A 71758-nucleotide genomic window follows, 5' to 3' on the forward strand; every position below is an offset into this window, starting at 1 on the left:
ATCCCACATTGATACTGGCATGAGCCATCCCTGCTAAAAAAATAAAACAGAATATAGTCACATGTTGAGCACCTAGCTAGTATTCCTGTCTACCCAAGGGCAAATATCCCAAAGCAGCCTCCTGGTCTTATGTAACTGTGTCTGGGTCTCTGAGTTTTCTTCTCTATTCATTCACCTACAAATGCCCCCCCCCCCCCCCAACCTTCTTCTTCGCATGCTTCTGGCCCTGCACTGTCGCCTCAGAGCCTGCACACGTGGATCCCATTTCAACAGTGCAAGACACAGACAGACTATTGCTTTCTGATTAGTTTCCTCAAGAACACATTTTTTGTGGTTCATACTTGTGCATTTGGATGAAGTGATGGGACTATGAGGGGATAATTCCTGTAATCTTGTTGCATTTTATTTAAAGAAAAGTTCTTTCAATACACTCAAGTGTATAGTACAGACTGTGTATAGTGACACTGCAGCAAGGCGCAGATGCTGTCTCTCATTAACATAGCCTGGAGCTGAAAACAACATGGGATTCTGTTACTGTTGTGGTGCTTACATGGGTGAGACAGTGCTCATCTGTTTTCTTATTGATTTTTCAGGATGCTATTCATAGTGTTGTTCCACACCTTACTCATAGATAAGCGTACTGAAGAGGACTGAGATGTGAATTTTAATGTTTTTTTTTTATTCTAGCATTGCATCATTTGCCCAAATTGCACTTTTTCTCAATTGCTCAGACACATTTTCTGAAAGTATACCTCATGTTCTCAGAACTCTGCACATAAAGATTCAAACACACACACACACAGACACACACACACACACACAAAAGGCAAAAAACTAACAATGGAACTCTGCATTGAACATAATGCTGTCTTCTAAAAATGGTATTTTGTGTTCAAATGACCTGTACACACCATCATATGAATAGACATCACTAAGAACCAATTGAACACTGATGTGCTCAATGTAAAACACAACTATGAATGAATGCCTTTTGCATGTTCAGTGTTACACTTACTAAGTATGCACAGTAATCTGTTGTAAAATATGTTTGTATGTTTTTATACTCACATATGAAACACAAATACAATGTAATAATGAAAAATGTTTAGTTTTTTGCTAAAATAATGTACACATCCCAACAACACAAAGCTGTATGTGTAAATTGTTTTACATACAGAACACATAATAGAAAAATAAACTGCATACAGTAAAAAAGGCTGCCTCCTTTCTTCTGTTTCAGTCTGATGACAGCATCTCATCACCAACACAGGCAGTGTTCTCTTAGCATGGCAAATCCAGCTCTACTGTATATCTGCACAGGCATCTTCCATAGTTTGCATGGACAGTACACAAGTATAGGGATTGCGGTCATAGCCCTTCCACCTCCAGACAGAAAGAAACTCCTCAATCAGTTTTTAGAAATGGAGAGTATGGTGGGAGATAAACTACTGAAAAGCATGGGTGGTCTATGGACCAGTTACGGCCCATAGCAGCCTGCTGGGAACTTGTGCTGTCCCAGACGACAACATACCTGAGCTGCTCTGGGCCATCTGGTCTGGAATGAGAATATTGTGTAGTGTGTCCAGGAATGTGATGAGACGTGCAATGTTGTAGAGGCCAAAGGTGGCATGGTGATGGATGACACCATGGTAGTTAATGGCTGCATACATAGTGATGTTCCCTCCACACTGTCTGGGGACTTTGACAGTGACACGCTGATGACATTCCTTCCCCTTCCTCGCCTTTTCACAAGGTTGAAACCAACTACATCCATGAAGATCAATTCATGCTCCACTGCAGCTGCATCTAGCTCAAGAACTCTCTGAAACAGGCAATATGACAATATCAAAAATACACCTAGAGCAGTTAATATTGTGAAGTATAAAACACTGGGCTGATATTACTGTAATATTTTTATACAGTGCTGCCACAGTTATAGTGCAAATATTTGACTCTTTCTGTGTCCCTTTCAAAAAGACCTGTTTCAACCTCATCTGGTTTTGGCACATGCCACAGTCGAGTGTTGATGAACTCACTCTTTCAATATTTGGGAAGTTGTCATTGTTGTATATGATTTGATTTCAGTCTCTTGCGATAGATAGTTTTCTTGCAGTTCTGCAAATGTTACAAATAAAGGAAAATACAGTTCCCAGTCTCACACATACATGAAACATACTTTCTGTTCTCTGTACTATGATCCACGTCCAATACTGCACAACAGTAATCATTAAGTAGAGTATTGATATGCAATATTATAATACTGTAATGAGATTATATTTCTTACCTATTGTCATTTTAGAAAATCTGAACGATGAATGCTACTGTGAGCTTTCTCAAGATCGGTTGTACTCTCTACCCAGCCTCCCTCATTGTTAGACTATGGTCCACCAAAATGACCCAAATCTCATCAGCGATTATGACTGTCCTTGGTCTTGCCCTTGCCCTTACTTGCCCTCGTCCTTCCCATCGTCCTCCACCACCACCTTCTTCTCCTCCTCCTTATCCTCCTAATCACACAGCATTGCTATATTGGCCTTCATTGCTTTAAAACAGAAGAGCTCACCTGTTACCCTTTTATTGCTAAAGCTCAGGCTAATTGAACAACGGTACAACATGTGTGTTTGCCCATGAGAAGAGTCAGAGTGGACAATAGAAATTTTAAGTTTAGCATTTTGAATGGCAGTGTGTTTCATGTGAACACAGAGATGATTTTATTCATGAAGACACAGTGCTCTACCAAATATAGAGCACTGTGTGTGGTGTTTTGAACAAAGTGTGGCTTATAAATTCAACTAAAAGGAAAGCAGGAAATTAATGTGCATTTTAACCAAATTGGTTCAGAGGGTTGGTACATGAATTATAGGTTGTGGTAACTGTGTCTCAAGTACCAGTGTTAATGTGTAAACAACTGACAAAAAACAACTGTAATTACTTACAAAAGACTGCTGATGGTCTTATTAACTAGTTTCACTAAGTGAATGAAACTATGTCTTTACCTGCTACTAAAGCCTACCAGTCTAAGCCTATTCAGCTCCTTTATGAGCATATTAGACACACCTATCACGTTCAAAGTACAGCAGAAAGAAAAATGATCAAGTTAATGTCAGCTGAAGTAATAGTGATGGAAAGCTAATGCCCATCTGTTCTCTATTACTATCCTAGATTACCATGTTACAATCTCAGGCTCCAATCTGTGCTAATCTAATTATCTACAGATGGTATGATAGCCTGGGAAGAGGGAGGATGGAAGGGAAAAGTGCAGTTGACTCCTTTTATGTTGAGATTTTGATCAGATATTTAGCAGATCATGCATGTGGATTACATCAGAGGGTTTTGTGGATAATGTAAGGATCACAGTGAATATAAAAGGCTAAAGTTTTGCACATATCAGTCCATGAACTGTATAAACTCCATGTAGTTATTGCTTGAGTGTTTTAACCATTTTTGGAGAACACTCAGACATCTAAGTGATACAGGTGTTTTTAACAGGCTAGTGCGAGGTTTATTGCAAGTCCATCAAAATTAAAACACATTGCATAACTCCTCTTCAGCACACCTTGCTATACTTACCAATGTATTTAGCCACTGCTAAAGAGAAACCTCTCCTTTAATTCACGAAATGACCAAATTCACATGATCCTTTTTTACAATATTGTGTTCTTGAAAGTTGTCCCTTCCTGCTGCTACTGTACCACACTGATCATGCAACTTTTGTGAATATTCATCATTCGTTTTTTTCTCTTCTTCCCTTAGCTATGACATGGTCCATTATGGCCACTCTAACCAGCTGCGACAAGCCAAGGCCATGGGAGATTACCTCATCGTTGGAGTACATACAGACAGTAAGACCTAGAACTAATGACTGTCACAGTGCAAACACTGTGTCTTCTTATTGCATCTTAATGAAAAGAAGCTGACTGTTCAGGCCACTCCATGGTACAGCTAGTCTTTCACTTTCTTAATGAGTAATGGGTTAGTTTAATGAGTAATGGGTTATAAGTAGTATAGTAATTCTTTCTGGCGAGCAGCCTCCGTTTATTTCCTTCAGTCCCATCATAACCAGTCAGGCAACAGCTGTGACCTATACACTTAGGAGGTGTTGTTGTGATAGTAGTGCAGCAACTCAGCGATTATGCCTCACCCTCCTTTGACACACTGGGGCATTCTGACATAATGATAATACAGAGTGACTTCACAGTCAGGGTCAACACAGATATCAGCAACCTTTCCCTCTGCTGAAATGATAATAAAATATCTCATTGACAAAAGAAAGTTATGCAAATGGAGAATTCTGTGTCTTCTGTTAATGTCAGTCTGTGATATTGTTTGAATGTATTCATTTGTTTTCAAGGTGAAATCGCAAAGCACAAGGGTCCGCCAGTCTTCACTCAGGCAGAGAGGTACAAGATGGTGCGTGCCATAAAGTGGGTGGATGAAGTCGTAGAAGGAGCGCCTTATGTCACTACCCTCGGGACCCTCGACAAGTACAACTGTGACTTCTGCGTGCATGGAGGTATCTGTCACCACAGCCTATAGTATCTGTTATAAGTGGATATGAAGAGGCTGAAGTGATTTTAAACTGTATGTTATCGTTTCAGATGACATCACACTTACGGTGGATGGGAAGGACACATATGAGGAAGTGAAGAAGTCAGGACGGTATAGGTGAGCATTCCGCAGATGATATTAGCAGTTAGGGTGGACAGTGTGTTTTTCTTAGGTTGTTACATTGTGTACCATGTTTTTTACAGGGAGTGTAAGAGAACCCAAGGAGTTTCAACCACAGACCTGGTTGGCAGAATGCTGCTGATGACCAAAGCACACCACAGCAACATTGTGAGTACAGCCATATTCTCTCTATATGCTTTCAGATCAAAGTACTAGTAGTAATTTGCTCTCGTCTTCTCTTCAGGATAGTTCTGACTACCAGCAACACACAGACAACTTTGGAAAGGTAGGTACCAAACATATTTTGAATATCATCATCTAGTTAATATCAAATCCTTTAAGAACCAAAACTCTTAAGTGACATCAGTTTAAAACCAAATTAGCTGTTTCCTCTGCTTTCACTCTTTTGTCATTCAAGTAGCCAAAGTTGTTTGTGGGCCAGATGTCAACCATTACTAAACAAAGGCCTTTACTGTGTTCCCATTTTATAATCAAGTTGCGGGCTGTGCCAGAAAACGCTGAATACCACTTCTGTTCCGGTATGGGAAAAGTAATTTAGAGTCAACATGCTGTGGTTCCAAATAGTGTGAAAGCTTTAGAGGGTCTCTTCACATTTTGGCGCTTAAGACTGGAAGAATAACCCAGTAATTTGGCGAGGCTTGAATAAATGTGCTGGAGATTTGTGGGCCAGCTTTGAGTTAGCCTTCAACCAAAGGTTGACATTACTCCTTAAACCACTTGGTGGTGCTCATGCAGAACAAGTATTAATCCTAGGTTTATTTTACAGGCATACTGTAGTGACTATACTATCTATACTATACTGATGTACATCTTGCTTATTGCTTCAATGACACTTGTACTCATTATGACTGTTTCTGGATTATTGGGGTCACATGGTCAGAAGGGCCATAGTCCCTGGACAGGGGTGTCTCAGTTCCTGCAGACTTCACAAAAGATCATCCAGTTTGCTTCAGGCCAGGAGCCTCAACCTGGAGATACTATCATCTATGTGGCAGGAGCCTTTGACCTCTTCCGTATCTTTTCATGTCCTCACTAGAAAATAAGTTTGATTTTTGAAAACATATTTTGCTTTTTAACTCTGTGCAATTTGATAAACTGAGAAATAATGTGATAATGTGACTATCAGAATGGTGTATGAAATGACCCTTAACTAGTCTCCTGTCAGACATTGGCCATGTGGACTTTCTGGAAGCAGTGCATAAGCTTGCAGAAAAGCCATACATTATAGTGGGGTTGCACTTTGATCAGGTGAGTCTCATTCTGCCCTTTATTTTTTCATCTCTTTCAGACATTTACTGCCTCCTCAGGCAAAGCACTGGCATTTTCTCCTCACTTGAACATTTATTTCATATTTTTCAGGAGGTGAATCGTTACAAAGGGAAAAACTACCCCATCATGAATGTCCATGAGAGAACACTCAGTGTCCTGGCTTGTCGAGTATGTTCTTCTTCTGACTCTTTCTCCATCAATACAAAGCATTGCATGTATATCCTCTTTATGTATAAATCATTTTTGTGGGTTTTTTATTACAGTATGTGTCAGAAGTGGTGATCGGTGCACCCTTTGCTGTCACAAAAGATTTGCTGGATCATTTCAAGGTATGTATGGACAATACAATCACCTCTCACCTTTAGCTAATAAATAACAGCAAATCAACTTACCCATGGCTTTTTTTTAATCCAGGTGGATCTTGTATGCCATGGAAAGACAGAAATATACCCTGACAAGGATGGATCTGACCCTTATGCTGTGAGACTCTAAACATTGTGACGTAAAACACTTACAGTACATGAAATAACCTTCACTGTTGATCAATAAAATGTTTTTCTTTGTGTTCAGGAGCCGAGGAGGAAAGGAATCCTGCGTACTGTTGACAGTGGGAACAGCCTCACTACGGATGCTATTGTGCAGAGGATAATCAAAAACAGGTTAAACACAGTATTTAAAAAAAAGGGACATATTGACTCACTGCTGGAATGAGTAATGTTGTAGTAATATCTTTCCTTTGTTTGATCCAGGCTACTATTTGAAGCAAGGAACCAGAAGAAAGAGGCTAAAGAGATTGCTGTGATCCAGGCCATGAAACGACAAGAGGAGGAAAAGACTAAAGAAAGAGCACAGGCTGTGTTGTAGGAAGGCCCCAAAATAAGCACCACCAATAAAGTGTCAACATTACACTTGGCAAATTCAATTAATCTAATCTCATGTACAGTCAAATCAGCCCTTTTATAATTGTTATGACACCCTCCACACATGATCTTGGCTAATTACAGCAGTCCCTACAGCAGCCAGTTTTTAACCAGGAAGACATAATCTGCTGTGGGATCATCAGGTATGCAGTATATGTGTGGGGGGATCACCCTGTGTATTAATATGTCCTGCATATGCAACTACTTGTTTATGTCAAATTACACATACAGGCATCTAACTATTTGTCCCGTCTATAACAGGCAGAACAATAGAGGATGTCTGGAGCATAGAAGATATCACACTGTCTGTGTATTTTATGTCCTCAGATATTTTTAATTCTTCAAGTACATTTATTTTTTTTTGCCTTCAGAATATAATTTTGAAGTATTTTATCATGGGATTTGGGCCCTCAAAGGGTAATTGTGGGGACCTGACATGCTGGCTGAGGCATTGAACTATAACAAGAAAGTGACTTGATTAGTCATGTCTGTGGAGCTGTTGCTGTTTTCTGCCTAACATACAGTAGGTTCAACCCTGCAATCTGTCAATGTTATACTTTATGTACGGTATGTATGTATTATGAAGTGATTGCAGGTCCTCTGGAGGAAACCACTAGAGAAATGGGAGAGAACATTTCCCTCCCGCTTCTCTCCGTCTAACTTGGGTTGTTCGGAAGTGAGAAGGTGTTGAAAATTTGATGGACCACCATGAAACCTCATACCAGATACTGCTCCAGACTGCACTGACTGCTCTAAACTGTACTGTTTTAATGGTAGAGCAGGTTTTTAAATCAGAAATGCACACTGTCAAGACCTGCACGCCTGGCCTTTTTGAGTGATTAGATTTATCCTAAAGTAGAGAACACTACAGAGTTTTAACAGACTGCTTTTAACATTTTGTTTTCATAGAATAACTAGAGATCTATGACATATGCTCAGTGTTGTTGACTTGATCATGAACTAGACCTCTTACTGTCACTTTTGAGCACTGAACAATTTAACCTCTGTCTCAATATCAAATGGGATTAAATAATAATATATTTTTTGTAGATGTATATTTTACTCACCTCCTCTCCATTAACTACTGTATAGATGGTTTCATATTGTTTAAAAAGCATATTAATATGTCTGTATGTCAAGTTGGAATGTATTATGTGTAGGCTATAATCTATGTACTTGTTATTGGCAACTTCCAGTTGACAAATGCTGTAGAAACTGATTGGACTACAGTATATTATTGCTGACAATAATAACAATTTAATCGGAAAAGGCTGTTTGTGATCTTCTTTTCACTAAAACAGAAAATGTCAGAATTGTCATGTCTTATTTATCTCAAGTAACTGAGGTTAATGAGCATGCTGTGCATTATTCACATGATGAAAGGGTAAAGTCATATTTTGGACACAGAAAATGACCTTTGATCAAGAAAGATGATCTTAATTTTGCAACATATTAATGAGTCACACCTAGAGATCGTGAAATGTCAGGCTATTAAGATTAGATTATTTTAGGGATGTAAAGATAACCAGTAAAGTTCTGCAAGCTTTTATGTTGTGGGGAAAGCTTATATATTTTGTGGCCTTGTGTGATTTGTGAAAATCCTGTTTAATTGTAAATTACATTAAATATGTAAGTATGAGTGAAACCAATGCTCATATTGGCCAGTATAATTGATTGAACAAATCATTAGTAATTGATGGAGAGACAGACCCATCTGAAGCCACATACTGACACTATAAAATACATTTGGAGTCAATCATACATTTCTTAACGATTTTCTGTAACCCATGCAAAGCATAAACAGATTAGCACAGCAGTTCCCACGTTCAAATTTCCACCACAAACACCTCTTTTCGTAATAAAAAAAAAATCTGTATATTCATAGAAGTCACCACACATACTAGGTAAACATGAAGGTCTATTTTGAAGGGAACGCTTTTTCGAGTGCCTTTAAACATAGCTTCAAAGTAGCTCATAGTTTTAAAGACAATTAAGGTCGTGGCACGTGCTCCTAATTGGTATAATTGGCTCTTCCGGGGCCGGGTCAAAACTCTTCCTCGGACTTGTTTGCAGTTTGGACTGTGAGTCAAACGATACAGCGGCGTGCAGAGCAAAAGCAAAGTGATGTTTTGTTGTCTAACTATACTGCCAGCCCCACTGCAGGTATACGTTCACTCAACAGTTGAATTATTGTTTTAATCTCCTCAAAACACGATGAAATCTTGGCAGGGTTGTGTCGTTTGGTTTCAAAAGTGTGAGAGGTGCCTGTTCATTCATGTTCTAGTTCATTTTTTTGGACGCAATTTTGCTACAAAATATGAAACATTAACGTCATTATTTGTTATTTGTCTTCGTGATTGAAATTGGGATTGGTGTTACAGGTGAAGGTAGGCTACATAGATAACAGACACAGTCGGACTCTTGTCTGTGTTACACCAGTTGGGACATGTATTGCGATTTTAAAACATGATGGAAAAATAAACCATGTTATCAGTAGAATCTAAAAAAATGTCCATTAGACTAAAATACACATTTTTGAGTGCCAAAAACATGAATGCAACCATTTGATGTAGTGTACCAGAGTTGGCCTATATCTATATTTTCATTTGTAATCCCTTCAGTAGGTCAATATTAAAACATATGACAAACAGTACAAAGCAAGAAACCTACAAAATATGAAACAACACAACTCCACACAAATCACATATAAGGTAGAGTCAGTGGTTACAGAGCTGAGAAGCTTTTAGTGGACTTTTTAATTTGGTATATAAGTATGGTATACTTTTCCATTGGTTATAGAAAGGTATTATCCCTTTGTCATTTTACAGTTTATGTTTTATAGGCCCAAAGTTGCATCCAAGTTGTGTGTGAAAACTGTGAATTCTGCCTTAGGTCTGCATGGGAATATGCCTCCATGGGGATATTACAGAGGAGGGTAAAAATGCTAAACTGCAGAATTCTAAAATAGAAAAAGACCTTTGTGAACATGCCAGGACTGAGATGAATGTGGTGAAGCTCCTCATGCTCGGTAAGTTTAAAGGCATTGGTTTATTTTAACAAAATGCTTTATTGTTTTATTTGAAGTATTTCTCCGGTTTGTGCGGCAGGAGTTGCAGAGAGTGGCAAGAGCACCCTGATAAGACAGATAAAGATAATCCACAGTCACGGCTTCTCCAAACAAGAGCTCATCAGTTTCAAGGTAGATACTGGGCAGATGGGAAGTACATTGAGCATTAGCTATAATGTTTTCCTCCTACAATATTTAGTTTGTCTGAGCCGTAAGTAATTTGGCTTGCAAATGTCTTTCTTCACAGCCTGCAGTATTAGACAACCTCCTGACCTCTATGAAGTTTGTTCTTCGAGGAATGGGGATGCTGAGGATAAACCTTGCTAACAAGAACAACAAGGTGAGGAGAGGTGATAGCTCAAGTTTGCTATCATATAAGCTGCTCAGGTTTATCTTTGTTGTTCACCTTTTTTCTATTGCAGCCCCTTTTTATCACACTAGATGTCAGTCTTTATCTTACATACTCTGCAATTCAGCAATCATGCAGTAGAGATGATAAATAGAAACTGGTGATCATTACTATTTGTGATGTTAAAAGGGACAACATGTTTGTTCATTACTACCTCCAGGTAGCACAATCTTTAATGCATACTTTTATTTAAAATAAGTGAATTTTATCTTTAGTATAGTCCTAAATCACAAATGTATCTCTCTTTCATTTACCTACAGACTCTTGTAAATGATCTGACCTTGTGGTAACTTTATTTTATGCTGATTAGATGCATGCCCGCGCCGTCCTGTCCTGCAGCCAGTGTTTGGGGGATGACCAGGAGCTGCTTCCATTCTTGGCTCACGCTTTCTGTGCACTCTGGGCGGACCAAGGGGTGCGAGCAGCTGCAGCCAGAGGTTACGACTTTGAGCTGAACGACTCTGCACTATAGTAAGTAGGATGACCTTAAGTGATCTATGTTGCACAACGGCATCCAATTATGTCTGACGATGGAAATGTCAAGGGAAATCGCTCACTAAGGAGTACGTCATCACATCTTGTCAATACAGAGCAACAGTAAAGTGCTGAGGATAACTCCTCTTCAGGAAATGATCCCCTGTGACATTTGTGGGACAGGAGGCTTAATTGGGAGCAAATTAAAAAGCACTGTTTGCAGATATCCTGTAAAATGGGAATGAGGGTGGAGCCAATGAAAAGGACATGATTAAAGAGTCTGTTTTCTTTGATGTGTAAAAAAAAAAAATCAAACCGCATCATATGTACTGTAGGTTAGGGGATGTTTTATGGAGAGCTGAGCTTTTAATTTATCTTATCCACAATAAATCTAACTGCAAATGATGTCCATATGTTATGTAACAGAAGTTATTGAAATATAGGCAATGTTGTTTTTTATTTGTTATATCCCACGTTCTTGTGTGGGACATATCATCATTCAGTATGTATGTTAGCAGAACTGTATTTCCCCAAATGCTGTCCTTTAGCCAATTTTGCCCTTTGAATCTTTTGTAAGGAGTCCGTCTGTACAGTATCATGAGATCCTGATTCATTACTCTGCAGGGATCGTTTGCTGAGAGTGAGTTGCATCATCAGCTGAAGTGGTGTATTACAAACTGAAGTGTGGAATACATTATAGTAAATGGCAATATTGTTTTGCACCCGTAGTTTAATACCACATACCAAGTTATGCAATTTGAAGTAACTACTGTGGATCGTATTTTGTTGCCTAGTGAATATGTTATATCTCTGTGGACAGCTTGCAAAATTCATCTCAATGTTAGATCATGGTGAGACATCAAAACATACTGTCCAAAATGAATTTAAATTAAAATCCCCCAGAACTAATGAAGCAAGACTGCATTTTGTTTCCTCTCAAATTAAAATATATATATATATATGCAGGGAAAAACCATTGCACTGGATGACATGTGGGTTGCTTAGTGTTGTTTATATAGCAGCACACAAGTAAAATGATGTAGAGGTTTTGTTGTTCCGGAATACAAAGCGCTGGTATATCTTCAGGCATGGTCCCTGGCCTTTTTTTTTTTAATGATAGGCAGTCTGGGAAATGTAGGAAATAAGAAGTAGAGGAAATTGAGAGAAACCAAAGAGCAGACTGAGGGGAAAATAACAATTACTGAAGACATTATATTCACAATGCACTGTGCTCAGTGCTCTGTGCTCTGTGCTCAGTGCTCTGTTTACTGCCTTATGTTGTAAAAATTGTAGCTGTCAGACCTCTCTTAATGCTGACATCTACTGCTAATTGGATTGATTGTATGACTCTCTTGCATAGCTCATATTACAATGCCTTTGGTACTTAGTCACTTCCTGAATTTCTTGTATGTCCTTGGCAAACAACCCAAAATTGAACACATTACATACTAAGACCTTTTGGGGTTTTCATATCCTCTATAAAATGAAAGTGAATGAGGGGAATCTTTTCAGTACTTTTGATTGTACTTTTCAATGGCACTGTACTTGGAATACACAGATGACGTGCTGCAGGAGCCCTTATCACAAAAGCAACAAGGGAGGACACCTGCCAAATTCAAATGTACTCCAGCTGGTCTGACTGAGAAAGATGAAGATGTGACAGTTTAATTATTGGAACTCAATAAAGTTGGGAGCTGGAGGATGACATGAAACTCAACAAGCTCTCTTTCGCTGTTCTTATCCATTTGGACCCCACATTGATTTATCCTTCCAGAAATATTGGATTAGGCTGTGTCGTGACACACTTGACTCGCCAACATGACCTGAAGGCATCCCAGTGTGTATAACAACTTCTCAGACATTAGCTGTGGCATGAAATGAACTGTTAATATTGCTGAAAAGAAATGTTCAGTTTCAGGAAGTAGCTATTGATGCAATCTGCTTCCTTGCTTTCATTCACTGCTATACTGTAGGTACATCTGGAAAGGCTTCGTAACGTGACATATCCATCTTTTGTTTCAAAGTGAATATTACAGTGTCTTAAAATAACATATTTATGGAATAGCTAACCTTGTTCAGTTACCCATTTACAAACAATATGAAACCATTGTTTAAAAGATAGTTTACTTCTACAGCAACATGGCTCACGTGTCAACCGGTGTCAACCTTTTCTCCACTGTGCTTGTGTCATCTGGTGTGCTTCTAGTAGCGACTTTCACTACAAGTCCTGAGTGTGCCAGGTCCTGTAATGTGCTGTTGACAGTCCACAAAAAATGGGGTTCATTGTGATGGGGTTCATATCAGTGAAGGTAGATTTAAATATTAGAATCACAACCCAGTATAATAAAATAGCAGCACAAACTGCAGCCTCCAGAATTACCTTCAGGTTTAGTGAACATATCTCTAAGTCACTTTCAACAAGCTGATTTTATAGTTGTAACCATTTATGAAAGTGATGATTCTTTGCTTTGTTGTTGAATTTGAATGCAATTTTGAATGCATTATTAATTATGATATACGCCCATTGCCATTAAAAAGATCAAATTACATTAAAGTTGGTGAGAAATATAATTGATTTCTATCACCCAAATAAAATCTGACTAAAACGGCAAGATGTTTGTCTGTTCAAGAGCTGAAATAATACCTAGCGATGTTTCTTGTCTCTTTCCTCCTTCAGTTTCTTTGAGAATATGAGTCGAGTCATCGCTCCCAACTACATTCCCACTGAGACAGATGTTCTGAGAGTGAGATTGAGGACCTGTGGCATCATTGAGACACAGTTTCAAGTTAATGACACAATCTTTCGGTAAGACACTTAAGACTTACTCATATTCACCAGTGGTTGAAACACCATGCTGCACACAGATAACTCTAACCTGCACAACAATGCCAACATTATGGAAAAATGAGCATCATATGTTAGGTTTATTGTTAGAGGGGCAATTGCATTACTGAATATGCGTATCCTACTATTAAAACAATATTTCACCACCTTTTACTTTCAAGAGACAATTGAACTATATGCTTCTACCTTCACACAAATTATTGATGTTTTGGTGTTTATGGCACAGTGAAGCTTAAGTCATATTCTGTTGAAACAATTCTAATGAAGAAACCTTGATTATAAACTTTATATTAAAGCTGAAAGCATAACTGAATGTGACGAGGGGGAATATAGATATAACTGCATACACACACTACTACATGAACAAATACACGAACGCATACACACACAAGTCTTAGCCACCTTGGGATGTATTGCCAACAGGAATGTATTTTTTTATTTAATTTTTTTTTGTTGATTTACAGATTCTTTGGAGGTATAGTACGTCTAATCCCAAAGAGAAATTACGGGTTTACAGCAGCCACTGAACATAAATCACACAATACATAAAAGGCAAAAGTATATGCAATAACCAAATAGACTTACTCATATACTAAAGTAAATAAAATATAAAGTATGGAGACAACAAAGCTATCAGAATGCAAGTCGGATTAAAATGTTTGCTGTGATTGATTGGAATGTAATAATATCAGTATATTATAGTTATTATGGTCAGTGTGGTTGCAATCAGTGGGTTAAACAAGCAAATCAACATGTATGGTCCTTGAAGGATTCATCTATCAGTTTTCTTGTTGATGGACTTGTTAAATACACTTTAGCATGTCGGTGCCTGAAAGCAGCTCAGTGAGGCTCTGCAGATCCTGATCCTAACCCCCTAACCCCCTAACCCTTCAACTCATGAAGTGTGCCTGACAAAAGCTGAATTCTTCTGAGATGTGGGAGGCGGCTGTATGGGCAGCATGAAATATTGATGGCTTCACTCTGCCTGGTTATTCCAGGAATAATAACATAAATGCAAAGGACGCATAGTAATGATATGAAATCTCAGCCCACACATCCTCCTTTTCCCCTTTTGAACATTCGTTTTCAGAGTGTTCATGATGCTCCCTGCGACCTGTCACTCTCATATGACAACATGCAGTGTGCGGGTTGTCACGAGGAACAGGATCAATACAGATGACAACTTCATAAATATTGCACACTATATTGCTGCAGCTTGCAAAATTTTAGGTTTGACAGCTTCGCATCATTTTTAAAGATATTTTTGTTAGCATCTCTGTAGTCCTGACATGTTTGCCTTAGTGTGGTCGTGACAAATTATCATCTTACACTATCAAATTTCAATGCCAATTGTAAAATCCAAGGTGCAGATAAAGGCAACACAAAATAAACTGTGCAGAAATATTTGATTTATTGTAATGAGCCAAAGTATAAAGTGGTAGTCAGTTGTCTTCACTGTTCCCCTGAAAAGTTTCTGTTGAAAACTACAATCAGAGGTGGTTCAAGGTAGCTGAGCAAGATTTCCATGTGTGTCCCACAGACAACAATAAATAGACAATGAGTCAACTAAAGTTGTGTAACACTTAAGACCATGTAAATAATAACTCATATCTGTCATGATGTTTGCTGCATTGCGTAACATTATCTTTCCGCTTATGTGTAAAGTTTCTATGGTTATTGTTTCTATGGTTATCATCTGGCCTTTGGCGGTCATAAGCGTTGATCTTTTGCTCTGAGCCGCAGAAACTACTGCTGTCAAATGCTACAGTTAAGGCTTATTGTCCCCCAGCTTGTTACAACTGACTTCTTGACCCAGAGGATAAATGCTTCATTACCTCTGACATGAGTACTGCAATCATGCACCTGGGGGCTTTTTGGCCCAAATGGGAACTCATTACCTGTGTCACAGAGACCCTTGACTTCCCTAAGTGCCCAATCATATTTTGAAATAGACTGCCCCAATATTTGCCATCTCTTCAAACGGCTTCGAATGTGCCAGTGTAATGCTATTTCCCATTATTGTTGACATTGCCATATTTTGCGTGATGAGGTCAGTAATGGACATCAATAAAGCTATTGGTGCAATATATTTTGAATTGTCAACTCCTAAGAAATATTTGTTATACTGTAGATAAGTGATTTAAGCTAATTGCATGCACAGTTAGTCCTATTTATCTCTTCTTACTGTCTATGTGCACAGTTTATTAGCACCTCGTTGGTTGAGTAAAGCACAAATCAGTTGTTGTTCTGCCTTTCGATAGGTTGTATGATGTCGGGGGCCAGCGGAGTGAGAGGAGGAAGTGGCTCAGTTGTTTCGACTGTATTCAGGCTGTGTTGTTTGTCGTGGACCTCAGCAGCTACGATATGTCACTAATGGAAGACCCCTCAGTGGTATGTTATCATAAAGACAAATCAAATGTGATGTGATGTGCCATTTTTCCTGACATGGCAGAATAGACACTGTGTTTTGCTAAATGTGGTGCAAACTTCATACATATTCTCCTTTTTATCATATTTTGCTTCAATAGAATCGGCTGCAGGAAAGTCTTCAACTTTTTATATCGATCTGCACCAACACAGTCTTCAAAAGGACCTCACTGGTAAGCTTTGCATCAAATGGCTCTTTTAATGACCAGTGCAAATGTGCTTAACATTGTAGAATGCAAAGAGTATCAATTTATAGTATTGTTTTTTATGGCATCTGTCTTACCATGTCTATTTAAAGCTCATCTTAAAGCGTGTGTGTGTGTGGTGGGGGACTAAAGTGCTTTTTTGGTAATCATTCATGCCAGGCCTATTGGGCAGAGCCTTGCTATGATTGTGTCTGACATACATAATTGGCATACAAATTACATCTAATTGAGATGTGGAGTCGGGATTTCTGTTTCCGTGCGTCGGCTGGAAGCACTGTTCAATCCCTAGTGTGATGAGTTTTCTTTTGATTTCATTCACAATGAAATGTGTTGGATTATTTATATGAGCGTGAATGACTCACTTCTTGGACACTAGCGTTCACATCTGTACTTGATTAATTCGAGGCATGTATGCTGTGCCGTGTGACAGAGATGTTTAATGTCTTAATTACTAGCTCTGGACCAGGATCACTGCCATTATAGATTTTATACAGATGTAGTGAGATGTTTTTTTATTTTTTTAAACACCATATTCCAAGGTGAAATTGTTTGGCTTCTGATAGATGAAGCACTTACTCTTGTACAGAGTTTTGTGTGTTTTTCTAAAGTGTTGAGGACTGGATGCATTTTGAGTGATGTGATAAACTACCACTGAAAGGTATCAACTAGAGGGTCATTTGAATAATGTCCCTGTTGTATCTAATTTTTTTTTCTATTCTCCTACAGATTCTGTTCATGAACAAAACTGACCTCTTCCGGGAAAAGATCCTTCACTCTGGAAGACATTTGGGAATGTATCTTTCTACTTATGAAGGTATGCTTGTACATTCAAGTTTACTTGAAGGTGTTTATTTGAGTAAAGTAAAAGTATGCTTGTGTGTTTTTCTTTTTTCTTTTGAGAGATGGACTTCCAAATACATAATAAAGCAAGGATCATACATTTTAAACTATTTAGTTAATCTATAATGAAAAATGCATCAAATATCAATCGGACAGTTTTGAGACTCTCCCTTGACTCCATATACAGACCATAGTAAGTGCCCAATGTTACATCCTGACCCCAAAACTGAGAAAATATGACATAAAATGTATACTGCTGCTGACGTAGGAGAGTTGACACTTAACTTGAACTTGGATTTCGTCAATTCTACAAGGAATTGTTTATATGTGTCTTTTTTTGTTTTGCTGGATCAGTCTTGCATCCTCTCAGTCCACGGGGTAATCAGAATTCCTCTTTGGCAGAGCTTGTCACAATATTCACATACAGTCCTCTATCTATGTGTATATCATTCACTCTGCCTGAATCATTGTCATACATATTTTAAGCTCATTCTCATCACCTTAGAAGCATCTCAAAATGTCAATACATCATGTTCATATGCATGTGATTGCGAAATCATATTAGCCGATTGAATCTGGAAGCCAGTGCCTGGTTTTATTAATATTTAATGAACTGTAGTTTGAACTGTTGTTGAACAGGCACCCCGCCAATGTCCCTGAACGTGTCTTTTTCTGTCTACTTTCATTGATATACAGGTGCAGATGGTGATGTGGATGCTGCGGCTCACTTCATCACCACCATGTTTTCATCATGTAACAGCAGGCTGGACTACCCTGTGTTCCACCACTACACTACTGCCACAGATACCACCAACATACAGGTGGTCTTCCAGATGGTCATTGATCAGATTATCAAGGAGAACCTAGCATCTGTCCAGCTGCTGTAAAGGTTCTCTGATAAGTCTGAGCACGAACATTTTAATTTTATCATAGATTTCCTCATTTTAAAGTAACTTATTTAAGTGGCTAATAAGGTAAAAATGGTGTTATTGGTGCTGCACATTTTAAAACTTTTTAAATAAAATATTTATGGATTTACATGCCTGGTATTTTCAATACGGTGATTTGATTACTGAAGCTTTCCTTCCTGTTTAAAAAAACAACTGCTTATGCAGGATATGTTTTTTTCCTGCATTTACACAGCATGCAATTTTAACTTTGGACCCCTGTAACTTGGGAGTGTTTCCCCTGGTTAAGTTGTGTTTTGTCATGTTTTAATGTCTCTAAATCACCAGTAACTGCATTTATTACAATGTTTGTCATAAAGAAACTTGCACAAATTCACATATGCTTGTGTGAAAAGGTTGTTCCTCCCCCTTTTCACCAGGCCTGGTTCCCAACATTACTAGTGCTTTTGTGTTCAGTCACTTTTTTCAGTCTAATATTTCTATTAATTTATCACCCATGTTACACAAATAGTAGACAGGTATTTTGTGTTTCACACTGTTGTGTTTTGTTGAAGGGCCTCAGGGATTCTTTTTTTTGAGAGTTGTTATAGTAGAGCAGATCATCTGTTTAATTAACGATGGTGACAACAGGTGTGCATCATTAGCTGCTGTAAGCAGTGAGTCACTAGACTGTCAAGTTGATGTTGAAAGGAATAAAATGCTCCGTAGTAAATTGCATTTTATATAATTTGTCGCATTCACGGCTGAGTGTGACTGTCATGATTGTCAGCAGTAACAGTGAAATCCTACGTTGGTGGTGTTCTGCATGCTTTGAAAGCTTTTTATCAGTCTAGCTCACCCTGTGGATGCTACATTCCAGTTAGGTGAGGCTGAGAAGGTAAAAGGATAGTCACTGGTTAATTGAATGGAGTAGCAAGGATAGTCACTGGTTAATTGAATGGAGTAGCAAGGATAGTCACTGGTTAATTGAATGGAGTAGGGAGAACTAAGAGTAAGTGGCAGCTCTCTGTTAGGCTGCAGATTTAATTTATTTTCTTCAGCTCGTTATTTTTGTTGAATTTCACCAAGGTTTATTTCTGTTTCATTCATATTTTTTGTTAAAATAAAACTGTTGCATACATTATATACATTTATGGATTAATATATATAGGTTAGCTCATTGGGACAGGTGCAGATGATTAGTCCAAACTAGTTTTGACCCATTCTAGCAATCATTCAGTGTCATGGAGAAACCACAAAATGTTTCCAGTGCCAAATACCATCTTCTGCCTTTTATATGGGGTGGCAGCAGAACAGCTGGAAAACAAAATACTGCTAGTGATTTGGTCATCTCCAGTGTAGAAGAAAAATTGACTAGTGCGTTTTGTATTCAGTAATCTTAACAAGGCACTGCAATATGATTCATTTATTAATGAAAACTCAAATATGTACATTAATACATTGAAATGTTAAATGAAAAGTCGCATAACTTCAGTCTAGTACAACACCTGTGTTCAGCTTGAAGTTAAATAAGTTAACAGTTTTTAAATGCCAAGCCTCCAAGAAGTAGGCGTCATCATCATCGAGTGCAGCTGTCGTCTTTGCTGCTCAGTCTCCTGCACAGTCTGAAGGGTCCACAGAAAGGAATACGTCTGCTTTGCACTTAAATGAACCCTTGATTTCCTGGAAGAGTTCACAGCTCTGCAGATCTGGTGTTATGTCTTTGATACAAATATGCTGTTTGGAGAGAAACAAACGTATTGTGTCATTACATTAGAGGTTGCTTAAAAAAACTTGACATTTAAAATTGTGTACACTTGAGTCAGGAAAACAACAGGGAGTATAGTTCTTTATAACCTATAATATCACTGTTGGAATGTATCTGAATACATTTCACTATAATTCTTAGATACTTTAGTGTTTCCATTTTACGCTACTCAGGGAAATATACTTCTATTCTAATACAACTAGTGCATTTAGAGATAATTATTTTACAAACCATGTCAATATTTAAATGCTTATTATACATGAATGTATCCCTAATAGTAATACAGTAATATACATTTAACTGACAGAAGGCATTACATTGTAATATTTTAACAGAATTCAGGATTTTACATGACATTGTACACCTATAAAGTGTCTGCATTGATACATTATTAAAGTGAAAACACTATTTTAAGACCTTTGCTGTTACAAGTCCATATTTCCTTACAATGTCATCTACTTTAAAAAAAAAAACAAAACAAAAAAAAAACCCTTACAACTTTCTTGCGTATTGACCACAAGTCCAGGAATAACAACAATAAACAAAAATGCTATTCATATTGTTTTCTTTGTAAATTAAGATAAAACAGAAACTAGTTAACTTTGGATAAATTAAATTGGATAAACTAACCATGGGATCACCTTTAAGCTGGAGCTCATAAGTAAAAGTCTCTGCCAAAAGTATAACATTCTTAAATGATTTTCCTCGTGTTTCCAGTCATCTGTTATTTTAAGGATAGTTATATTGTACCTAAAGGACAATTAGATTTTCAGATTTAAAAGTCTGATTTTGCATGAGTTTTTGCGCTTGAGCGCGGTGCGTAATGCGTAATGGCGATCCCATCCAACCCAAAATACATTGATATAAACAATAACCACTGACCATCGATTTCAGGAGGAAACTCTGCGGAGTTATCTCAGGCAACACGCTGTTGGGTGGGTCCGACTCGGCTCTTCTGACGTACTGGATACCGGACAGCAAGCCAGACGCCCTGCCCACGGGGGAGTAGATTGGACCGGACACCTGCCTGTACCATGCCTCCGTGGGACTGCAAGCGACCAGCACGGATATCACCACGATGGTTAACATGAGTTTTGCAGGTATCTCCATGTCAGATACTGAGGCTTTGGTCCCGCACAGATGTAACTTAAGCGACTGGTCCTCCTCGTTGTCACTGCTCACTACTTTTACCCTCGTTTGTGGAGTCTACTTATAGGGACCCCGTGATCATCTCCGCAGTTTCGTCAACAAAAACGGCCCTGGAGTGGGTGATTCACACACACCTCAGAGAAATCATGTTTACACCTTTTTGTTTGAAATATATTATTATAACGTTTGAGTCAAAACGCTGAACATATTGACACATTCTGTCATAAAAATATTTTCCCCCCTCAGTTGTGAAAAATAACCAGTGAAGCTTTAGTAAAGGTATGTCCTGCATTTACTTAAGTTATCTGCCTTATTCTGCCTTTAGTATCAACAAGATAATATGACTCATGAACATGAATCATTCTGTTTTATTGATTTTTAGAATTAATGTTACACTAAATTTAATCTAAAATGTGACCCTGAAAAAATGTGTTCAGACATCACCCACATATGTTATAGAAAGAATGAATAACATGTCATACAACGTCAACATTGCAGTATTGTTGAAAGGGAAGTGACATAATGAAAAGAACAAGCTTTCAGCCATTTCAGTAAATTATTGATGAAACATGCAGTTTTCCTCCATAGACAAAGTGACTTTACACATCTCACTCATACAGTGAGGCGTGACTTGATTTTAGAGGGTGGGTGCTCGTTTTTTCATTACAGGAAGTTGTGTTTACAGTAAATCAAGACACAAATATAAAAAAAAGTCCTTTCACTCTATCTTGAGTAGAAAAGAACCGATGTGCTTTGCAGAGTCTTTTCTTCTTCTACAGTGACTTTAAATTCGATTAAGATCATGATTTGAAAAAAATTAAAAATCCTCCCATGGACACTGATGGTACTGTTTCTGCCTGGTAAGTACAATACCTAACTCTAATTTAAGGTCATATTAAAAGGATAAAAACTGACAAGTGATGCATGAATCTATCTCTTTCAGATGTTCTCTGCAACATTTTGAAAGTGGAATATCAACAGCAACACATTTGCGCAGTCTACTGTCATTCAATGTTCATTTGACCACACTGACAACCTAGTGAAGAAAGTCCAGTGGGGTCATGAAACCAATAATAGTTCTCAGGGTCATTTACATTTTAACAGCAAGTACATTAATACCTCAAGATTTCTGTATATTGGTGACAAAAATCGCAATTGATGACAAAGGATTATGCGCCACCAGATTTATCACTAGCAATAAACAGGGCACATGGCCTGTTAGTATTGGCCCAATGTTAAAGGTTGTTGGTACGTTTTTTTTCCCTCTATTATAAACATTAACAATAATTCACAATCTGTACTTTGCTCCTCCAGATTTAAACATTTTGATGACAAAACCTCACGGAAATGAAACAGTGAAAGAAGGCGAGTCTGCAAATCTGACCTGCATAAACATCTGTGATGGCTTGAATGTTACATCGGCTTTTACCTGGTTTAAGAATGGAGAACCAATAAAAGAAGGACCTATACTTAACTTGAGAAACATGTCCTCTTCAAGCTCTGGAAATTACACTTGCTGGCTAAAGACACACACAGGAACAACTTCAGGAGTTAAACATATTGATGTTGAATGTGAGTACTGGATTCCAGGTCAATACTTCAAATTAAATAATTTTCTCATCATGTTTCTGAATGAACCAAACCTTCGAATCAGTAAAGTGTTAAAGTCTTTGAATGTCAGATTTTGTTCTTGACAACTAAAACCTCCAGCTGTGTTTCAGACAGCCCAAAGAACACATCAGTGTCTGTCAGCCCATCGCTGGAAGTGGAGTCATGCAAAACCCCCAGTGGAGAATTATACATGGTTTAAAATACATGACAGTTATGCTCATATTGTGGCTGTTGGTCATAAGACTGTGTTCTTTCCCAGTAATGTTGGCCAGTATTTATGCAGTGTCATCAACACACATGGAAGTCGTGACGTTAAAGATGAAAGGTAAGCAGGACACAGCTAGCAGCCAAAAACAAGCAACAAAGTATTTGAATCTATATTCAAACAGCCAAGCGTTTAAACTGCCATCAAACGAGTATGTGACTCTGATGCTCACGAAGCTAACTCACTGCTTTTGTTTCACAGCATATTGGGCAACAGCTACAAGAGACGCACTTATTATTGCTGTCTCTGTGATTCTCGTTGTGACCGCTGTTATTGCCATTACGAGGTAAACTGCATTTACACTGATCTTGCTTCTGTCTTTCATGTTGATTTTACAGGCTTTGTCTTATCTGTTTCAGGCTCAATAATAATAATAATACGTGGGCACCAACTATTGACTGTGAGGAGGACGTACAGGTGGCACCATCAGTACTATTTAAGGCTTACTTTTATTTTACTCTGCTTTGTTAATAATTCAGAAAGTTACAATTCATGGTGGTGTTTAGCTCAGTGTGTAGAGCACCCGCCCCATGTGTTGAGGCTACAGTCCTCACTGCAGGCGACCCTGGTTCGAATCCTGTGCCCCCTCTGAATCCCTCTCTCTGCCTCCCATTTCCTGGGCAAAAAGCCCCAAAAATATACTTTAAAAAAAAGAAAAGTACAATTCCTGTAAATGAAAGTTGGGCTGTCTCTAACTGGGTTAAGCAGATGAAAAGTGAGTCGAAACCCACGTCCTTCTGTAATTCTCTGTGAGCTGATACATAACAACAGGACTCGCCTTAGAAAGCTTGATTTCATTATGTGGGTGTAGATAAGAGGGTCACACTGTTGCTCAAAATATGAAGAAAAATTTAAATGTAAGAGGAGAACATTGTTCTACAGTCATTCATCTTGTCGTATTTCTTTATTTATCCATCTGCATGGATTACAAATTAATAATTGTGACACTCAGGCCTCACTTACACACTCACATCTCTTTTCCTCTGACGACAACCAATGCCATTGTCAAAATAATAAAGCAATATGTTAGAATATGTATTTGTATATGTTTTTTAATACCTCATTGGCTGAATGTGTATATGTACTATATGTTCATGCACTAAGTGGTTGTAAGTTGCTTTGGTGTGCTCAGTGTCTTTACAAATGATAAATGTTCTTCTTCTGTGTGTTTGGCATTATAAAAGTTAATTTGCTTTTTGTAGTCCTCCCATCATTTTGGTAAGGTACACTCTTGAGAAATATTCTATTTCTCAAGAGTGTACCTTACCAAAATGATACTCATCTGTAAACTTGTGCTACTGACATGGAGACATTGACAGTATGCGAGGTTCAAAATAAATGAAAGCAATAGAAAAACCAGTCAAACAAATGTGCTCATAGCTGTCATTAAAGTCGACTAGTCTTTCTTTTTATTGATGCAACAGTGTGTCATTGTGTCACTGCTTTTCTTTTGTGTGGTTATTCTCCAGGGCTTCAGTGATGACATACAGGTGAGTAATACACCTGCACACCCAATATGCAGACATCTATCGTTAGAAGATAAGTTTCTTTTTTGGAAACTCTTTATTGATATCACAAGGACCCCTAAAGCTCCATCAAGGCTGTTATAGTGCCACTTTTTCACAATTTTTTATATTGTGAAACATCCCAATGGTGCTGATTGAGCTCCTTTTTGGCTGAAGTGATCGGAGAATGTGAGAGTTTTCAAAATTGAAAAACCTAAAGTAGAATTTAAGATATTACTGTAAAGTAAAATATATTCTTACAATCCCAAATAGGATGAACTCACCAGGTCCACCCAAACCAGAGCTCTTTTAAACTCATACATAATTCATACTACATGTCTTAACATTGTAATTATGTCCATTGTTTACTTGATAAATAATGTCTGATGTATCGCACTTTCATCCAATTTCAACAACAGTGTGCATGTGGATATTTTTCCTTTTAGCATAAAGTCATTAAAAGTAAAAAAAAAAAAAAAAAAAAAAAAAAAAAAAATGGTCATGTTTGTCTTGTGATTTAAAAAAAAACTCTAACTGTGCTTTATCCTAAATGAGGCTAAATCTATGTCCTCTGTGCAGGGCCTGGTTTCACTGCTCATGTTCACATTTAAGTGATGACCTTCTTTTCAGGGGCTGGACTGTTTGTTATAGGATTAGTAACAATTGGTAATTATGTATGCATCTAATTGGCACACGTGTAAAGTAAGTGTCATCACCTGCAGGGAGCTGATCAAGGTGTGATTTACAGGTAATTCTCAGTACACACTTACACATGAATAGTGATTGTGTCAAGACAATGTACACATTTTCTTTTCTTTTGTCAGGGACCAACTCTTGAATCCATCAACAAGCACATTTGGTTTTGGTGTGTAACAGACACAATGTTCAAAGCAACTGAAAGATGTGAAATAATGTCATTAATCTCATTTATCTGCTTTTCTTTAAATGTGATGCACATCTTGGCAGTAAAGTGTAAACTAATGGGAAATTTGGTTAAACATGCTGGTCAGGGAATACATATGCATCATTAGCTGCACTTAAAGAATTCACAATATCTGTGCCATTTCATTTCCTCTTTGTTCCTGAATCAATACAAATAAACTACTGAGGCTTAAAAGTCTATTGGCATCCAAATTTAATCTCAAAATGATAACAAGATGTTTTTTAATATGTCATTGCCGTGATCATAGCTGTGGGTGAAATGAGCATGGATGTGCACACAATGACTGGCTGTTAAGTTGTTTTAGTGCACTTAGAGTTTTGCAAACACTAGATACTACTGGTTTATGGTTTTGGCACTGTGTAAAACCTTAATTTGCTTTGTGTAGTATGTGGTTCCTGAGGTCCTCAAGCCTATATTATATTTATACAGTATACCCATTGTAAACTTACTGCACAGACCATTACTGTGTGTGTGTGTGTGTGTGTGTGTGTGAGGTATAAACTGTTGCAATCAGTAAATAATATTTTTTTTTGCTCTTAGAATGAAACAAAGGTAGCCATTATATTAATTATGCAACACTACATTATCATGATGAAACTGTGAAGATTTTATTTTTACTACAGTACATCGACTTGGTTGTCCTCCAGGGATTCAATGTGTGAAATAATACACTTGCACATTAAATATGCAAACATGTATCATTAACATCTTTGTAAGCTACCTGCGTTTATGATAGAAGTGGGAAAAAAATGTTTTTTGCATGCTTTTTATATGCAGTATCTGAGACAATTACATCCATGGAAAACATTGTGATTCTGCGAGTCTCGAAACATCCTGCAAACAGCTCTGCTCAATAATCTCCTTTTTTATTTTTTAACTTGACTCATGCATGCAGTTTTGACAATATTGTTTTTATTTTTTACACAATTTGTAAAGTGAATAAAGGTTCAACTTTTTAAAAAATATTTTCCCCCTGTTGAGATTTCCTATGTGTGAAATCCCTTGCTGTAGCCTCTGTTTGAAATATAAAAAATATCATAGCACATGTCATGCACTCACAGTAACCCAAACGTGTTCAAATAAAAGGTTATTCTGCCCTCTCCTGAAAATGTAAGAGCATAGCATCCTGAAGGGTGTTAATGTTGAGCCTCTTTTGATTTACTGTATGCAACACACAACCTTCTTTTAATACATCCATGCACACAACTCTCTTCAGTGGGTGTCATGTGAGAGCTTTGGAGAGGCACTTATTATGTAACAGGATAAAAAGGTCATTCCACAGGCATCAGATGACGCTCAGTAGTAACAATAAATATCTGCAGGTTGAGCATTTTACCCTTTACTGAGATTTTACAGGACAACAGACAGACAACACAGCACTCAGTGTTGCCATGCAAAAGTTGCAATCATGTTTATGGACCAGATCCATGTCTTCATTTCTTGTAGATTTTACAGGTGTGACTTTTCTTGGGGCTGTTAAATTGTGTGTGCCCTTCAGCAAGGCATAGTGTTTGAGATGTTATTCAGGAAAAGACCTGTTTCATAGTCACACACCCAAATAGCCTATGTTGTGCAGGTTTTTTCACCTCATTAACTTCTCTGTCTGCTGCTCTGCTACCCTTGTGTATGTGTCCTTACTCAAAATAAAAGTGAATGCAACCACTGACACTTCCTTCTCTGCGGGCCTGTGCTACACACTTAGTGAATGCATTGATCAATACATGAAAATTAAATCTTTGCATGCAATATTGTGTTTGAGATTACTTTGCATCCTAAAGTTGCATGATGTTTCACTAGTCTAGACCATAGCTAGTAACACTCACTTAACAATCATGTGGGTCAAGATCTCTCTCTGCTAGCCAATTAATGTCCAATATGCTTTAGTGGTGACCAATTTACTGAGAAATGTAAGAAGCATCCTGGACTGTGCCATAAACAGCCACTACACAGTAGTTTCAAAGTTGCTTGCACATCATCAACACACGCTTTGGCAAATATTAGGCAAGTATATTGACAGTAGTGAGAGTCTTACTCTTCACGCCCGAGGAAAAATACTAATATGTGTCACTGCATAAGATAATTAGATGACGCACATTTCTGATAAAAACGAAACTTTGGAAGATATGCGGAAATGAAATTAACAGGCATCGGCTGTAACTCTCCACCGGCACATCGCAGGCGCTGCAGAGATGACATGTGTGCTTTTCTTTCTACAGAACAGAAGAAAAGCTGGTGACGCTGTCATATGGAGTTAGCTCAGGTAAGACTGCTAAAATGTTAAGAGAGCAAAGCACATAACATCAGTTTACGTTGTGACCCAAGGTAATCATCTTAATCCTATTAGCCGGAGTAAGCTATCAGACCAAACTGTCACGAGACACTTCAGAGTTTGGTTCAAATGGGGTTTGAATGCAATTTCATTTTGGTTGACACCGGTCATGGCTCTTGAAAATTCGCTATTTGCTTTTTGCTAGAAAGTGGAGTAAACAAGCCGAGCTCATGTTTGTTGCGCAGCTCAACCGACAGGCTGTTACGGGTTAGATAGCTAAGCTAACTCGCTGCCAACAATTGGTTAGTGTGTCGTGATAACGCGAAACAATGATGGTAAACTAGCTAATATGTGTCTCTTTAGTTGACATGATCGGATTTACTGTTGTGAAATGAGATTGAAGGTTAGAATCAAAACAGGAAGTGTTTTACAGGCGATTTTGCGACCTGAATATGTGATTGGATGAGCCCCGAAATCAAAGATGGTTGTACTTACGAAGAGGACTCACTCTGTAGTTGGCAAACCTGTCCCACCCTTTAGGCTGTAAATATGAACATGCTGTCCTTCTAATTTTGTTTAGGTATATTTTTACTGTAGAGATTTGCGGATGTGTAAATCATTCTGTGACTTTTCACGAGAAAGAAAATACTCTCAATAAGTAGTGAGTCACATTTTGAGTGAAAGTTGAGACTTAAACTAGGACCTATGTAAACCAAATAGATTTCAACAATCTGTGAATACAATGGAATTAAATGTGCTTGTCTCCTTTTTCCATTGGCCCTGCTGGTGAAAGTGTATTTCCTATGCATGCCAAAAAATCCTAAGAAAGTGATGTGTCAACTTTAGACTGGAATGGAGCAGTTACGTCACACACACAAAAAAATATTTGGACAAAGTGCATTACTCAGTTGCAACACTGCTCTCTGCAGGTTTAAACTTTCAAGCTCACAAGCATCAGGGTGTATCAGAAGTCCTAATGGTTTCAGCAGATTTAGAGCAGCGCAGCAGTACAATTGAATCATCTTAACAAATATAGGCCTACATTCAGTGATAGACCACTGATATTATTGAATCTTTCTTAAGTTATATTCATCAGTGATTCTCACCAAATATAATACAGTGTTGATACAATCTTATCATCAAAATTAATTACCTAACTGACCCTAGAACAGGGAGTGTCTACCATCTACTGTAAACAGGCACTACTTCTCCTATCTACTGCCCTTTGTACTCTGAGAGGTGTAATTAAATAAACAACATGTGTTAAGTCTTTTATGGATTTTATGGTTTACATTTTTCCTACATGAGTAACTGAAAAAAAACTCCCAACTTTAGTTTTGATCAGCTGTGTTTTTCAAACCTTCATCACAGTGAATTATTTTCTCCAGGTTTATTCTAGTGTGCAGTGAGACCTCCTTTTTATTTTTTCCTTCTCTGGCTGAAATGAAAAAAACAAAAACCTTGAACACAGCTGTAGGTGGGAGTGTAGAACTATTGACTGTCATGTACAGTCATTCTTTCCTTTTCAGTCACTTACAATGTGAGCAGGTCGGTTTCTTTAGAAAGAGTTTGAAGTTAAATGAAATAGCTTTGTTCTGTGCTGTTGATTTGCAGAGCTGAACACAGTCTCATGATAAGGCCTCAACCATAGACTGTGGCCTCAACTGACAGAATTGAAAGTGAAAGAAATGCACTACTTCATGCTGCATTTCCAGTAAAACCTGTTTCTCTTTTGCAGAAATCACCAAAGCCTGATGATGAAGTGTCCACATTGTGAGCACATTATTTTGGAGAAGAAAGCCAAATTTTGCAGTGAGTGTGGGGGGAAGCTGATAGCCCAACCTGCAAACACACAGAGTAAGTACAATAGAAATGTGGTTTGGTCTCTTCTGCTAACTTACATAATTCTGTTAATGAGCTCCACACACTGTCTTAAAGAGAGACTGTCATTGTAAACTGAATGTATGCAGGTTATTTTGGATGTGACTAACCTATTACCCCCTAAATTCTGGTGAGATTGTTAAATTGACCAAACATAATTAAATGTAGAAAAAACATGTAAAAAGATAATATTCAACAGCTCAAAATCTATATTCTGGACATTGTCATTACATTTGATGTTTACGTTACATTGCATTACTTTATAGCACTCATCAAAGCAAAAATACAGAGTGATTCATACAGAAACAACACAGTAAGTGGTCTGATCTCAAGATGGCAGCGTGCTTTATCTTTCCACACTTCAGCAGTCAGTAGGAGGAATTAGGGTTAAACAAAGAGCATATTTATACACAGAGTAACATGTTCTTTGAGAGCAAGGTCAGTGTTATGAGCTATGTTATTATCTACTACCCACCAAGACAATGCTCATTCATTCTAACTGGCCTTGGTTCAAACTTAAGCCCGTTAATGATCAAGCTTTTTTAGAGAAAGGTGTGTTTGTAACTGATAATTAAAAATAAAAGTAAAAGAAAACTCTGACATTTGAACTGTGGGTAATACTTACTTTTACAAGTACAGGAAATGTTATAATTTAATATTAATTAGTTAAAGAATTACACTCTTAGCAATTCTTTAACTGACAAAAGAAGGTGTGTTTTTTCAGTGTGTGGTATTAGCAAATTAGAAGATTTCTATAATGGGCATATTTCCCTAAATGAAGTTTAAGGTTAAGATTCTGAATTAAAAAAAAAAAAAAAAAAAAAAAACTTTTGCAAATGAACAACTACTACTATAAAGAGTAGGCACCTACCAGCCAAACTCTTTTTTTTAAAATAATTTGTACCAATTTTGACCCTTTTTCTAATTATCCTAAAAATGAACCATTAAGCATGTGCAAATTGCTTCATTTGCAATACATAAATATAACATTTAAAGACTTGTAAAACTAAATATTATTGAACTGTGTTGTAAAAACTATATTATATGTGAGATTTTGATGCAGACTACCTCTTCATTCAAATCTTCCACTGCCTACATGATGTGATTTGTGTTTGACTTCAATGCAAATTAGTCTTTGGCAATATACTACACATGATAACTCCCAGAGCAAACTTTGCATGACTGTATGATGCAGCCTGATTTGCATAACACCTGCCTTTTAATCCAGGTACTGACAATCAGCCGCAGTCCTTGGTATCAGACTGTGAAGGCACAAGTGATAAATCTGTGAAAAATGACCCATCCGTGGACAGCAAAGACTCCAATAGATCCCCTAAAAGACCAAATGAGGAGACCATCAACCCAAAGAAAAAGGTGAGTAACTTCAAATGAGTTTGTACTCAGTTAACAACTTCTGTACTTTTGGGAACTATGGTTTCTGCCGATTTTGTGATTCTTGATCTCTCAGCTCTGTAGCAGATATTTATTTAATTTAAGGTGCAAAAAAAATCTAATTTCAGTTTAAATCTAATTTGTCATAGCTCCATTCTAATATTATCCTTGTAGACACAGTTGTAATCTTTTCTCAGTTTTTGCAAAGTTGTAAGAATGCCATGATCCCTTTTTTTTCTTTTTATAGAAATATAAAGTTGATTAGTTTTATTACAAAACAGTTTGTACAATTGATGTTATTCTCTCTGGTCTTATTAGAAAAAAAAGAGAAAGAAAAACAAAAAGAAGAAAGATGGCCAGTTGTCATCAGACCAAGATCAAAGTCTCTCTGACGTGTCCCACATCTCTGTTGGAGAGAACCAGGGGAAGAGGACGGAGGGCGAAAGAGTCTCCTCTGACAGTGAAAGCTCTGCAATGGATGAAACACCAGATTCACTCCAAGATGGGGTCTCCTCACTCGAGAGCCAGTCTAATTCCTCAGCAGCAGCTGACATAGCTGCTGCACCACCTGAAGATGCACAAGTTAGTCAGAGTGAGAAGACAGTGGAGCAGTCTGAGGTAGCCCTTGCAAATCGTATAGAGGAAGAGAGCAATGCACAGAAATCAACTCAGGCCCAGACAGTCAAGACAGAACCAACTGACACTCCGACTAACCCCAAATCAGAGGACGGAAAGAGCAAGACTCAGTCGGTGGCAGGCAAAGGGGCAAAGCCCACTAACCACAAAGAGCCCCAAAAGACTGAAAATAAAAACTCAAAAGCCAAGAAAGACACACCCACCACTAACCAACCCATTACTGACCAGAATGCCAATGTGGATCCAAATATGAAGCAGGCTGGACAAACCAAGCAGAAGGGGAAGAAACAGACGCAAACTGCGGCAGTTGAACAAAAGATGGTCTTTGGTCCTCAGACTCCGTCAAAGGTAATGAGGGAAAATAGTTCCCCAGTAGTATTAAAAAAAATGGACACATATGTGAGCAGAATTTGATTAGACTCTAATCAAACTCTAATCATTAGAGTGAAGATGGATAATTAATTTTCATATTTTTTACATGTATCATACACAGAATTTAAACCGTAAATATACCGTTTATAAAGTATAGAATGATCCAACTTTTACAGGCTGAAAGCCCAGGCTCCAGTGTGGACCCACAGGGGCCAGTAGAGAAAATGGAGACTGAGCCCCCTGCGAGCGGAAAGGACTCAAGTGCAGGACAAACCTCAGATACTGACAAAGGAAAAAAAGACGGCAGTAAAGATAACACAACACCCAGCACTGGACCTGGCCCTCCACCTAAAAGGTGAAATTCTCTTTAATGGCTATTGCTTTTAATCACCTTTACCAGTTTCAATTCTTTGTATAATATTTAGTATTTCTAAATTGGCTTATTTCTTGCTTTTCAGATTGGCCAGCAGTAAGACCATTGCTGTTCGTGACAGACTCACAATTTACTTTCATGCAGTTCTCTCAAAGGATTTCAAATTTGATCCAAAAGAAGATCGTATCTTCATCAGGGCTGGGTCTCTTATTGGTAAATGGGAAGAAGATACTGTTGAGCTGTTCGTGACCAGGTACTTGAAAAAATAGTTCATGAAACTTGTAGTGGATTAAAATATGGACATATCAAACTAGGATACATCCAACAAATAATACAAAATCCTGTTTCCATGTTGAAAATGTAATGTTTGGTAAACTTAATTTTCTTTGATTTCTAAAACATACTCCTTCCCCCACTCAATCATACACACAATGTTATGTGCTTGTTGACAAATAGACTTTGACTACATCTCAGATCCTAAGCTCATCTTATCTCAGCCCATAATGGCATGGATGGGGTTGGGCTTTGGGTGTTGATTCGTGCATGGACAAACTGGGCTGCTCTTAATTTCCTCTCACTGACTTTACAACATGTGAAATTGACTTTATTTTCTTTTTCACACAGGGTTTTGGAAGAACATGGATTTCTGGTTGAAGGCAGTCTTCAGACATTCAGAAATAAAGCTGTATCTGTGTCAATACCATACAAATATATTGTCTACAAGAACAAAAAGGACAGATATGAGTATGAGTACATATACAAACTGGATTCTACACACCACACTACCAACCGATGCTTGTTTGTGAAACCCCACCTTGTCAATGACGATGGTAAATGGAACCTTCACTCAGTCATATCTAAACATTATATTTTTAATGTCAATGTCATATTTATTTATTTGTTTATTTTCTAACAGGGGACTGGCATCAATATGATGATATCATCTGTGCAGAGCCATCAAAGAACATGTTAAAACGCTTAAAAGAAACCATCTGGCCTGAACAAAGGAAGAATCTGATTCAAGGCAGAGAGATTGCAGGAAATATAATGCTGGAGACCATATTTGACCATCTCAGGTCCTGGACGGATATCAACCTGAAGAGTTTTCTGGCCCAACTGAATCAGTTCTTTCAGACTTATGGAGATCCTTTTGTTTATGAGGAGAAGCTTAAGAAATGGGAAGCCTTAAACTATGGAAAAGATGATGTAAGTTCATAATTTGTACTCAATAGTATTATATTTGAAACACCAAGATAAGATAATCACACATTATCCCTGTTTTTCTGGTTTGAATTCCTAGGTGAGGAAGATGCTGAAGAACTTCCTGCTGACATATGTTATTCCTCAGTTGTTGAAGGATGGTGACAGAAAGAGTCATTACATTCAGGATCCTTTGAGAGCAGCTGTGATAATGCTAACTGTATGTAAAGAGCATGGTATCAAGATGGATGATGCTGAGCACCATCGGCTCTGCACTGCGCTGTGCCTGCCCAAACAAAGCAAAGATGATTTCCTTCAGTACTGGACAGATTTTTCTAGGGACATTGCCATTCTCAAAAAGTAGGTACTTTTATCTTTTTCTTTTCTGTCTGTGATTTTCTGTTCAGATACTCATAACATTGTCCTTGTTGTAGTCTGCCAGAACACTTGGTATCTCTGATAAAGGCTGTGAAAACAACGGGAATGCCCCGGTGGATTCTGGTACTGCCGCTCCTCCACCTCCTCAAAGGCACTGCAAAGCCCTTTGATGTACCACGATATGAGAACTTGAAGTACAGTGCGTATTGGGCAGGTTTGCAAGGCCTTGACGTGGGTACCTCATCATACATGAGCAGTCAAGATAAAAGGTAAGTATCATACCTTTGCATAAGTACAGTATAGCTTACATAAACATCTTTTAATGCATTCATTTGGAAATAGATGCATACTACCATACATTTTTGGTTCCTCTCTTGTTCTCAGGGCCCTGGTGAATCTGATGAAAAGTCACAGTTACTTGATGGAGGTGGATGCACTTGCAGTGCGATCCTGCTTGTACTTGATGTCTATCGATGAACTGGTGGAGTGTAGCATCAACATTAACCCTGAGCTTCTGGACATCCTTCACATTTTTGCAAATAAGGTTCCTCAGGATATTAGCTACACTGCCATTGAGGTGAAGTGGAAACACAAGTTGAAAATAATACATTTCAGGATTATTGTACATTTTAGTAAATTAATTAATGTTCATTGATTTCTCTTTTACAGAGTGTATCTGATATTATCTCGCATATCCAAGGCCATCTCGTTGAAGAGAAATACAGGTGATTTGCTCTTTTGAATATAGCTAATAAATAATAAAGGCATGAAGTCACAGATTATTTACATTTGCTGGATAAAATGTGAGGACAGTTCACATTTTTAGGTGTTTTGTTCTTCCCATTTTCTTGTATGACTTATTTGGTGTGCAGATCATGAGCACACATGTTCAGTCATTTGATGCTTTTATATTTTATTCTTATTTTTTCCTTCATAGTGATTTTACTGAGGCTTATAGGAGAGAGTGTCTGGCAACAGCAGTCAAACTATTGGAGAAAATCTGCAAAGGAATCAAACCAGTATCATATCAGCAGAGCTTCCTTAATGTTCCTGTGGCTTGCATGAATCTGGTTGCGTCAGTGTCAAACTTTGTTAACTGTAACAAGCAAGAGGTATGTGAAATGAATCATGTTAAGCAATCAGTGTGCTTTTAAAACAGAATTATGTCTTGCTAATATCAAATACTAACATTTTACATTTAGGAGGCTCCAGCAGTGAAAAGAGAGCAGCGAAATTCAAAAGACATGGTGATCTCTCAGGCGATGGTCATCATGAGAGACTGGATCAGTCGGTCTTTTAGACACAGTTTGCTAAACAGGTTACTGACCTCTATGTACCGGGTTGAGGGCACTATGGAGATTGAAGTGAGCAGTTTTGTTATATTTTCTAATTGAAATACAAAAAATTTAGATTGATCCTCACAACCCATTATAGGCCCAGATTGCTTAAAAAATGGCTTTAATTATTTGTATTTTACAGATTTGGAATAATATAATCTCCATCGACTTCAAGGATGACGATTGCACAAAAGAGTGGAGACATACATTCACTGTGGATTTTGAGGGCAAGTACAAACAGGTATGTGATACATCTTTTCACTGTATGTTTTTTATTAAACTATGAAATATTGAATATAATTTATGTGCCTGTGTGGTTTTAGGAGTCTGCTTTGGATCAAATTGAGTTCTACTGCACAAAGATAGAGGAGCTCAGTTCTTCCCATCCACATGTTGCTGCCAGCATTGAGAAGTGTGCTCTTGAGGCTGTTACGTCCTTGTGCCAGGTATGAAAACTTCTCTTTCACGATTACCTTTTAAGCACATTAATGGCATACTTTAAAATAACCCACATCATATTTAAGAACAATTATGGCTTTTTGAAATAAACAAAAAATAAATGAAAGCTCCTAAACATGCCACTTGAAGAATCTTATTTAGAAATGAAAGGAACTATGTGATTTACATATTTTCTACATGCATTTAAGATATTCACAGTATGTGTTTATTGCTATTTTATCTGACACACAGACCAAGTCTGAGGGCAAACTGTTTGAGAGGCTCAAGCTAACTTGGAAGTTCGGGACTCTCATTTCAACCATCATCCAGAAATCCTGGCCAAAGGATCACCAAGGAAAGTACCAGGAAGACGAAGAAGTTGTACTTAAACACCTTCTCTCCTGGAGTGCTGCCAAAGACATTTTCAAGCTACATGGTATCAAAACAATATTGATCATTGAAAACATGTACACCCCAAAAAAACTAATTCTGTAGGGTAGAAATAATAGTTCAAAACAGGTGACATCCTGCCATGATCTCTAATTTATAAGAGCAAACTAGGCCTCAGTTTATGTCTTCATGACAGAAGTCTGGCACTGTAATATTTGCTGATATAATTTTTCTCATTGCAGGTGCAGAGGAAAATCTGATTGATAAGCTCTCTCAAGATGGCAGAGAAAGAATTGCTATAGCCATCTCGTCATTCACAGCCCTAAACAATCAAGTTATTCATGGAAACGTTAAGATCAGCCTGCTCAAAATCATTTTGGAAAGGAAAGATGCCTTCTTAGAACTGCTGAAGATCGGTAACAACAATAATCAGATCTCTCAACATTTAATGATTAATGATGTCTTTTTCATAGAACATGACGCCTTGTAACAGACTAATATAATAGACATATTAAGATGCACGTGGGATTTGTCATTAACAGATTGCCTCGCTGAGAATGAACTTTACAAGGATAATACCAAAATGAAGAGGCTGTTACAATGCAGACAAGATGAAGTTGAAGCTGTGTACCATGAGAAGGAGCTGGTGGACGTCCTCTTAATAATGAGCCACAAACTTGAGGAACATATGACAGGTATGGAGATCATGCTCAAGGAGAATGAGCCAGTTTGGTTTCATCATGCGGCTGCAGCAAATTTAACATATTCTTATTTGATTTCAATGACAGTTGATGTTGCCGACATGGAAGAGAGACATCGTATCAACATTGAGGACATGCTTCTGAACCAGTTTATGGAGGTCCACCCATTTGACAGACTACCCTCTCAAATGGCTGGTGTTGTCACATACTTCAGCCTGGAGGAAGAAATCAGAGAAATGGCAGAGTACCTGTACACATTCAAAGACAGTTACATTTTCAAAGTCTGTTGGGAGAAACAAGCCAGACAACTGGTCAATGAGGAAATGGAAGATGGGGATCTTGATAACCATGAAGTAGCAGACATTATGGCAACACCCAAAGTGATAAATGACGACATTTTTGTGCCTTGCTTTGCTGATTACAAAGACATCTACACTTGTCTGAAGAATGGCAGTATAACGCTTGAGGAGGTCAACCAGCTCTTCAAAGCGTACAAGGACAAATACGAAGAGCTTGCACAGGACCTGGACATCATGTGCAGAATTGATAAGTCGACTGACAAACAATGGATCCACACCAGGGTTCAGCAGATCGAGCAGTATCATGAGCTCCATCTAGCCGTGGCATCAGCGCAAATTATCATGAAAGTCAAAGACGCACTTCGTCTTCAAGGGGACTTCAGGGTTCTGGAGACACTCACAGAAGTTGTAAGTAGCCATAATTTTGAACTAAATATATCACAGCCATAAGTATTATGCCTTGTGCGTTATTTCATCAGCCTAAAAATCACCCTCTTCACGCTACATGTGTATGACGATATTGTGTTTGAAGCTATTCAGAAATTGCAATGTTTGCAAAGCAATGTTTACTTTTGATTTTTCCCTTCCTTCAGGATCATGTAGACTTTCAGCAAGAGCAGCTCAATAGGATCGACAATGATTTGATGCAGGCAAAGAAGCTTCTGGTGGGCATCACTGAGCCCCGCAGACTTTGTTTGCATGAGCTGGGACTCAGAGGGCATTTTGTGAGATGGGTAAAGGATGCACTTGAAGGTAAAAACAGTTATTCTCTACTCTAGTTGCACCAAGTAACACTAATGATTTTGAATGCTCTTTCAGGCAAATCACATCATAAATGTCAATTATTTTCAGACATCAATGAGCTGAAGGTGTTCGTTGACCTGGCTTCCATCTCTGCGGGAGAGAATGACATGGATGTTGACCGTGTGGCTTGTTTCCATGACGCTGTCCTGGGCTACTCTTCTATGATGTATGAGCTCAAACCAGACTCAGGTTTTGATGCCTTCAAAGAACTGTTGCTGAAGCTCTGGAGAGCTTTGGAGAATGACAGCAACCTGCCAAAAAAACTGGTGAGAGAACACCTTTGCTAATACTTCTGCTAAAAATACTGCTCCATGGATGAGATGATCACAATTCAGTCCTGGATCAGACGATGATCCCCAGTTTTTTTTACTTATAGTGAGGGCGACTAATTGATATGTTGATGCCACCTTGATGGTGCAGACAGTTGGTGATACTTGATGGACATTACAACTCTCAGTGGTTGATGATTTGGGGTTCTCTTCCTCTCTACAACGTTTGTCTTGGTATTTTGTGCAATGTTTAACTGGAGAACTAGAGAGACTCCAGACATTGTGGGATTGTTTTATAGCTATACAAACAGAATTTACTTAACTGTAAACTCTAAATGCTTGCATTACATTACTGTCGCACAGTCAGGCCACTTGGGTTAAATCTAATCCCAATTCCCATTAAGCAAAACAATTACACCACAGCAATTGAGAATGCTGTCTTCTTTTCTTTTCTAGCGGGACAGTGCACGCCATTTGGAATGGCTAAAGACTGTAAAGGAAAGTCACGGATCAGTGGAGCTGTCATCTCTCTCGTTAGCATCAGCCATCAACAACAAGGGTATCTACATAATCAGTGCTCAAAATGTAAAAAAGGTAAATAAAATCAAAGATGATTGCAATACGAGAATCCCGGATTTAAATGTTCCTACAATGTTATATATAAGAGGGTATTTTTTGTTTTTTCAATCTAGTTGAGTCTTGACACCATCCTGAAGCTGCAGATTCCAGAGGAGCATGATGAGGGCCAGCAGATGCGCTGGTATTCTCTTGAAGATCTTCGGGAGTTGCAGAACAAACTCATGCTCATGTCTGGGAAAGGGGATCAGGGGCAGAATGAAGTTGATCGCTTTGCAGAGGTATTTCTAAAATTCTCCTTTTTATTTTGTTAATAATGTTCATAAATATGCTCATAATACTGCTACTACTGCTTATATATACTACTAATGTTAATTATCATTGCACAATGTTCTCTATCATTAAAGGTGCATCAAATTGTATAAAAGATTACTTTAAAATAAAAAGAATAAATAGCTTGACCCTGCATGCTTTTGGAAGAAACATAGGACAACATCACTAAGTAATTTGTTTGTTGAAGAATATATTATTTACGAATTAGTTGTGTGGTATAGTTAAATTGAGCTGCAATAAAATAAACTGTTCAAAGGTTACAAATGATGTCCGTGGATACAAAATAAAGATCTTGTGGATTTGAACAGCCGGTAAAGCTGAGTTTAAATGATTTAAGGATCTTCATCAGATTTGAAAAGGACAGAGCCAATAATATGTATCAACATGGTCAACAGTGACTGAACTTACTAATGTGCTGAATGCTTCCTAAATATACTGTACGAACTGTATGAAATGTATGAACAGTTGCATCTGACTGTTTCTTTTTGTATTTTTCAGGTTTTTGCCAGTGTCCAAAGACTAGCTGAAGCATTCATTGCTCTCTACACTGCTGGGAATCCTCTGTTCAGACACTGGGAAGCTCGTATCAACCATGGTATTACGATGGACTTGGTAGGGTTCGGAAGTGTTCTTGTGGAGGGTAGCATAGAGGAACAGCTTCCTGAACTTTGCCGGAGGATGGAAAAATGTCTGCACTACTGGATGGATTTTGTTGACAAACAGAGATCCCAACATTACTATTTGAACTACTATACAGCTGAACAGATTGTTTACTTATGCAGCAAGCTGACTCAGCAAAATGTCGACGATGTGGAGGACCAAGTTCTCATGATGCTCTCCTTTGTCAAGCCAAATTGCACCGCCTCAGACTTGAGGCAAGTCTGGCATGCACTCCAGTATGAAAGCCTAACCAAACCACAAGAGCAAAATATGGACATTGAGTTTCAGACCTTTGTTGTGGTGGAAACAACTGAGCTGGAAGATCAAGACTTCACTAGTGAAATGGGTCCTACGCCAAGTCTAGTGGAACGAGCAAACGGCATACAAAGATTAGATCTGATGTGGAATGCTTATATGAAGGACATGAAGAATTTTCTTCCCCACATTCTTGACATAACAAGTCTTGGAAAACTTTTGGAAAAACTGGCCAATAAAGAAGATGAGAGTGAAGAAAGTGAGAGTGAAAAAGACATCTCAGATGAGAACACTGAGAAGTTAATAATGAGGCAGCTACCAAAAGGCCTGGTCACCGGAAATCCAAACCTCATTGTTTGTCCAAATGATGAGGTCTTGACATCCTGCATCTCCACTTACATGAGTAGCGAAGATGAGACACTTCCCACCTATGATGAAGTCCTCCTGTGCAACTCCTTAACACCGTATGAACAGGTGGAGCTATTCCTCAGACGTTGTCTCAGCAGAGGCTACAGAGGACAGAAGATATACTCTCTACTATATGGAGATCTGCTTACTTATGAAGTGAGCTCTAAAGTTGAGAACTTTTTTCAGCGAATGAAAATGCAGAGCAGGAAGGACTATAGACTTGTTATCATCTGTAGTTCTGAAAGAGAGCATGCCTACCTTCCATCAGCATTCAGCCAGTACAGATTGCACATGGTTCCCCAAGAACAGTTGGTAAGGATCCAGGGATATCTCCACAAACACTATGTGGTCCCAGATGATCAATGTAGTGCTGCAGCTGCATTCAAAGACCGACTGCGTGTTGGAGTTGTCTCATCCAAAAGAGCTGGTGTTGGTGTGTATATATGTATCTGGCTATTTGAAATTGTTAAATTACACAGATGGTGAATATATCACATCCAAGGTTGTTTATACGTATCATGATGACATTTTTTTTCACAATTTTAGGTAAATCTCTCTATGTCAAGAGGCTCTATGAAAAACTGAAGAAGTCAACCAAAAAGCCCTCGTTGAAACGTATTCGCTTGATTGAACCTAATGTTGATGAGGATGCCATTCTACAGTCTATGTTAAACACTCCCACAAAGGGGAAACTCACAATGTTCCATTTCGATGTCACATCATCGGTAATAATGAGTCTCAATTTGAAGTTAATGCTTTTTAATATGACATATCTCAACACCTTACATACAGTGTTTAATGGATTGTGTTTTGTGTGTTTTAAAAAGGTGCAGAAAGGCCTCCAAGAGTTTCTTTTCAAATTGTTGATTTTGCACTATCTGATGGACTCTGAGGGAAAGATGTGGAAGTGCAGTGACAGGCAGCTGTATGTCATAGAGATTTTAGAGCCAACTGTCAAGCCAACCAGAAATGCTTCATGGCAGGTAAGAGTTTGGTACTAGCACTTATCATGTCTTTTAATATTTAAACCTTTGCTTACCCTAGGCTGTTTTACCTTTTTTTTGGTTCATAGGCTCAAACCATGAACAGCTCATTCACAGACGTGTTTCCAAATATTTTCTGCCGACCACCTAAAGAGGTGCTGATGTTAGAGATGAGGAAGCAAGAAGATCCCACCATTGTGTGCAGCGAAGACCCACTGATGGATGATGAAGAATTCAGAAGTGCAGCCTTTCAACGACCATACCAGTATCTCACACGGTTTCATAACCACAGTGATCTTGATGTTTTCACATATCAGGGTGTTGAAGGGTCACACGTGGAATGTCTTCAGATGCTTCTCATGTACTGTGGTATTATGGACCCATCATGGGCAGAACTGAGAAACTTTGCATGGTTCCTCAACCTGCAGCTGCAAGATTGTGAGACATCTGTTTTTTGTGATGCAACTTTCACCGGGGACACGCTAGCTGGATTCAAAACCTTTGTGGTGGACTTCATGATTCTCATGGCAAAGGACTTTGCCACTCCATCACTCAGTATCTCTGACCAGAGTCCTGGCAGACTGCAGATGGACCTGATCGGTGTCCGAGATGAAGACTTGGCTCCTTTTTTGATTAGGAAGAGATGGGAAACAGAACCACATCCATACATCTTCTTTAATGATGACCATGTGTCCATGACCTTCATTGGTTTTCATCTTCAGCCCAATGAACAGAACTCTGTCGATGCCATTGAACCCACCTCTGGAAGGGTGATAAAAAAGAATGTCATGACAAGGGCATTGTATGAAGGCTTAATGCTACAGAGAGTCCCTTTCAACATTGACTTTGATCGCCTTCCCAGAGGGGAAAAAATAGAGCGAATCTGCAATGTTCTTGGTATCCAGTGGCCTCTTGACCCTGATGAAACATATGAGCTGACAACTGACAACATACTGAAGATGCTGGCAATCCATATGCGATTCAGGTGTGGCATCCCTGTCATCATCATGGGAGAAACAGGGTGTGGTAAGACACGGCTCATCAAATTTCTTTGTGAGTTACGGAGGAGTGGAGTGGCCACTGAGAACATGAAACTGGTCAAGGTACATGGAGGGACAACTTCAGAGATGATTTACACCAAAGTCAAAGAAGCAGAAGACATTGCTTCTATCAACAAACTAGACTATGGATTTGATTCTGTTCTGTTTTTTGATGAAGCTAACACTACAGAGGCCATTAGCAGTATTAAAGAGGTCCTCTGTGACAAGACTGTCAAGGGGGAAAGTTTGACACCCAATTCTGGATTGCAGATCATTGCAGCATGCAATCCTTACCGAAAGCACACAGACGAGATGATTAAGAGGTTAGAAGCAGCTGGACTTGGGTACCGTGTTCGAGCAGAGGAGACAGATGAAAAGCTAGGGTCCATCCCTCTCCGGCAGTTAGTGTATAGAGTTCAAGCTTTGCCACCAAGCATGATCCCTCTGGTGTGGGACTTTGGACAGTTAAATGATCACACAGAGAAAATATACATCCAGCAGATTGTGCAAAGAGTCGTTGAAAACAAAGAGATTGATCAAAGTTACATTAAGTGGATCACTGATGTCCTTTCATCTTCCCAGAAGTATATGCGGACAAGAAAAGATGAATGTAGCTTTGTCAGCCTGAGAGATGTGGAGCGCTGCATGCAGGCTTTTGTTTGGTTCTATGACAATCATGGCATGTTTTTTGCAGAGCTTGAAGAATTTGAGAGTAATCAACATCAGAGACAGCCTGAGGTCAGAGACCCTGTGCTGTGGTCTCTAGTCATGGCCATAGGAGTGTGCTACCATGCATGCCTAGAAAATAAGGATAAATACAGACAGAAAATCAGCAGAAGCCTACCAGCAGCATACAGCCCAGCAAAGGTAATGCAGGAAATCTCACTCATGCAGGATTTACTTTTGAGTGGTGTGCCAATGGGGGATACTATTGCAAGAAACAGTGCCCTCAAGGAGAATGTCTTTATGATGGTTCTCTGCATTGAGTTAAGAATCCCTCTCTTCTTAGTTGGAAAACCTGGAAGTTCAAAATCTCTATCTAAAACACTGGTGGCAGATGCAATGCAGGGCCAAGCTGCTCATTCTGACCTCTACAAAATGCTTAAACAGATCCATTTGGTGTCCTTCCAGTGTAGCCCTCACTCAACACCAGAAGGCATCATTAACACATTCAAGCAATGTGGACGCTTCCAGGAAGGAAAGAACTTGGATGAGTACATTTCAGTTGTGGTCCTTGATGAGATTGGGCTTGCTGAGGACTCCCCAAAGATGCCACTGAAAACCCTTCACCCACTGCTAGAGGAGGGATGCATTGATGATGAGCCACTGCCACACAAAAAGGTCGGATTCATTGGCATCTCCAATTGGGCTTTAGACCCTGCAAAGATGAACAGAGGCATCTTTGTCTCCCGCGGTGACCCTGATGAGAGGGAACTCATTGAGAGTGCTAAAGGCATATGCTCATCCGATGCAATGGTTTTGGAGAGGGTCAGCGATTTCTTCCAACCCTTTGCAAGGGCCTACTTGAACATCTGCCGCAAGCAAGGCAAAGGCTTTTTTGGTCTACGTGACTATTACAGCTTGATTAAAATGATTTTTGCAGTGGCCAAAGCTTCTCAACGGAAACCCACAGCAGATGAGATTGTGAAGGCAGTGTTGAGAAATTTCAGTGGCAAGGATGATGTGAATGTAGTCAGTGTCTTTACTCACAGGCTGAAGATTTCCCCCAACCTGGAGAACATCAATGCCATTGAGTTTGTGAGAGAAAACATTCAGGCAGTTGGGCAAGAAGAAGAATGTCGCTACTTGCTGGTGCTTACAAAAAACTATGCAGCCCTACAGATCCTGCAACAAACCTTCTTTTCAGAAAGTGGTCAGCCAGAAATAATATTTGGCTCCAGCTTCCCAAAAGACCAAGAGTATACCCAAATCTGCCGCAACATCAACAGAGTGAAGATCTGTATGGAGACAGGTGAAACAGTTGTGCTCCTAAACTTGCAGAACCTCTATGAAAGTCTCTACGACGCTCTAAACCAATATTATGTCTATTTGGGAGGACAGAAATACGTGGATCTTGGACTGGGAACCCACCGTGTCAAATGTAGGGTGCACAGAGACTTTCGGCTTATTGTCATTGAGGAAAAAGAGGTAGTCTACAAACAATTCCCAATACCTCTCATCAACAGACTGGAGAAACATTACCTGGACATTCACACTGTCCTTAAAACTGAGCAGAAGAGGATGGTGGATGAACTGAGGAAATGGGTCACAGTCTTTGTGTCTCTCAACAGTCAACACACAGCACTAGCTCAAACATACAAGTACCGACCACCAGACGTTTTTGTTGGCTACCACTCTGACACATGTGCCTCTGTGGTCCTTCAAGTAATAGAGAAGCAGAAGGACAGTTTGGAAATCTCAGATCCTGAGAAGAGAGTACTTGATGAGGCAAAACTCATGCTCCTTAAATGTGCTACACCAGACTCAGTGGTGCGGTTGGACTCTACTCGCCTCCCCAAAGTGGAGAGTGAATATCTGGCCAAGGTCTACTTTGAAGAGCAGAACAACAGCTGTTTAGCTGACTTCATTCTTGCTCACACAAGGCAGGACATACATTGCTGCTCCGCCTTCACAGAGGTAACTCTAAAACTATACAATACCAGTTTCAAATATATATATATTAATATATATATATTAATTATAATTTCATACAATTTCATAGGTCACAACATTCTCCAGACTTTTGACAGCATCTGACTTGGAACCACTGGAGCAAATGTTGCTAAGCATTGAGCTTCTCTCACTGCAGCAATTTGACACAGAGCACTCGTTCCTGAAGAAGATCAGGTTTGTTGATATAACGGGGAATGTATGAGTTACACTTTGTAACAGTTATTGTTTATTGAGCTCAGACTTGGTGGCACTCACACACAAATACCAGCAAGACAAGCAATGGAAATATATACTTGACTCATCAATGCTGAGATCTGCGTTTTTAGACACCAGAAGAGAGAAGAAAATATACTATAGGGCAATTTTCTACTTATATAATTCACATTTTCATTAGATCACTTAAAGCAATTCTGATAGTTTGACATTTATATTAAAGTGTATTTTAAGGATATACTGTATGTCAAGAAAACCACTGAAGATTCTGTTTTCTCATAGGAACTTCCTCACAGCTGGAAATGGAAGCAGGAGCGCTGGACCCTGCAACAAGATCCTTCTCATTCAGTGTGATTTTGATGAAGCCACTCATAGTGCCAATCTCATTGCATCTGCAAAGTAGGTAGAGCTTTTCCTGTATTAGGTATTCATTAGCGTGTGATTTTGCCATACTGAATTTTTCTGTTCACTTTTAGGTATTCCTCCATAAATGAAATCAACAAGATAACTCAGGAGAGCACTGGAAGCAAGGTGTTTGTCTACTTTATCACCAGACTGCCAAGAATGGAAGGAGGGACTTCCTATGTTGGCTTTCATGGAGGTAAGATTACTATAACTTGTGCAATCAGTTTTTTATCACAATGTTTGAAGAGTAATCTTGATGACATTTTAACATTTGCAGGCCCCTGGAGATCAGTTCACATCGATGACCTCAGACGGTCAAAAGATATTGTTTCAGACATTAAAGCCTTGCAGAACATGACAATCAGTCAAATGTTTGAAACGAAGATGAGTCAGCCAGAAGGTAACTAATTGACAGCAAATTCTAATTTAATCAGTGTACGTATATGTCTTTACACTGAAATCTTTCTTGGCACTGAATTACAAAATTCTTTTGTACAGCCATGGAGGTGGATGATATGTACACTGGTGATGAACAGGAGGAAGCAGAGTCAGAGGAAAATGTGAGTATATGCAGCATAAATTGAAAACATTAGCTGTTGTTGGAAAACCAAAAATTTACACTAGTTTTTGTTCTCTTGCTGCAGGGCTGGGATAATGTTCTGGACACTACAGCACTGGTGCGGAGCTGTGTGCAGAGTGCAGTGGGCATGCTGAGGGACCAGGTGGAAAGTGGCTTCCGAAGTACTAGGAGAGTTGAGATTTTACTGACACTTCTCAGTGACAATGATGAAATAAAAGGTGCTAACAACAGCTTTTTTACAATAGTTTATTGTTACAACAGTTGCAGTGCTCATCGTGTAATCTAACTCCTGACAGGTGAATTTCTGCAAACTGTGAAAAGACACCTTCACTCATTGTTGGCAGCTTATGATGGCAACACCTTCTCATCCATCAAAAGCAACTGGGTCATTAAGGAGGCCTCTAACATTGATGCCCTACAAGAAGGTGGTACATTCAGGTGAGTGCTATAGCTGCAGAACACAACATTTTCTGTGTTTGCTGGTAGATTCCTATTTTTTAAACAGCCTTTTTTTGGGGACATGGCAGGCACACCTTATGGAAGCGTATTCAGACTGTGGTAGTCCCCATCTTGGCACAAGTGGTTTCAGTCATCGACCGTGACCAAAACTTGGACATCTTGCTTGATGATAACTGCAATCAATCTGTTAAGAGGCTGTGGTTAGACATCTTTGGCAATGAGAAGTTGCTGGAAATCCCACACCTAACAGTGGACCACAGGTAATAATGCAAATAATTGTTGGACTGCAAATAACTGTTGTAAGTAATGTAATACCTCTCAGTCCTTGCAACTGTTTTTAAAAATGTAAAAATATTTTTGTATTTAATCTAACATTTAATTTAGTGTAAATGTTTTTTTTAACAAAACACACTGAACTGCACAGGAATTCCACTATGCATATACCCTGTGCCTGTGCAAATGGCAATAACATCTCTTGAATCTTGAATCTTAAATTGCACTTTGCACCTTCATTTTTTTAACTATTTATTTCTTCCAAATTATCTCTGTGTATTTTTTTCACAGCTCTGAGACAAGAACAATCCTTGTGCAGAACTACATTGCCCAAGACAGGAACATAACCTGCAGCATGCCTTTCGGCTGGAGGATCAAGGACTACCTAGAGGAGCTTTGGGTTTATGCACTTCAACATGAAGGTGATACATGCCTGTCAGTACGCTCTGTCACTGCTGTGATGTTGCTCTGCTTTTGTACTTTTACATTAACCCAATATGTTTGTTGACAGACCACACTCAAAAACAGTTTGATGAGATCTTTTGGAAGACACCGCTGGGCCGATACATTGCGAAAGCAGACCCAGAGATGCAGACAGAGTTTTTTCTCCGCTACCTACAGGATTTTGTCTCCATGACGATGAACGTGACTTGTCAGCAAGATCTGGAGGTTGATATTTTGCAATATTTGAAGCCACTGAATTTTAAAGACACATTTAGTCTTCTTGGTGTGTGTGTGTGTGTGTGTGTGTGTGTGCTAGTGTGCTAATTCAGATTTATCTGTTTTTCTAGCTCCTGTCCAATGCTTTGAACTGCTGTGTCAATGAGATGCGATTACAGCTCAGTGCCACGGACACAGTGACGTCTCTTCCATGGATTCATGCTGCTTATCATGAGTTCAAGAACCGCCTGCAGAACCTCTCCAGAATGATCTGCATTGAGCCCCGGGTGACTCAGGACCTCTTGGGGAATCCTAATGCCAGAGATGGAGTGGAAATGGTGAGGCTCTAAACACTAGTAGTTAACTATGCTTTTATTTTTCCACTTTTTTCAAGTGGAAAGTTAATTTGGAATGCATGATATTGACTTTAACATAAGGTAAAGTTTGATAATGCTTAAAATGATCAATATTGCCCATTGCCTGTAATGTGTAATGATTGTTTACTCCCTGCATCCAAGGTTCTCGATGTGTATGCTGCTTTTGCTTGCGTGGAGTACCTGGAGCCCAGAGTCCTGGACACAGATGCCCAAAGACAAGCCTGGCTCAGGCAGGTCAAAAAACTTCAGGTTCCCATTGAGTTGATCTGCTCAGATGACAGTGTGAGATGCTATGGAGAGAGGAGCAAGACAATTGTCTGCAGAGTCCAGTAAGTCAAGCTAAAGATGTACAAAGTCAAGTAAAGATGTTCAAATTGTCCAACATGTGTATATGCTGAGGTTTTTAGGTAGACTTTACGCTCTACATTGACTTGTTTGCATTTCTTTTTTATAGAGCTGGATGGAATCGGATATTCTCTCTCTCTCTGTTTGTGGAGCACATGTTGATGGGCATCGAGGAGGTAGAGAGGAAGTTGAAGCCCTTAGTTTTAGAGCATACACGAACCCTCAACCAGGTTTGTCTGGGTTTTGTACTATCCTTATTTTTAAGGGATGTTCAGTGAATTACCATAGAACTGCATCCACAATAACAACAAGAACTCCTTCATCCATCATAAAATGTATTACCTCTGCTCTCCCATCAAGGTACTGGAAAGAAATTCTGACCTCAAAACCCAGCAGTCATTTGAAGCAGTAATTGGTTTACTCAAGACCTGCAAAGATGGAGCCGTCGAATGCGTCTTCAGGTATAAATTCATCTTTCTGTCTTTTGCATCTCTCCTACTGAACTCTTTCCTGGGTCTTCACTTCCCATTTATGTTTTGTCCAGGTTTGGTCTTAATCAGTGCCCAGTGTGTATGGGGGACCCGCAAGATCCGCTCTGTCTGCCATGTGGACACATCTTTTGTGTAGCCTGTATCACACAGTGGTTGATCCCTGGTCAGATGTATTGTCCACTCTGCATGCAGCCCGTTGAAGACAACTTTCCCATGGTTCCTTCTGAGGACATAAGGTTGGTAACTGTTAATGGAACAAAAGGAGATCATTTTGATTTGTTTTGTTTCATATGTCATATGACGGTGGTTATTTACACACACGCATCTCATTCTGTTCTGTCCCTGTAACAAAATGACCCATTAACTTTTGTTTCTCTTGTTTTGTGTAGGATTCAAATCAACCAACATGCTCAGTTCAGGAAGCAGTGCAATGCTTTCTTCATAGATTTGGTATCTACTGTGTGCTTCAAGGACAACTCTCCCCCCTGTTCAGCTGTCATTCATCACTTGCTGTCCTTTCTCCTGGTGAAGGCCAACACTGTTCCCATTCTTTCCCAGCGCAGAGGTAGGACACTCCTCTATCTCTGTTACTTGTGTGTGAATACACACATTCTTGTTTCTGCTAATATATATTTTATTTTTATTTTTTTCCAGGTGATCAACAAGTTCGGACAAAGGTGCTCTCACCGTTTGATGAGTCAATGGATAAAAATCCAGTGGTTCGGTCAGTTGTGCTCAAACTCTTGCTTAAGTACAGGTAATGTATTAGAAATACTAAAGGCTTACTTAATACTGATTTACCATTGTATATGTGTTTCTCATTTGTTTTTGAATTCCTCTATTTTTGAAGCTTCGATGAAGTTAAAGTTTACCTGCAGCACCATCTTGCGGCAGTTGAGCAGAGCAACATCTTGGACAAGACAGACAAAACCGAACTCTACTCCTTGTATATTAACTGCCTGGAGGTAAACATGAACTCAAACCATACTATTTTGTATCCTTCATTAATTTAATAAGGTGTATTGAATGCAAATATGTGATATGTTAATCCTGCATGACATTCTGATTTTTGTGAATGCACTTTTTACTTTACTTCATTTCTCTAGGATTCCATGTTTGAGAGGCTGCAGTTTAGGTCTGAGGCAGAGCAAAAATTGTGTCTGCAGGAAGAAAGTGCCTTCCTGACTGACTACCTGCAATCACATGGTCAGTCTACTGAAACAGCCACTATGGAGTATCTACAGCAGGTGGCAAGAATGCGTTTGGACCTGGATATAGCTGCTACCTTCATTGTGGAAAACCTGAGAGCTACGGGTGTGTAATTTTGATTAAATACAGTATTATTTGCTCATTTACTGTAAACTGTGATTAAAAAATGACATTTGTAATTGCAGTGTTCAAAAAATGTTTTTTATTATTATTTTTTATCAAAATGCAGTTCGCTTTAATCTCATTCCAGAAACCCAAGATGGTGGTCAAAGTGGAACCACAGCCTTCCTGACCAGTGTGGTGAACTTGTGTACACGCAGCCGGAATGACTGGTATCGTGTCTACTTGATCCGAAAGATTTGCAGCCGACTTGGAGTTGAGTTTGTCCTGAAACTCCTCAAAATGGATGAAATGCGCTGGCTCTTCCCTGAAGAAGTTCTGCAAAAGGTTAAATTATACATATTTTTCAAATATCAAATGACAGTTTGGTTGTTTTCTAAATGTAATGGCAGCAATAATATGTGAATATGTTTTAATTAAACCCAGACTGAAGAAGCTGCTCCAATTGACCAGTACCTTGTTTGTGGGGAAGACTACAAGACCATCAGAAATGCTGTTGCGAAGGGAATCATGGACGGCAAAGTTGAGGGACTGGATGAGGTCTGTGAGGTAATGTTGCATAATTTTTTTGTTTTGACTCCATATCAGATCAGGACTGTGTGTTCATGTACATGTTAACACAGGAATCTTGTTTTCTGGTTTGTTCTTTTTCTTTTTCTTCACAGGGATGCAAGCGTTTACCGCAGTGGAGAAAAGTTTACCTCTTGTTGGCACTGTACAGAGAAGTCACAAATCTCTACCGAGAAGCCAATGCTAACTTCCATCCTAAGCCTGAGGTACATCTTTACATCAAAACTGTACACACAGAAGTTTCAGCAGTTCTGTTTGAGCCTTTTAGTTGTAGTGTTGTGTGGCAAAGTAATACAGTTTGAACATCTGTGTGTGAGTATGTATGTGTTTGAAATTAACCACATAAAAACTGTTGAAGAAAACATGCTGCAGTTTCTCAATTGACAACCCTGATAATACAAACAAGCATAAAATATGTGTTACCATCTGAGCAGACTTCTGTAAGTCCAATTAACTGTTAATATCATTTACCAAATACAACAATGAGTTTCTTTCTGGTCTGTTTTCTGTGTCGGTTATTGTCACTCTTTTTTGGATCTTTTTGCCTTCAGCTATTACAATCTCTGGAGACCTACATCCAGACCTCCAAAGTGCTTGACAGCCCAGAGGTGAAGGCATTTGCCCGGGCTTTGGTGAACAATCAACTTGGGCCATTGGCCGTTCATCATAGGACCTCTGGGGCTCAGTGTGTGTCTGTAGAGCTTACTATTCACCTGGCTGCTGTCTTGCTCTGTGGGAACCAGGGGATTTTGGCTCCTCTGCAGCAGCTGGCATTGGCACCTGCCAACATGCAGGTATATACTGTACATTGTGAGCTACTTTCAGTGCTGCCAACCTGCCACCCCTTCTTTTGAGTGAATTGAATGTTTTCTTCTGTTAATGTAGGCAGCATTCTTGCCTACCATGCCAGAGGACATGTTAGCAGTGGCTCAACAAGCTATGGGACAATTACAGTGGTACTGTAAGTGACAAGCAGAAAAAAATTTTACTCTCAAATTTGGAATATATCAGATAAAGATTCTGTACAGCCATGCGAAACACTTTTTCTATTAATTTTTGATTTGCTATAATCATAGATTGTCTAAACGGTCACCCCTGCACCATTGGAGAGGTATGTTAAGTTCAGTTTGACCAAAATGAGCTTTATCTATTAGCAGAAATCTTTGTATTATGAATTATTTTTCTTTCCTCCTGTTTCCTTTGCTATAGTGTGGACAGCCCATGGAAATAAGTCGTTGTTTGGACTGCGCTGCACCGATTGGAGGAAACAACCACGCCCCTGTGCCAGGGTTTCAGATTGCTCAGCTGCAGTAAGTGGCCTATAGGTTAACAATTATAGAAGAATACAAAAGAAAATTATTCACCACATATTTATTTATGTATTTATTTATTTTTAAAACGTTGTCATCTGACAGGGGTGACCGCACTCAGTCAGGCCACATCCTTGGCAACCCCAGTCGTAGAGACAGTCCAGACATGATGGACACAAAGAGCCTTTCTCCTGTTCCCTTTACCATTGTTCGCATGCTCACCCACATGGCCATGATGCTTGGTGCCTCCAACCAACCACAGGTAGTGTCATACTGGACAAAATAATCAGAGAGTAACAACAGCAAATACACCAAGTCATTTCTTTAATGCACACCAAATCACCCAAGTAAAAGCAGTGGGAGTCTGGTCAATAATCCTGTATATTTGCACTTTCAGCATATCTCTCCCATCATCAAGCCTACAGTCCCTGACCCAGGAGCATTTCTACTTGCTCATCTGCAAAAGGACATGGCACATTTTATCAGATCACTGGGCAAGGGGGCAGACGACACGATCAGCGCTGTTCATTTGGTCATCAGCAGCCTCCTCGAACCCCACCAGCCCCAAAAATGTAAGAAATCAACCTTCAACAAATCCGAACCTCAAAACTCTAAAAATACACAAAGAAATGTGATGTGCTGTTTGAATATGTAGAGAGATATCTCCTTCCCTGTTTTCTAAAGGTAGTGTTTTAAGTGTTATGATTTAATGTATTATGTATTGAGGACTGTATTGAGACAGCGGAAGGAAAAAAGAAAAGGTACCCTCTAGTGGTCAGGAATTGTATGGCAGCACATTGCAATTGCGGTCATTTGTACCAGGGGATGTTATCAAGGTATTAAGTTGTATATTGTAATTTTACATTGCTCAAGTCGTCAAATGGAGGAACATGGGTCAGTATTTCCCCTTTGCAGTGTTATTCCCATCTTTCCAATTGGTCCAGGAGGATATGTTTATTTTCCCTTTTGGCCCAAAGAAGATTACCTTGAGTTGCACTGATCTGATTTCCTTTCAGGGCCCGTTCTTTATGACATTCAACTCTCCACCAAAGAGGCTAGAAATGAATGGGAGATTGAAGTGAGCAACTCCATCATCACACCTCAGCTGAAGGTAGAAAATACTTTTGATTATGTTCTGATAGGGAACAAATGGTGTAGTTCTAAGAACTAATGCTGGCTGATTGTACTGTAAGAGCTCAACAAGTTTCCTCTTTTGTCATCGTCTTCTCCACAGCACTTGGATAGACAGCTAAAGGAAGTGAACACGTTCATCCGGGCCGACTCTCGCATCTCTGCCAGTCCAATCATGAAGCTTATCTTTGGTGATCCTTCTTTATTCTTGGCCTCACTTCCCCAAAATTCTCTGATCCATGGTTCTGCTGTGTGGAGCTGCAGGGAGAAAGTGTCTCTGCTGAGCCTCACACACATTGTAGAGCAGAATGATGGGAAAGACACCCTGCCTGTGCTATGGAGATTTCTACATAGGGTAAGAAAAAAGTGACCATTTAAGGCCCACTTTCAAAAGAAAAACAAATCTCATGTTAGGCCTTCTTGTACATTGATTGCCTTGTATATACATGTATTCTTGTAGAGAGCTACATTTTGGTCCCGTCTGAATTTCCTCACAGTCAGTTAATTCAGTTGATTGATTTGTTGCAACAAACAGTTTTAACCAAAAAACAAACTTATCATTGAGCTAGTCTAATGTGTATGTAAAGGAGACACAATTTTGTATCTAGAAGATGCCTAAAAATTAAATTCAGACAATACTTTAGTTGTGATTTAATGAACAATAAATTGAAAAACTATACATTTCAAAAATGCTTCACTAAGAAGCTAGCTGGTGGCAAAACACATAAAACCTGAATACTATTTTACCAGCATTTAGTTATGCTGTTATTAATATTTGTATCAGGAAGCAGAGCTGCGACTGGTGAAGCACCTTCCGGATATCCTCACACTTCAGAGAGACCTGGTCAAGAAGTTCCAAAACGTCACAGACCTTACTTTTGGCACCATCACTGAATTCCTCCACAGTCAGAAAGCAGGTACTGAAACTGATTGTCTACACCAGTGGTTCTCTTTTTTAGTTGTATGACTCACTTGCACAAGATATATAAAGTTCCACAGAACTCCTAATTACCACTTTCTTGAAAATGTCATATTAAAAGGCCTAGCAACATATTGTACAGTTTAAAGTTTAAACTTTCCTGCCAAGGAATTATTTATTTTTTTAACCTGGAAGGAGACAATGATTGAGTGTTCTCAATAGAGCAAAGCCTCTTCCACACATGAGCCACTGATGTGAACAATAATGTCTTAATGTGCAACAGTTAGTGTTTCAAATGTATTGTATGTATGTCATGTCTCTGGATCTGACGTGTGTACACTTTGGATGACATGTTCGGTTTCCTCATTTGTACAGTTTCGTTGAGAGACTGGTATGAGAAACACATTGAAATCTTCTTGACAACCTGGAATCAGCTCAGAGTGTCTTTAGCAACTAATGGTAAATACAAACACTAACTGTCCATTATATGCTCTTCATACACTTAACACTGGCCTGTGTAAATCAAACTCTGGAATCTAACTTTACCTGAAATTCTGTCATTCAGGTGAAATTAAGATCCCAGCTGAATTCTGTCAAAAGGACCTGGATCTCAACAGTGACTTAAAGGTGCTGTTACCACGGCGACAAGGCCCAGGCCTGTGCTCTACAGCCCTTGTCAGCTACCTCATTGCTCTACACAATGACCTGGTGTACTGTGTGGATAAACACACTGGAGAAGAGACCAGGTGGGGGCACTCTTACCACATTTTTCTGACTTGCACATGCTTTGCTCTAATCACATGAAGACAAAAGTGTGTTTACAGCTACACTCCCACACTCTGTTCTTCACTGTTCCTCTTCAACTTGTCTGTTTATCCTTCTCCCAGCTACAAAGTGAGCCCTGCAGATCTGACTGACCTGCATGTGATCCGGTATGAGCTGGAGAGGGACCTGATGCCTCTTGTTCTGGCCAACACCCAGTACAGCATCGAGAGAGGCCAGGAGACTGTTCATGAGTTTGATTTGCCCAAGATCCAGCAGCAGATCCTCTCCCGCTTCCTGCTGGGAAAACCTCTCATCACCCTTAATGTGAGCTAATGAAAAGCATAAGCAAAGTGGCTTTGTTCTTAAAATGACTCCCTTTTGAGTGTAAGATATGCCGTAGTACTCATGACTTTGTCTCTTCACCACAGGGCATTCCAACACTAGTGAACAGACATGACCGCAACTATGAGATTATCCTGAAGGATGTAAAAGAGAAAGTTGAGCAAGTAAGTTGTCATATACAGTAGGTAGCCCACTCTCATTATGCTCTACTGCTCTACAAATATTTATGTATCACATATAGTATATGAAACATGTCATTGTACAGTAGACATCACCCCATGAGTGTATATGACGTACGTATATATGTGTGTGCCAACAGGAGCCTCTTCAGACTCTCACCTTGTTTGCTGTGGCTGGAGAGCTGCAGTCCTACAGCGAGGTGTGCGAGGCCTTGTCCACATTGGAAGTGGCCCTTGGTTTCCTTGCCATGACTGGGGGAGAGCCTCACATGCAGCTGTCCTGCTACCTGGAGGAGGTGCTGCAGATGGGAAACCAGATGGCGCCGCATATCCTCAAGGTCAGCCTATCTGAGACACTAGTTATTTTATCCTGTTGTGCGGTCTCTCACTTCCACTGAAAAACTAATCCAGACAATTTTGTTACTTTGTGTGGAAACAGTTTTTGATTTTTGATTTTGAGTTTTATCATATTGTACTTTAACTCCCTGAGTAGAGTATTTGTTTGTGCATGTGTGTATTTGTCTAATGTGCCAAACTTGAGATGATGATTGATGTTCTCCCTGTCTTATACACAGACCCTGAGCATGTGTTGCCTAAAGCACAGTGTGGAACTGTGGCAGCTGTTGGCCTCACTCAAATCAGAAAATATGCTGCGGCTCAAACGGGTAAGGCATTTCACTGTTCTAATGGTTTACCAGTAGTGGTAATGTAATGTCAAATAAAATCCCTGTTGACTAAAATATGATCAGTTTAGAAAACAAACACCACAGTGTCATTATTATTATTACTGAGCATGTTGTCTGCACTTCTTATGCACCTCAGGATCCATTTGTCGGAGTCTCAGAGAAGTACAAGCAGCCGCTGACTGAGGACGAGCACAGGCTGTTGACCGCTTTCTTTACTAAGAGCAGCGCCGACACGTTCCTGCTGGAGATGCACGAGTTCCTGGTCTTGGTGCTCAAAAAGCCAAATGCACTTGATACCTACAGGCCTGACTGGAGGTACAACAAAATTCTATTTATTACATTAATTGTAATTTGCTTATCCCTACATTAGGTTTGTAAAGTCTTAAAATGTGATAAAGTCTGAAAAATAGAAATAGAAATTAGGGGTGTGACGAGTGACACTCAGCTCACGAGACGAGACGAGGGTCCACAAAATGGAAATTGAATTGAACTAATCATCTTTTAATGAATCACTTTAGTTCTACTTTCTAAATATATAATTATCATGCAGTATGCAGCTCTGTAAAAGGTTTCCCCATATAGATATTTTATAGATGGATAATTTTGGTATTTATGGAAATAACAACCATAAATACAAAGATGATGATTTCCCTTTGAACCCACAAATATGAAACACTTAGACTTACAGTAAATACTTTGCAACAGGGCCATTCATTTAACCTTTTTTTGCATCAATAATTCTGAGATCACTGATTTAAAGCATGTGGTTTGTCTCTTAAAAGATTGAAAGACACACTGGTGTGTTATATGGAGCGCAAGGACCTGGACATTCCCCTTGATGTGGAGGAGCTCTTCCCAGATGACATCTTCCTTTCCCACTATGTCGAAGCCTGGAAGTTCATCGTTGCCTTCAAGCAGGATCGCAATCAGAGACAATAAGGATGGAGGTGGAGAGGGTTTATTTGTCTTCTTTATTTTACATCATTAAATCTTTCAGATGATGTTTACAATCATAATGCATCAACAGTATTGAAGTAGTAAGGATATGTGATATATTCTATATTTAACATATGCAGAAATGTGCCTTTTTAAGAGCACTAATTTTGACCTTCATAGTGCTGCAGAATAAGTGCAGTTCACATTTACAGCTTGTCTCTATTTAAAATGTGAACGTTGAAGATTTTTTGGGGGGATTATCTTTTCTTGTTTTGTATTATTTTCTATTTTCTTAAGCATCAACATGTGCAGACTATTTGTACAGTTGAAAAATCTTTTTGCTTGCACTTTACTTGTAATGTGAAAAAAAAACTGAATTCTGCTCAGGTACAAATGTTATAAGTCTGGGAACTGATCTAAATCACCATGTCATAAATAATGTGTCTTATCATTCATGTTATTTCTATCACTGTTTAGATTGTATTATGTGATGGTGTCCTATGTAAAATTTGCACTTGCCTTTATCCACTGTCTTTATTACCTTAAAACACATTTTCTTTTACATTCTCGTGGCTGGACTTTTTTTTCTTCATTGAATTGTCTTCGGCACACTTATGGAAAACGTTGTATTTCATGCTATAGTTTCACTTGCCTGGTTACTTATTTTGTGTGTGCTTGGTAATAGATACTGTTTCAAATCAAGAATATGCTTGTTTGTGTGAGTGTTTTGAGTCATGGAATTATTATGAGTTCAATATAAAACATAGCAATTCACACATGTTTCAAATGCATGTTCATGTTCACTTCATGCTAGTGTGTCTGCCAACGGACTCAGTGCTGCCCCCTTCCCCTCTGGCTTAACCACTGAGACATATTACCTTAATTAGTCTGATTATTGGTTGATATGATACAGCAATATTGTTATATTGAGGTGTGTTGTAAAAGTTTCCAGGTTCCACTGTAGACAATCTGTATCATTTCATCAGTCAATTATAAATTGGACTCTCATAAGTCCTAAATCCTGTTGTCTGGAGTGTCAGAGTAGAGTATTTTCCTCAGCAGGGGTTTTGGTAAGAAGTGTTAAAATACCATGCATTTAAAATCAAACCATCTGACACTCAAGTCTTTATGGGCATAACAAAGCACCACTGAGCCCATTGTCTTTGAAACTGCTAGCATGATTTGGTAAGTCTAAATGAGGTTGCACTTGACACCTATTAATACCCTTTATGTATGTACAGTTATAAAGAAAGTAGATACACTCAACAGCATTATTACTAAAGGGCACAAATCATTTCCCCCTCATTGAGTTGTTACATCACTGCCAAAAGCAAGATGGGGCTATCCATGATGGAGTGCTCAGGAAATGGCTGCCTGCCTAAGGTTACGTGACTTTATGACCCTCTGTTGGTGGGAGCTCAATGTGTTTCTGATCAGGCTGATGGAAATGATAAGGACAAGACTGCTGCTGGACGGCTCCTTAATTCAATTTCCTCTATACCAAAGCAGTGTTTAGCATAACAATGACAAATGGAAGCATGCGCCTGTGAAAGTAAACCATGCCAGCGACCACCCTCTGGGAGTCTGCAGTCAGAATAAATGATGTCCACAAGAGAAGCCAAAGACATCAGTTTTCACTTGAAGAGAAAATTTACTTTATCTCAGTAACATATTGATGCATCTGTTACATGAGGAATCTGATCAATTTTTCTGATAAAAGAGATAGGGCCGTTGTTGCGGTAATGCAGCATTTAATTTCAAGACCGGCTGAAAATGAAGGCAGTCATTCAGCAGATATATATATATATATACATAATCAGGCTTAAAGGTAATGCTGACACCCTGGGCTATGCTAAGTTCTTGCTCCTCATTAGCAATCCCAAACGTGGATGTACTGTACATGGGGTTAATAAACACCCACAAATGGGTCACGAGGCGTGATTTGCGCAACTCAGTCCTGTGGAACAAGCCTCATTGGGCAAGTTCAATCACTTTCACTTCCACTTCTGTAGGCTTCAAAGCCACCATGCCAATATTACAAAGAGGGAACAAAGGGGCAAATTCTTTTCCCTGTTCTGTTTGGAGATTTTTTTTTTTTTGTCTTTGTCTCTTGATGAGGAGGAATCAGCAAGATTACTCTGCATCATAGCCCGCATTTAATGATATTCATGGTCGATGGACAGATAGGACCACGTCTCATGCATTAGGGCGTGAAGATGAAGAAATCTGGATAATACCATACAGAAATAAGGCTTCATTTACACCTACAGTATGGTATGGATTTGACTGTCATGGGTGATTTTAGAAGTTTTTGTTGTTCTGTTCTTTCTTTCACTTCACTTATGAAAAAAACCCAAAACAAATGGAAGTATGGAAAAAATCTACATGAAGCAATAAATGTGTAAGCCAGTTACAGGTTACGTATTATGTGTCCTTCTCCTTTCTACAACCTCTTATACAAGAGTCTCCAAATTAATTACTACTAATCAGCACTTTAGTCAAAACTCTTTTGTTTTCTTTTAAACTTTGGCTTAAATGAGTATTAAAGTCTGTATTTTTGCTTTCTTAATATCAAAGGCCTCTATTGAAATTGATCTGGTTTTAATTTTAACTGTATTTAAAACAAAATCACTTTTCCTGGTGGTCCAGTATTTGAAGATGTCCTTGGTTTGAATGTGGCCAGCAGGCTGCATTGTTTGTAATCTCACACTCTAGCTCCACATGGTTGCTGTTGCTCTCTGAAAAAAAAATACAGTCAAAAAATAATCATTCACATTAGGTTTTTCTTCTTTCAGACTGGTAAATCTAGATCAGAAATCTGAAGTAATCCCTATATTTGTCTTAAATCACCCCTATCTACTGTATTTACCTTGATGAGATACCATGTGAACTTTAACCACTTAATACACACCCCTGTTTTTTATGCTGTTAGCCTAAACGACATGCCCAAGTTGTGAGCAGCACAGATCCCACATAGTTTGAGACTCAGAGATGTGTCTGGTATCATTGGAAAGGAAACACTCTCAGGATTCTGGTAAAAGTGTCTGTGTGATTCTGTGACTTACTGACAAAGAGTGGCAGAGGTTACAATGATGGGGTTGTTTACTCGCCCATAGGTTTGCCTTTAAAATGACATGTGTACAGACATTCAGGGACGTCTCAGCAGGATATAGACACAATGAGGCCACAGCCACAGGTATTGGCTTCATGCAGTCCAAATTTGGAGTCAAAAGACCAAAAGATGAATTTTTCAGAATTATTTTTCAACAGGTATGTCCATGCGTTTTCCTCAGGTCCTTTTTGGAGACTCCAAATGGACACTTGGTTACCAAAGCTGTATAACCGCAATCAAACACCTATAACTTCACATCCCCTTTGCCTACAATCAAAATCTTGGTCTCTAATGGTCTTCATTTCACCGAATATTTCCATAGGCTGGAACAGCTGTCAATCAAAGCCATGTCGTCATTGTCGTCGGTCATATGTCCTCATTGGCTTTGGAGACATGTACTGCCTAATCCTAAACACCGATTGGCTTGTGTGTGGTGTCGTCAGAAGCAGAAGAGGCTCACGGTCGTAAACATCTAGTCACGTGTACTCTGAGATGGACGCGCAGGTCAGGAAATGACGTAACGGACCGTATATGGTTTGTTATTTGTGTTATTACGTTACGTGTTGGACTAAATACATGGACATATTGAGGAAAGTATTTCGGTTTTATGGAAACGGATTTCATATTTCACAAGAATGGATACTTGGCGAGCTGTACAGAAAGTCCTGAGTCATCAGATGATCGTTGTGGATAAAGGGGAGACTTTGAAGGTATGTAGCATTATAGCTTTTCTTACTTAGCTGAGTGGCTAGCCGAGCTAATCGCTAATACTATTACGGCTGTGAGCAACCATATAATTCGTGGGTGGTCTTGAATGAATCAGAACAATCTAAGCTTTCCAACGATGTACGGCATGAATATATATGTTTAAGGGTTGGTGTTTAAAACATTCAGAAGAACGTGTCGCTACCTCCTAACATCCGTCCCGTCCCGTAGACGGAACAGCGTACGTTAAGAGGTTACAATCCAGTTAGAATAATATGAAGTTCAACTTTGAATCGTCACTGTGCCTTGATCTGTGGTTGGAGCTTCAAACTTGACCTTTTGCAAAACAGCCTCAGATATTCATCGAGTTTACACCTTGGGGATCCAATGTCATTCACAGGCACCGTCGCCAGTCAGACGCTCTCAGCCAAAAGGGAGCTAAGATTTTAATGATTGTGGTATGAAATCAGTACCCTGAAATACCCCTGAGACCTCACAAAGCACACCAGCAGGCTACTGTATTTTCTATGGGGCATTACATATGCTTTACTGGCGGTCTGGGAAAATGTTTTCTTTGAATTAGCCCTTCAGGGTGCTGCTGTTATTGCATTATTATCAAATTAGTGTATTTTAATTACTACGTCATCTGAAATGTATGTGCCAGTAGGTCACGATGGGGTGAGAGCAGAGACCGTATCCAAACGCTCAGGTTGCCCAGCCTGCTGTGCAATAGAGAAAGAGAGAAAAAAAAAAATCTCAGCACACACATCTGTGAATTATATTAGCTAATTGTGTGCACTTCTCCTTGCACTCAACACTTGGGTTGTCCTCCAAGCACAAGGAAGAAATTAAGAGCACCGCTGCCATGTTGTTCTACTAAATACGTGAAGAGAAAATACAATTACTAGTTAAGTGGGAACATACCTCATGGGATTATGAGAGGCACAGCGTTTCAAGATTTCAGAGTGAGTTAATTTTTTGCTGTGTGCATGAACAGGTTTCCCAGCAACACCGTTTTGAGATGTGCACGTAAAGGAGGGGAGAAACAGACAACCGTGTTTCAGAGAGCATTTAATAAACTCAAAAGCAACATGGCTGACTGCAGATTTTGGTTTCTCTGTATTTAAATACAAGTGCATACTGATAAAATGTATGTATGCCATATGTAATGTATGGAAAACAGCAGAAACTTTCAAAATTCAAAATCAAGAACTCCCCGTTATTAAACAGTGCTTTTGCATAGAGCTGAAAAGTCCAGGAAAGTTGGGCTTGCTGCAAAACTCACCTTAGGCTGAGAAATCTTAACTGTACCCAATTCTTTACTTGCAGCTTGAATTTCAATACCAAACTGTCTGCTAAAGGTAGACAGCTCTGCCTTTGCGTTCCATAACAATAATACCACATATTGAATCAGCTTGTTATGGTAAGATGAGAGGGTGTTTGAGAAGCCCAGAAATAGCATTTCCCAAATAATAGGAAGAAGCTAAGCAAGATAGGGTTATGTTTCACATACTGTGTTAAATTTACATTGTAAGAAGCTCCTGCTGCTCTCAATGACTTTTGTTTTGGGAAAAAGGCACTGCACAATGGTAAAGGCGTTGGATACAAGCCAGAATTGCTCATCTGTGCATTTACTTTCAAGAAGAATAACTTGGAACATTGTCACAAGGCTGGGAGACAAATACTCTCATAATGAACTGTCACACAATGATGACTCTGCTGTGTGGCCATGTTTGCTATAAGGTTATTCAGCAGAATCCCAGCTAGTGTTTTTTATTGCTTTGGATACCTGTATGCATTTAGTTTTTCCTAGAGCTATTATGTATCATTCAGCTCCTTAAAGGCAGTCACGCTAAGAGGAATGTTTCACATACAGTACCAGTCAAAAGTTTGGACACCCTTGAAGGTATGCACACTTGAAAGATGTTCTCGTCTTGTTTGGGTACACAAGAAAATGGAGTGCATCCCTAGAGAGCAGATGTCTTTGAGCTTCCTGTGCTGTGCAACCTATCAATCAATTAAAAACTAACAGCAAAGTTCAGTTCTACACACAACAAACAGTGAGATTAAAGGTAGTGCTTAGATCCACCCACCTTTGTGGGCTTTGGCAAACATGTCCAAATTTGACTCAAAATACCTGTCAGGTCCCCACTCAGGCCGTCCTTTGTCTCTCCACTCGTGACGCTGTTTCTCTTTCTACCCAGTGATGGATGGCTACTTTTTAAAAAGATTGAAGCACTTGCCACCTTTATACTTGTAGGTTTAGTCATAAATGTCACTAAATTGTTATGATGTAAAGTTTCCAGAAATTTGACAGTGTATAGTATTCATTCTTGGAGAGGTTCAGAATCTTGTTGCGTAAATCAAACAACAGAGTATTGGTTTACATCAAGGCTGAGAAATGCCTGGAGCCTTTACAACAGAAAACTCTCCCTTGAAAGAGAGAAAACAGTTGCTGCCTGGCACATAGCAAAGAGTGTTATATAATACAATTAAATACTGTTCTCTCTCTCTCCCCTCTTTGTCTCCTTGTCTCTTTTCCTTTTTTGCTTCCTCTCGTATTCTTCTTTCTTTTCTTCTCTCTAGCTTCCTTGCATCTATCCCCCTTCATTCACCCTCTTCTCCCTGATGTGCTTTGTTATCTGAAGACCTTTGGCTGAGAATAGATAATGACTGTGCAAGAGGTTTTGTTTACCATGGATACCAAAGGATTAGAGTGATTACTACTGGTGCCAGTGTTGTAACAAGCCAGGAAAGGCTTCCACAGTGTATGGAGGTGCTGACAGTTATCCTGTACAAGATTAGAGAACTTGGATTATAGCTTGTTTTTCTTCACCTGGCGATGAGAGACTAGAAGAAAAAGCTTGATGTCACAAGACCAATACTCAGAAGAACAGGGCTGCCCTGGGTGAACGTAACCCACAGCCTCCATTTGGAACGTTTGGCAACATTTGCTTGTTCATTCTTCAGAGTTGTGTTAGCTGTAACCCATGATATGCAGTCTTAGCTATGGAAATGACGTCACTTTCAACCTTGATCTTTCACCCCTGTATTCCCTAATGCCTGTGGCGGCCCTCAGATAGAGATGGTTCCTCTGCCTCCAACTAAACTCTCATGTGGTCAGGGCCCAGGGTGGTGTTCAGTTTCATAGTGCCTCTCTTCTTAGCCCCAGCACAAATACACAACACCATCTCCGATTGCACTTGATAATATTTGTCCTCAATTACAATTCCACAGATATGGATTCTTGAGTGGAGTACAGTGGCAGCAGACAAAGCACGGCGGCCTTGAGCCCCCAGCTGGGTTTTGCTGAGGTGGGTTCCTGCATGAACCCCAGATTCTCTTCAACAGTGGGGCAAAATAAGCAATGTCGCCATTAAGAGCTCAAATGCAATGGAGAAACACTCAGTTGTATATTTGTCCTTGGGATGAGTGCATGCATTTCGGTAGTGACATGTGAAACCAGCTACAATACACACTAAGTGTCGCATGTTATTGGTGGTAACAGTTTAAATAAATGGATTCTGTTTCTTGTGAGCCGCAGCCTCGTCTGCTTTAGTCCCCAAAACGAGGCGATGTCTAAGATGAGTGTATTCATGACTTCATCTAAACCATGAAACCATACATTGGTTAAACACACATCTAGAGGTATGAGAAATAATGACATTAAAGTAGAGACTTTGTGTAAAGGTTCTCCTGACCAGATGCATTAAAGTCATTTTAAGGGCTACAGTAACGTGGTTTAAGGAATTTGTCTTGAAATAGGCTAACTGTGCCAAATTAAACTCATTGACCCAAAATATATTTTAGCTTGCAGCTCCTTACTGCATGATGTCAGGATAATGCACCTGTGATTGTGAAGGAGACTCATAACATTGCATGTATTTTTGGTAAAGGTCCAATCTCTGTTGTACCCAAAGAGTAATATTTTACCCAGCCAATCAGAGAGCACATGCATCCCATTACCAATGGACTTTATTTCTTCAAAATTTAGCACACCATATGTCTTGAGATCATCCGTCTCATTTCTGGTCAGCCAGCATCCAGTATAAGCTAGAGCTCTTATTGAGGATCAGCCTGTGATTTGTTGGTTGTCTTGGCTATTAGAGATGGCATCAGAGGATTGAGGATTTTCTAGCAGGGGAAGTAGATGGAAATAATGAGGGGAAGGAACGGTTGCCAGTCTCTGCTTTTTTAACCTGCACACACATAGAGAGATCTGTGTGTAATATTGTTGTTACTGGCAGGACCTATTTTGGGCAAGTCAACACTACCCTGTGATGCCCAGGAACGACATGCGTGTCATTTCCTGCCAGGGGCAGTCATTTGGTTATTACTGCTGCTCACTGGCAGTCCACTCATGTTCTGTCTCTGATTTCCAAAATGAAACATGTATATTTTTCTTTTGTCAACAGCAGCAATATTTCCAGGCAAATCAAGGTTTGGGGTCTTAAAAAAAGTAAGTTAGTTTATAATGAAATGTATGAAATATCTGAATCAGACCACTTATAAATATGCTCAAGAAGTACTCTTGGCTTTGAAAAATAGCCTGTTTACTCTACCTTGTAAAGCCGCATAGGATGGATTTCCAAACTGTATACACAAAGCTTGCACAAACAATACAGACTAATTACAAGGTATCTAGAATTACATGATATTTAGATGGTGATAACAGGAAGGTCACATGCAATTAAATGTTATTAATGAGTGTACTGACTAAAATGAATGTTGTTTGAATGTTCAGTATCTAAAGTAAATGTGCTCCACCGTTCTCTCTGAATATGATCTGTATAATGTATTGGCCTGATAGAACCATTGTCTGCTTGTATTATGCTCAACCTTTAGAGGGACCGAAAAATGATTCACATAAAGTCTGAGCCTCAATCTCACGGAGTTTATCAACACACTTAACAAATCATTTGACTGGAAATTTAACTTAAAACAGTTTAATGTTAGTTTGTGAATATATATTTGAACAAGGCATTTGTGTAAATTATTAAATGACAATTAAAAAGTTTTGATGGTTATGAAGCTTTTGATTAAATTGATTACATTTAATTAGACGGAGGTTTTGTGAAAAGCTGTGCAACTAAACTTTGTCTGAGCCTCAATTCATTACACCCAGTTTACCGGTGACTTACTTAATTTCACATTACCTCCTATTTAAAAAAACTAAAGTGGGAATAAAACATTAAAAAAAGAAAGGCATTGGCACAAAAAAGAGCCTTAAACTTTTTAAGAGGAGAGAGGTTCACCCTCACAGGGCCCCACAGCTGAGCATCAGTATTCCACAGCCATCAGATAGTTGGCTTGGTAAATAGCACAGCCGGTGATGCGGGCTGTTAGCCAACAAAGGACTGATGGCTGAATTATTGGCCACAGGCAGCTGGGCCCATCGACCAATACACACAGTTGCATGAGGGTACATTTCTTAGCACTTTATACACTTGATTGAGTAAGTGAGTTAGTCAAATTTTCTGGAGCTGCTGCTTGTGTGATGTGGTGTGAAAGGAGACACTGGAAACTCTCCTGGTGCTGTGATACACCATGAGAACAGCCCTGAGATGTCAGAATACACTCTTAAGTGCTCGCAGAGGGGAGGAAGGATCATGCTAGCCTCTTGACCTCAGGGTCTCTCTATAACCACTTTCTCTCCTCCTCCCAGGCTCAGCTGAGGGGTTCTGCAGTGGATAACAGTAATGAGCTCATGACAACAGCAGATACCATGAAGCAAATAGTGTATGGCCTTGTACTGTACAGTAATACTGTCTGCAGTGTTGAAGTTTTTCAAGTAAAAAATCAATGTTTTTGCTTTGATTTTGATTCTGTTTTTTTAAAGTTTTTCATTGGCAATTTAACAACAACTACATCTTGTGTTTGTGACACACTAAGCACACATCAGGACTGTGGATGATCCCCAAGCAGACGGAAATGTGGTCATATTGTACATTGTGTCCAACTAATTGAATGGACCTTATCAGCAGTGATGGGGCTCCCCGGCAGCAGCTTGATGCAAACAGTTACACATCTCCGGGCTGGGAGGAGGAGGTACAGGTGATAAACTAGGATGGCCTCCAGCCCACGCAGATAGCACATAGCTGTCTCCTAACTGGTGGGCACTGAGAGATAACCAAGGTCAGCTCAGCTTGTGGAAGACAATTTGTTGTGCTTAATTTCAGATTTTTTTGAATGAGCAAAAGTAGCAACTTCAAATGGGTATTAAATGGGGATCCTAACAGTTTGATTTAAATTCACACCTCCATCAGTTACAGAATTCCCCCACAACTGTCTGGTTTAGGAACAGATATGTATACAATGTTAGTCAAAAATACATTTTCTGTGGTTTTGGTTTTCATGTCTGGGAGGAAATACAATATCCATAGAAATTTTCATATCATCAAGTTTATCTGTGGATGACATATATCGGCCTTCAATCTATCATGTCCCCCTACTTTTAAAACAAGTTTAGGATTCCAGAGGAGACAAGCAATTTGTCATTATAAGGACATTTAGACACACCAGTAGATCCTACTCAATCCTCTGGGTCAAGCTAAGGACTGAGCAGCTCTCTGAGTCAGGCTTACTATGTCAGACTTTGACACTGAACCAAAATCTGGACATATATTATGCAGACGATGTTAAGAATAACATGAATAAATCTGGTAATAGGCAGGATGGAAGAGAATGAGGCTGCTTGAGGGAGGAAAAAAAGCTAAACAAAAATCAAATAAGTATTTCATTTCCTTTTGAACTTGTGGAGAAGCCTCAGTGTGCGCCTGCTCCACATCACCATGTGATGACTTTACCACACAGCCTTCATCCCCCCTTTGGACTCATCCATCTGTAGGTCTTTAGTCCAGATAAACAGACAATGAAGGATCAGAGTTCATGCTAGAGAGGTGTTTAACACACTGCCTCCTTCAGTGCAGAGCAAGAGCTGACATTTAATCATTTGTCATGACGAGAGACAGAAAGATTGGGGCAGCGTCATTCCTTCACTTTTCTTCATGCTGTTGTACGATTTATGTGGAGCACGGCCCTCGGTGCTGAACACAGAGATTCTGTTGATCTGTTTCTACAGTGCAAACATGTAAATCTTTCGTTTAAGAAAAGAACCATGAGACCTTAAGACTTCATTTGGGACACTCACATAACATCTGATAGCTCTTCTGAGTTCAGACAAGCTAGCAGAGATTTATACCTATCCAGTGCCAATACATCTCCTCCCTGCACCCCTTATGATCTTGTTTTATGATAACAAGACAATTTATCTCCCTGTTTCTTATCAGTGACAGGACCCTTTCCTCCCAACAGATTAAATAAACCTCACAGCTCTCTTGAGTTCCTGCAACACATATGAAAACAAACAAAGGATGTATGCGCATGTTCCAACACTGAACGTTCTGACCTAAAATCTTTTGAACACACATATAAAAAATGAAAAAATATCATTGAATTGTTAAAGTTTTGTTTTTGAATGTTCACATTAAGTCATTCTTTATTTGCACCTTTAATGTCTTGAATCTCCACGTACTGGAGTCTCTTTTAAATTCACTTTTGCTTTTCTCTTTATTACCTCTTTTTAAGGCTTGAGGCCACAAATGAGATAATAATAACTCCTACTCCCACATGCATATAACAGTTAATTCCACTAAACTCATACACACACACACACACACACACACAGAGAAACACACAGCACCAATCATTTGTGTCCTATCATGCACACACTCTTAGTAATTCCCAATCGGTGGCTCATATTCCAGCAAGTAAGCTTCTATTAACAAACAAAAAAGACATTTTCTCTTGTTTTTTCAGAGCCTTTGTCTAGTAATCAGCAGAGATGTGGAAAGGTTGTTGATACTAATGCTTTACGGTGGAGCCTTCCGACGCACTGCTGATGGACTGTTTGCTTGGACAATGCTCCTGCGATTGAGAGGTGATGATGGCAAGGGGGAAGTTGTCAGTCAGAGTTGGCCGGTGCTGCTGGTGCTAACAGGTGTGTCACTGTCTTGGCGTCTTTAGCTGAACTGCATGGAAATGCACATGTTCAACAGCTGCAGAGAGAGTGTGTGTGTGTATATATGTGTGTCCTAATAGTAGGGTTGATGGGATTAATCTCAGAGGGAGGAAGCCCTATATCCCTCTCTCTATTTTCTGTGAGTCTGTCAGCGCTGCAGTTCCTCAGGGTCTCATTGCTCCAATATAGGAAACTGATATGTCAGCTATATTCTGCTCCTGTAAGGTGAGGGTGTAACAGTCTTGAGCATGAAGGTCTGGAGGTGAACAGGAAGTCAAAGCACTGGTCCTCAACCCTTGTGTCACCTTGTATGTCCCTTGTAAAAACCACTTTTGAAAGTCAGTAAGCCGTGATGACGGTTATGTTGCTGACCATTAAGAAAGCCAACTTGACTTCCTGTGTGTCAGCCACAAAGAGCTCTGGGTTTTCAGTGGATTTTTCTAATGTGGCTGAAATTTGGTGGTTTTGGAGGGACTAACCATATTATCTACTGCACTGGCTGAACTCACAGAAACAGCAACTTGAGCTTTATTCTGCGCAGATTGTGGTCCCTGGCCCTTAGCTTGTTAGTCTAACATTCAATGCAGTGGTATTTATGACAGGCGATATACAGTGCAGGCACTCTCTGAGTAAAACAAATTGTAAGTGATGCTTGAGAAGAAGGGTGAGAAAAATCTAATCTGGTGGGTGTGCATGTGGTATATTCTACCAACCATTACATAACACTCATTGCTGCAAGCCACTGGGTCTGACACTGGTGTGGACACAGTTCACTTACTGTAACGGCATTTGCACTGCTTTTGGTATGAAAACTGCTAGTGTTATATTGAAAGAGTATCTCACTTACTCAGCCATCTCCAGTGTGATTCCGGATGCCTGTCTGATCCCAGAGAAGTCAGCATCACATCCTTGGGAAGATGGAGGATGCCAGCCAATGATGGCATGCCTGCTTTCACAGTGTGGGACAGCATGAGGTAATCTTGTGCACTGGGGAACTCCTCCCTGGGCTCTGCCCTGCAGGGCTTGGCAGGAACCAGTAATAAGCACTGTAATTGTATGACTGAACCCTCTTTTTGAAAAATCTTTTCTGCTCATGTGTGAACAACTTTCATTTCTGACCAGGCTTTCTGACTGTTGGCAGCTGCCAATTTTCTGCATCTTTGACGTCAATATTTGGTTTTCTCTTTGATACTATAAATTGCCTGTTTGGTTTTTGCCAATACTGTTAAAATTCATACATCATGCTCTGTCACATCAGAGACAGCCAAACTAGGACACACAAACTATATAGTTTTGGTTTGCTTAGAATAAGAATGTTTGACAGACAAGACATTTGTCTGGTTTCATAACATATTGGCTAGCCAAAAGCTGGATCAGTAAATTGCATGCTGGATAAATTTACTTTCTAAGCTCCCTAAAGACTGTATCCTCCAATCCATCCCCTACAGCATTACTCCTTGTTTTCTAACTATTGAATAAGACACAGGTACTTATACAGAAAAGCTCTATTTGTGTATCTGGTGTTTTAATCTTAATTTTCCATGGACCTTGAAATTCCAAAGGCTCTCACTGACAGAAAGAATTTTGCTTTTTTTTTTCTAAACATCTGTTAAAATTTACCTTGGCGAAAGTATTGGCTGCACATTTAGTCATTGTTATTGCTTGTAGCTTTTCTATGGAGGGAATAATGATCTGTGCAAGCAAACTCTGTTTTGCCCAGAAAAATCTAATGGGACTATTAAAGCATCAATTAAACACTTCACAGAGGACACATACTCAGATGTGCCCATTGTGATTATCCTGGGGAAGTTTCATTATAATGAAACTTTCATTGATAAGCTGAAGTGCCCTAATACTCACTTTCATCTTTGCTTCAAACGAGCTAAGTAAATTACCTATCTCAAAAATATAGGCATGGTGTGTTAAGCTTGTTTGTACAGCACTTAATATTCAAAGTGCTTTACATGATGCATAGTATATGTTTTTTGTTTTTAACAAAACAAAATAAAACAATAAGCCAGATATATGAGTATACTCAGCATACATTTTCATTTCATTTTTCAGAGTTTAACGCTTTAAAGGATAAACTTCATTATCTTACGTTTGAGAAGTGTAGAAGAGTAGTTGTTTTGGACCCCTTATACATGTACACAATCCAAAAGCACAAAACACATTTTGAATGAATGTGTCTCACTGATTATGCTTTGCAAAAAGTCTGATTTTAACTGCTATAAAAAGCTGCGACTCAGCTTTACTTGAAAAAAAAAAAAGAAAGTTCACTTTTCTGTCCTGCAGTACCCTTGCTGGTCTACTGATGGCAATCTGGTTCCATTCAAACAGGCACACTGAAGCTGCTTGACAAGTTTCAAATGGGCCTCTGTCCCAACATGTCCCATTCAGGAAAAGGAGAATTACAATAAGTTATTAAGATGTATTGACACCAGATGTGCCCTGCCCTATACTAGAGACAGAGCAAAAAGGTTGAAGTACTAATTGGCCATCTGACCAGCCAGCACGGTTCATAAGCAGTCATTAACACATGCATGTGTGAATACATACATATATGCACACATGCTTTTCTGGAGCCACACACATACGCTTTTATTTTACATAGTAGTCACCATAATAACTCTGTCTTCTTGCTGTAATTGTCACACTTGTGATAAATGATCAACAACAAACAACTGTGTGTAAACCAGACACTTTGCAGTAATACTATTTTCCTAAGAGTCTTGTATCTTGTGTATATGTACTAATAAAACACAAAACTGAGTGACATTAAGAAAAACACAATATATTTTGCTCTGGTTAATATGATTTGTTTCAGTATTTCTCACAGAATTACAATCATCTCAGAATAATCATCTGTGTGCTTCTGTTTGTTTTAAGAATGATAGCTGTCCTTTTTTTTTACAAACATGGGAAAACTAAATATTAGAAACATATTTAGATTAAATTAAGTCCAACATTTCTACTAATTGCATGTTGTATATTATGAATGCTGCCCATT

General features: G+C 39.1%; 4 protein-coding genes across 5 annotated transcripts in view; 3 read left to right on the top strand and 1 right to left on the bottom strand.

The window, feature by feature from the left end:
• Positions 1–6822, top strand: part of LOC128378892 (ethanolamine-phosphate cytidylyltransferase-like) — a 10640-nt gene extending 3818 nt beyond the window's left edge. Inside the window, exons 2-13 of one of the 2 annotated variants that reach the window (XM_053338467.1) lie at positions 3754–3842; positions 4352–4513; positions 4599–4665; positions 4752–4836; positions 4913–4954; positions 5570–5702; positions 5855–5937; positions 6049–6126; positions 6222–6287; positions 6373–6438; positions 6529–6617; positions 6708–6822. In XM_053338467.1, coding sequence (XP_053194442.1) covers positions 3754–3842; positions 4352–4513; positions 4599–4665; positions 4752–4836; positions 4913–4954; positions 5570–5702; positions 5855–5937; positions 6049–6126; positions 6222–6287; positions 6373–6438; positions 6529–6617; positions 6708–6822 — 1075 coding nt within the window. Of the gene's footprint in view, positions 1–3753; positions 3843–4351; positions 4514–4598; positions 4666–4751; positions 4837–4912; positions 4955–5553; positions 5703–5854; positions 5938–6048; positions 6127–6221; positions 6288–6372; positions 6439–6528; positions 6618–6707 lie in introns of both variants that reach the window. The other variant, XM_053338466.1, reaches the window with a different exon arrangement.
• A 2180-nt stretch (positions 6823–9002) lies between these two features.
• On the top strand, positions 9003–18033 carry LOC128379015 (guanine nucleotide-binding protein G(o) subunit alpha-like). The gene is made up of 10 exons (XM_053338619.1): positions 9003–9041; positions 9771–9906; positions 9986–10077; positions 10193–10285; positions 10665–10825; positions 13506–13634; positions 15935–16064; positions 16202–16273; positions 17033–17120; positions 17843–18033. The coding sequence occupies exons 1-10, from the start codon at positions 9003–9005 to the stop codon at positions 18031–18033; spliced, it is 1131 nt and encodes a 376-aa protein (XP_053194594.1).
• A 1508-nt stretch (positions 18034–19541) lies between these two features.
• Positions 19542–20911, bottom strand: LOC128379103 (neuropeptide B-like). The gene is made up of 2 exons (XM_053338727.1): positions 20684–20911; positions 19542–19770 (listed from the first exon to the last, which is right to left on the bottom strand). Exons 1-2 carry the CDS (start codon positions 20909–20911, stop codon positions 19642–19644), a joined length of 357 nt encoding a protein of 118 aa, XP_053194702.1. The 3' UTR covers positions 19542–19641.
• A 6536-nt stretch (positions 20912–27447) lies between these two features.
• Positions 27448–57679, top strand: rnf213a (ring finger protein 213a). Its single transcript, XM_053337809.1, has 67 exons — positions 27448–27524; positions 29282–29400; positions 30653–30798; positions 31135–31800; positions 32001–32179; positions 32283–32450; positions 32822–33027; positions 33114–33403; positions 33498–33757; positions 33832–34044; positions 34160–34352; positions 34445–34500; positions 34713–34887; positions 34978–35139; positions 35255–35353; positions 35436–35558; positions 35803–35986; positions 36183–36356; positions 36483–36635; positions 36729–37348; positions 37534–37693; positions 37793–38010; positions 38470–38607; positions 38706–38870; positions 39421–40678; positions 40792–40970; positions 41073–41228; positions 41318–44905; positions 44991–45115; positions 45437–45553; positions 45631–45755; positions 45837–45959; positions 46058–46119; positions 46204–46357; positions 46436–46577; positions 46667–46858; positions 47163–47293; positions 47383–47540; positions 47663–47869; positions 48050–48237; positions 48363–48483; positions 48614–48714; positions 48798–48980; positions 49134–49309; positions 49399–49501; positions 49595–49709; positions 49851–50058; positions 50204–50400; positions 50500–50622; positions 50739–50849; positions 51195–51437; positions 51529–51604; positions 51720–51754; positions 51853–51953; positions 52059–52215; positions 52351–52525; positions 52970–53064; positions 53188–53439; positions 53869–54001; positions 54379–54462; positions 54569–54749; positions 54891–55092; positions 55197–55274; positions 55430–55627; positions 55865–55954; positions 56112–56290; positions 56758–57679. The coding sequence occupies exons 1-67, from the start codon at positions 27520–27522 to the stop codon at positions 56912–56914; spliced, it is 15651 nt and encodes a 5216-aa protein (XP_053193784.1). The 5' UTR covers positions 27448–27519; the 3' UTR covers positions 56915–57679.
• The last annotated feature ends 14079 nt before the right edge of the window (positions 57680–71758 follow it).

The sequence above is a fragment of the Scomber japonicus genome, chromosome 18 (genome assembly GCF_027409825.1).
Source record: "Scomber japonicus isolate fScoJap1 chromosome 18, fScoJap1.pri, whole genome shotgun sequence".
Taxonomy (NCBI): Eukaryota; Metazoa; Chordata; class Actinopteri; order Scombriformes; family Scombridae; genus Scomber; species Scomber japonicus.

What these genes read in the sequence shown, in the direction of transcription:
- LOC128379015 (XM_053338619.1), top strand. Translation starts at nt 9,003, where the DNA reads ATGTTTTGTTGTCTAACTATACTGCCAGCCCCACTGCAG. An exon ending in TTGCTAACAAGAACAACAAG is followed by an intron (nt 10,286 to 10,664) that starts GTGAGGAGAGGT and finishes TATGCTGATTAG; the next exon opens with ATGCATGCCCGCGCCGTCCT. An exon ending in TAATGGAAGACCCCTCAGTG is followed by an intron (nt 16,065 to 16,201) that starts GTATGTTATCAT and finishes TTGCTTCAATAG; the next exon opens with AATCGGCTGCAGGAAAGTCT.
- LOC128379103 (XM_053338727.1), bottom strand. Translation starts at nt 20,911, where the DNA reads ATGGAGATACCTGCAAAACTCATGTTAACCATCGTGGTGATATCCGTG. An exon ending in GTTTCCTCCTGAAATCGATG is followed by an intron (nt 19,771 to 20,683) that starts GTCAGTGGTTAT and finishes CTCTCCAAACAG; the next exon opens with CATATTTGTATCAAAGACAT.
- rnf213a (XM_053337809.1), top strand. An exon ending in GCCGTCGAATGCGTCTTCAG is followed by an intron (nt 48,715 to 48,797) that starts GTATAAATTCAT and finishes TGTTTTGTCCAG; the next exon opens with GTTTGGTCTTAATCAGTGCC. An exon ending in ATATGCTGCGGCTCAAACGG is followed by an intron (nt 55,955 to 56,111) that starts GTAAGGCATTTC and finishes TATGCACCTCAG; the next exon opens with GATCCATTTGTCGGAGTCTC.